Source organism: Blastomyces dermatitidis (assembly GCF_000003525.1).
Source record: "Blastomyces dermatitidis ER-3 genomic scaffold supercont1.4, whole genome shotgun sequence".
Taxonomy (NCBI): domain Eukaryota; kingdom Fungi; phylum Ascomycota; class Eurotiomycetes; order Onygenales; family Ajellomycetaceae; genus Blastomyces; species Blastomyces dermatitidis.
In genome coordinates, this window is record NW_025544777.1 from 3,657,028 (window position 1) to 3,719,941 (window position 62,914).

A 62,914-nucleotide genomic window follows, 5' to 3' on the forward strand; every position below is an offset into this window, starting at 1 on the left:
CAGGTAGAAAGATAAAATGTAGAAGTCAAATGTATAATAGCATTCAAGCTGAGTTGTGAATAGTATTTGTGAACTCCAGTCTATATAGTTGTGTGTAGCCAAGGGCCGCTAGCTCTATTGGTTATGTGAGAGATAGGAATAGAGGTAAAGAATCCGCGAGGAGCGGGATTTCTTACATATATATCAATACTGCAGTCACTCTGATAAGTGTATAATAGTTTATTTACTTATCTTAAGAAGCAGTTGAATCACTTAAAAAGAAATTCAGTCTGAAATAATATTATAGCACAGACTATTATTACTGTAAGAAATAAACTGATATATTACTATAGTAAAACTGAACACTCTTTTATAGAGTACTATACTATAGCAGCTCTACTAGATCTCTTCTATTAAATTAATATCTACACTTCTCAAGATTAAATAGAGAAGAAATGAGACTTATATATTAAATTAATCTGAGACTATTATAATATTAACTATCAGAGATTTGAATAAGTAGATATTTAAGATATGAAAATAGTGAAATATAATTCTCTAGTAAGTAATAATCTTTAATAATACTAACTTTGAAACAGAACTTATATATATTAATTATAACTGAAAATCAGATAAAACTATATACTTATAAAACTGAATTTAACTACTATCTTTAAGATAATCTGATGAATTTATACATTAAATTAATTCTAAAGTTATGAAAAATTATTAAGAGTATATATTCAACTATTATACTGATAATATATAATATTCTAATAATTTCATTGACAGAGATGAAAATGAAGTGAAAGTTTAACTTAAGTTAAGATATTTATTACTATCACTAGAGATAATTATAAGAAGAAATAATTAAGAAACTTATAATTATAAAATATGAAATTATCAGATAGTTTAATATCTCTGATCACAGTATATCAGAGAAGTGTAGTTTTCATAAAAAAGTGAAGAATAAACTTATACAAGAATGTATTTAGTTGTTTCATAAGTATTATTAATAATTATTATCAAATTCTGATTATATAAGTAATCACTGTATAAACTGAATAAAACTGATTTTAATCTTCAGTCTCAGTCTTATTCTGATTTTAAAAGAATAATTATCTTTCATAGTTTATTCTGAGAAATTACTCTTATTTCACTGTTCTTGAATTAAATCTGGTTATTTTTCACATCATTTCTCTCAGAAATGGTCTATTTTCAGATTTTTTTAAGGCTTGATCCTGGTGAGACTCACGCCAAGAAATGTATGAGATCAGATCAAATGAGATCAAATGTGAAATTCATGATCCTGCCGGTCAGTCTATCTGTATGAGAAGTCTGTTTCTACTGATTCTTTCATTCTTTCTGATTTCTTTGATGATTTCTATCTATTCTTTGACTACTCAGATTCTGATTGAGCCGGCCTCTTAAATGATGATAGAAAATTAACATCTGGCTATGTTTTTAAGCTTGCAGATGGGCCCCGGTGGCCGAATGATTAATGCAGCCACCTGGTAGCACCTTGGCGTGAGAAACCAAGGCGCGTGAGTTTGAGACCCGCAGGGGATACATTAAATCCAGAACTCAAGCACTTCAGGTTTCTAATAAATACAGAGATGTACAAATCACTTTAATGAATCACTCTATATTTCTGAGCTGAGAAGTTATTATTGCATGTATCTAATTATCACTTCTTTGTATTTTCCTATGTTCTTGTTATCTTGGTGTGGTCTCAACATCTGTATTTCCTTCTGTATAATCAATACTTAATCTGTATTTAACATCATACAAGGACTCATCATAAGCTTCACTTGCATATAAGTATAATGAAAGAATAATAATAATAATAATAATAATACTAAAGCTTGTAGATAGTCTAATTTCATGATATTTAGTAAAGTAATCTTATGTATCTCTAAGTTTTAATAAGACTAAATATATAACTCTTAGTGAGATGATCTGTGAAGTAACATGAATTCAGAATCTTATAATTAAGCTTAACTTTATTACTACATCTCTGATATAGATTCTCACTGATAATAAGAGTATTATAAATCTTATAAAGATAACAGTTATTACAGTCTGAAGTAAGTATATTGATATATATTTTCATTTTTTATATTGACAGTTGAATCAGATAGTCATTAATTTAGAATACATTTTCACTACTTAGATAATAACAGATAAACTCACTAAATCTCTAGATATTATAATATTTATATAATTTATGATTTTGCTAGATCTTATAGATATAAAAGTTAAAAATGTTTAATTTTACATTTGTATTTGATTTTGACAGACTATCTTGATGATTTGAGTGTTTTTGTATGTGATTCTTGTTATCTTAAGAAGGGGCGTTGGCTGTTACAGTCATTGCAGTTAGTGATCCCACTAGATCATGTGACCCACCACTATATTATGTTCTTGTAGATAGATCTATCAATACAACCTTCAACTATTCTATAAAAATGAGTTTTTCAAATAAATCTTGCATAACTTCGAGAAAGTGAAAGATAGAATTCAAAAGCCCCCAAAATAGTTTAATGCTAAGCCGACGAAATCCTGAAAACTAAAACTGATGACATTTTCTATCTAAGAAACATTCGCTTTATTGATAGCTAACCATGCTTCATGTGCCTTTTTCTGTCTTTCCCAATCCTTCCTCAATTTTTTGCTTCTGCTCTTTGTGATTTCTTCCCCAGCTGCGTCTCTAGTGGGCAACCCGTCCTCGTCCCAAGCACTAAACTCACTGGTCCGGAATAACTCGAGGTGACTGGTTTTACCCTTCTCAGCTCTCTTTAGTGTCTCCTTTTCTTTATTTTCTTTCTCTATCTGCTTTTGGTGTGCCCGAGCAGCTTTCTCTTCACGCGCTTGGATCAATTCCCTGGTGAGAGGGCGAACTAGGGCGGGCTGGTTATCGCGGTCTTCGAGGTAGACTCCGAGATCAAATAGGTCTATGTCACGGACGCGGTCGCAAAGGGTAAGGATTTCCTTCGAAATGGAGCTCGTCTGCTCGAGGGAGGAGACTTTTGCGCAGAAATCCGAGAGGAGATTTTTGTATACCCCCGCTTCTACCTCAGGCACCTCAGATGGTTGTTGGATTGCTGCAGTTCCTTTCTCAACAATACCCTTTATGGTCTCCTCTGATATTCCGTCTTTGGCTCTGGCAACTTCTCGAAGAGAATCCCGCATTGTAGACAGAGGGTAGAGATATGGTTTTGCAGCATCTGGAATATCAATGCCCGACCAGCCAATTTCACTTGTGGTCGGTGATGCGCTACCGTTGAGACCGAAAATGTTGACCATTGATGTTACCCAGGTTGCAGCTTCCTGTACATCCTTGATTGCTAACGTGGATTTATCAGCGATGTTGTATTTGGATATAAGTTCCGATATCGCATACATCGCACCGGCAGTATTAAACGAATCACACAAGCTCTGATGAACAGCATCCTGTGCGGACTTAAGCGCGACGGCGAAAGTGTTTTCTTTTGAGCCTGGCGTAACGTCTTGTTGTGCCACTGCATCTTTAGCTTTGATGAAAAAGTTGTTGGTTTTCTCTTCCCAGGCATTTCCAGCCTTCACGAGATCCTCTGTGATTTCGATTCCATCCTTCCATCCACCTAATAGGAAAACAATGCGAAGGCTTCTAGGGGTCCAGTCACCTTTATCAAGAGCCTCCCGGATAGTAGTGAAGTTCTTGAGTGATTTCGACATCTTCGACCCCTGAATAGAAAGGTGTCCCATGTGCAGGAAGTAGTTCACCCAGTGGTGGTCAGCGCATGTTTCATGCCAGTAAGCTTCACTTTGAGCCAGCTCATTGTCGTGATGTGGAAATGCCAGATCAATTCCACCGGAATGGATATCCATCTGCTTCCCAAGCTTGGCCGATGCCATGGCTGAGCATTCAATATGCCAGCCAGGGCGGCCATCACCCCAGGGGCTCGGCCAGCTAGGTTCACCCGCTTTAGAGGCCTTCCAAAGAGCGAAATCTGCAGCAGAACGTTTTTCTGTTGTCTTTTTTGTTAAGGCGCCTTCTCCCTCCGCCTGAAGTTTCGTATCATTCCGATTCCAGGGCTCCAATCTAGCATAACTATTCCCTGAAGCCTCAAAAGCCGTAATGTCAAAATAAACAGACCCATCAGAAGTGACATAGCCGAATTTATGATCGATAATCCTCTCGACAAAGCTCACGATCTCCGGCATATACTCCGTCACTCGGGTAATGGCGTCAGGGTCTAGGACATTTAAATCCCGGACATCCTGCATGAAACGCGTCTCATACTTCTTCGCTAATTTTGTGAAGATCAAACGGTCCTCCCCGCGTATCGAAGATCCATGAACTGAATCAAGATATTCTAGTAGCACATCCTTGACATCGTTGTAGAATGATTCACTCAAGATACTCTCCTCCGCGGATGATACTTTTGCGAGCGCATTCGCGGCAGAAGACGCGGTTTTTATGTGCATTTTCAATTTTGCTTCGTCGTCTCCAGGCTTTCCATTGCCATCAAGAGCTCCACCATTCAAGATGGTAGCGTATACCTTCTCCACCTCGTCCTGATAGCGCTCCGGAGCTAGTCCAGCCTCGAGCAGTGGAAGCTTCTTCTCCAGATAAGCGGAATACGCCGAGAGAGCTATCTCAATAACTTTATCATCAACCGTAGGGTGGGAATATACGAATTCGGTAAAGAAATGCTGTTGTCGGCCTCTTGAAATAATCTGGCACTTGTATCAGCCCTGCGCTTGATCAGTAAAGTCTCTTTCCAGACACACACCTTATCATCCACATCCGTGATATTCATAATAAACTTGACATCGAACTTGAAATAATCGCGCATTATTCGCCGTAGAATATCATTGCTGACATAGTTTCTGGCATGGCCTAGATGCGCATCGTCGTAGACGGTCGGACCGCATGCATACCAAGTAACCGTTCGGCCACTGGGGTCAAGAGGAACGAATGGGACTTTCGATCTGGTAAGAGAATTGTAAATCTTCAAGGGAGGCAGACGTGAAGCGGATTCAGGATGCGGCTTAGGCTGGTTCCACGGCGGTTGCTGGCGAGCTGTCGACATGGTTGTGACTGGGATGGAGCTGCTGCAGGGGCGGAAAAGGGCAGGGCGCGTTTTGTCTAAGTCAAAGTGGCTGGATAAGCAACCGGCGCGGAAGAAGGGCCTCATAAATGAGAGACAGACATGGGAGAACAAGAGGAAGAGAAGAGGATGTAAAAAGAGAAGGGAGACGAGGGGTGGACGAGGGGTGGACGAGGGGGGGCAGAGGCGTCAGGCTGCGGATGTTTCCTGCATGGTTCTTCTGCGATGCGGGGAGTTGGAAGGAGAAGTTCTTGCCCTAAACCCTATTTGGCCAAATCCAGCCAGCATAATGCGATACGAAGATAACTACTAGCTTGAACTGGGTCTTCCTTTTTCCTATAGGTACATATATTTTTGGAAATCGTTTAGGATATTGTCTTCTCTACTTCACAGGTGTTCACCTCGCCATGCCGTCGCCATTCCTTACTCCAGGCTCCACGGCCAGGGCAGATTCTTTGGCCATGCTCCATTTGCGGCGAAATCTGCTGATGCCCACGGTGCTCAAGACTCACGATGACGAAAACCTTGGTTATGACGAAGGGAAAGTGACCAATACGCGCTTTGGCTCGTTTCCACACAGCACATTGATCGGACAGCCTTGGGGCTCGCAGATTGTTGCATCCAAGGTCGACACAGGCTCGCGGGGACGTAAATTACCCAAGAGGCAGCCTCCCACCTTAAAGCGGAAAGCAGATGAAATGGATATTTCTGAGGCCAATGTTGATGATGATGATGCGAAACTAACGGTACCCAAAGCTGCTGTCGCTGCATCTAGCGGTTTTATTCACCTTCTCCCTCCCACACCCGAAGCTTGGACTGCCTCCCTCCCCCACCGAACGCAAGTAGTATATACCCCCGATTACAGCTACATATTACACCGAATACGCGCTAGACCTGGAAGCACCCTGATTGAAGCAGGTGCAGGAAGTGGATCATTCACCCATGCGGCTGCGCGGGCGGTGTTTAACGGATATCTTTCAGAAACAAAACCCGCGAGCAACAAACATCTCGGAAAAGTGTGTAGCTTTGAGTTCCATGTGCAACGGGCGGTGAAAATTCGTGAAGAGATTCGTGATCATGGACTGGAAGGTATTGTCCACGTGAACCACAGGGACGTCTACAATGAGGGGTTTTTGTTAGGGGAGCCGTTCAAAGGCGAATCACCCAAAGCCAACGCGGTCTTCCTGGACCTCCCGGCTCCATGGCTTGCGCTGAAACACCTTGTTCGAGAACCAGCTGATGGATCTCCATCCCCCCTTGACCCATCGTCACCTGTATATATTTGCACATTCTCACCATGTCTGGAACAAGTCCAGCGGACCATTAGCGTGCTGCGGCAACTTGACTGGATATCGATATCGATGGTTGAAATATCCCATCGGAACATTGAGGTGCGGAGAGAGCGACACGGGGTTGAAGGTGAAGGGGGTCGAGGTACCATTCCCGGTCCTCGAAACGTAGAAGAATCGGTAATCAAACTTCGAGCCATTAAGGAACGTGGGACAGCTTTCCATGCCAGCCAGGCACAGAGCGAGGCCGAAAGCGGACCTGCATCCACTTCCAAAAACGAAACAAAAAACAAGAACTACAGTGGTGACGATGGCTATGGCCAGAGTGTCAAGGAGGATACCAAAATTGCCGACCCGGATGGTACCGGCAAGCCTGACGTATCATCAATATCATTAACGTCGACGCAAACAACCTCGTCTGAACAACCTCCGTTGCCAACCTACAAACAAGGGAATATCATACATCGCAGCGAGCCCGATCTCAAGACTCACACTTCGTATCTTGTCTTTGCCATTTTACCCGTCGCATGGTCGGAAGAAGAAGAGAATCGATGCCGGGAGAAGTGGCCGAGTGTTGCGAAGTCCCGCGCTGCTGATGGGGCGCTAGGGGCACCGAAGCGCAAGAAGTAGGTGAAACGGGAAGCTAGGGCTGAGAAAAAGATGGCAAAGAAAGCGGAGGAGGAATGATTTAATGTCCTCGGTGAAATATATGTACTAGTGATTACCAGGGCTCCATAACATACGTCAGATTAACTGGTAACCATATCTGAGAATTTTCACTCGCCGCACAATTATTTGCATAAGTAGGCATTTAATATTACGAGACGGCGAATACCCACAATATGTATGAACATCTATCCTGCTACCGAAAAAGAAATATTGGTGTCTTTTTTCATAAAACATCATCCAGAAATCATAACCCAAAATTTAGAAATCCCTAATTTGTTCTCGTTATTCTCGTGGCAAAAAAAATGCAAAGCGCTCGAGGCTCTATTTACAAGCAAGCTGGCTTGAAATAAAAAGGTATTAAGTTATGGTATAATATGGTGAAATAGTGGCCGGGCCCCCCCGCGGGGGGGGCGGGGGGGGGGGGAAGAATGTATAAGGGCAAGGAGGCACCGAAAAGTATGTTGGTGCACGCGCATACAAAAAGTAATGTAGGAGCCACGTCGTAAAGTGTAGAGAGCATGTCCATGGCAAGGGATCAAGATGCCCATCAGTGTGAAACAGAACAAGATTCTAGTATCAGCTTTTATAGCCCATTTTCGTTCTTGAATTTATCCCACGCTTCATTTAATGTACTGAAAACAGCACCAGCAATCATTTTCTGCTCGGTGGTTGCGTTAACAGGGATCTACCGAGCGCAAAAGTAAAAACACAGAGTCAGTAATGGCCAAATCCGAAATATCTATGACCTTCCAAGTAGAAAATAAAAAATGAGGGAACTGGGGGTAGTGGAGTTTAGCATGCACTGACGTACCTTATCCGGATGCACCTTGGCAATCCCTTTCATATACTGGATTTTAACCTTGTTGGGTAGAATCAACTCAGCCATGCTAATCTTCTTCCACGCAGCTTCCGGCCACAAAACGGTATCCAAGCTTGCCAAAAGAGCGCGGAGATTGTCTTGCTTCCCTCCCTTCCATGCGTTTATGCGAGCCTCTACAGAATCAGAGAGGGCAAATTTCTCGTTATCAGCTCTGTCTGCCGCCTCATTTGCAGCACGGAGGCGGGAGACCGCCTCGGCTGGCTTGGCATGCTGTCCTGTGGACCTAGCTGCAGGAGTAGCCGGTTTTTTGAGCTGTGCCGGACGGCTAGTAGTCACCGTCGTTGAGGTACGGGGTGTTGGCTGGCTGATACCCGCCGCCTTCTCACACCTATTTCGTCCTTGGATGCTAATGCTACCTCCGTGGCCTGCTTCAACTGCGTCTCGCCAGATCTTGGCAGCTTCAGGCCATCGTTCAAGTTGCTCTAGCGCTTCGGCTTTCCCCATCAACGCCTTACCAAAAAATTCTTTCATGTCTTTGCTTGGCTCCCCGTTCCCTAAGTCGATCTTTTCTGACTCGCCTCTTGAAGGACCAATGATTGCGATGGCTGCATCTGCGTCGCTGATTGCTGATTTTGATTCGCCAATTTTAAGCCCGGTGACCGCACGATTACATAGGAGGATTATGGTGATGGGGTGCTTCTCCGGAAGCTGTGAAAGCGCATTCGAATATGCCGTATGGGCAGATACATAATCACCACGCTTAAAGGCTTCTGAACCTCTCTGGAGATGAATATGTGAGGACGCAAGAGCTGAAGATGAAACCTGAGGAATTTCGCGTGGAGGTCCTTTTGGACGGACCGGCAGCGGGTTGGGCGTCTGAGATTGACGTGCTTGGGGATGGGGTGATGTTGTTGCGGGACGTGGAGGTTGGCGCACCGTGCAATGTGCTTCAAGCAAGTCAGGCTGAGATTCCGAAGCGGGCGGTATTGCAACTCCTCTCCGTCTCCTTGCCGGGCTAATGTATGCTTGAGCGGCTTGCTCCTCAGCGTTCAGACGAGTGAGACGAGTTCGAGGGTCTTCTGTTATACGCGGTCGCATATCCCTCTGCACAGCAGCATGTGGTGAATGGCTTCGGAGGATATCTGATTTGGACATGGGCAAGGGCTCCTCCCTTCGCCTGGAAGGTTTGCTAGGCCTTGCACCTGATTCCAGCAGAATCACTTCATCTGTGAAATTACCTTGTTTTGGAGGTTTACTGCCTCGCACTCCAGAATGTGTTGTTTCCGAGGTAGTTGGGGACTCCCGCATCCAGCGCGGTTGATTTACGTCAGATGGGCCATTAAACTCCTGAACAGCTTGCTGCACTTTCTTCGTGCCGCTTTTCCAAAGGGAATTGGCCGATTTGAAAAGGTTATTGCCGAATTCAGCTGCCAACGCTGCCGCATCCTTTTCTACCGTGGTAGGGCTTCGGCTATCTGCACGATTGCTTGAGGAGCGAGACCGCTCTGTCTGCATCCAAGCCGGGACACCGTTGTCTCGGCGTTGGGCGGGTCTGCGACGAGAACTGCGGGCGAGGCTCTCATATTCGTATTGATCTTTCCTCAATTCTCTGATTTTCCCGTTCGCCTTTTGTTTCGCCTCCTCCTGAGCCTGGTTCAGCAGCCAGCCAACGGCAGCCTGAACATCTGTTCCAGACTCCGTGGTAGCAAGAGCCTTTTGAGCCTTGTCCGCGGGAAATCCCATGTCGACCAATTCAGCAATATATTTGTTTGCCGCGGAAACCGCTAGTGAAGGACCCGTGCTTGGCGCTTTCGCTAGCATAATTTCGTCTTCTGGTTTCCGTATAAATTCAGACACCGGTTTTCCAAGGGAGCCTAGAATGTCATCATTATCGGCTGGAGACGGGGGGCTTTGCAGTGTAGCCTTAGGCTTGAGGTCATGCAAACCGAATGGATCATCACCATCGTCGGTACTCCCTAAACCCTGATCCTCAGCTTGCCCATAATTCGAGGGGAGCTGCGAACTTGCCGCATTGTTATTAGTCGATCTGTTGCTATCAGGTATAGGGAAGTTCGTCGATGCATCAACTGGTACCGATGCATCGAAGGCTGCCAACAGGTCATCTTCGTCGGTTGAAGGGTGCTGTGGCTCAGATGATGTTTGTCCTGCGGGGGATGTTGAAGCGTGTGGCTTTTCGAAATTGTCCCAGAATTGTGCATTGCTCCCTCCATATTGGGCCTCGATATTGGCCCTTCTCTGCGCTTCCTGCCTTGCTCTCTGTTCTGCCAATTGCTTCTGTTGTTCGAGCAGAGAAAGCGATTTGCCGGAGTTGGAAGAACTAAATGTAACTAGGTTCGCAAAGCTATCGTTGACCGGGGTGGCTGTTTTTGAGGGTGGTTTCGAGCGCACCGAAGGTCCAACAGTTACGGGAGTCGATCGTCCAGACGTAGGAGGCGTCGGCCTTAAATCAGAGAATGCAGCTGCCGACGTAGACCCAACCGGGGCTGGTCTCCTCGCTTCGGACCCCGCGGAGAGATTCCAGCTGAGCCCCGACAAGTCATCCATGGGATTTCAGTTGGCGACTATTGTAGTTCTAGAGGTTGTTCGCCGTCAGATGGCGCGACAAGAAGCTTGATGAGGAGCAGAGGTCACTTCATTGACCTATTTGGAGGGATCGGTTAGGTTCCACAACTAACCCCACTTATTCATTATTACGGCAGCCTATAGTGACATAATCAACCACCTAACGCTCGTTTCCACCTAACACTCGCCTTTGTAAATCAATTACAATCAACTTCAAATATTCATATCTCACTGAATATTTATTTAAAACTACTCTAAAAAACAAAACAATAATTCATAGATATATATTATATTATATTAAATTTCAATGAGAAAATAACATATAATTATTAATTTATTAAGCTTTTTAAAATACTATTTTAAAATAAAATACACAGGCTATATTTGTAAATATATTTATAAATATAAATTATTTTCATATAAAAATTAAATATCTTATAGATTATGTATATTTTTAATAAAATATAAAATTTTATCTTGAAATTCTTATTTATTATTGATTTAGTTAAATTTTTATATAAAATCTTATATTTTAAAATACTATTTTTGTAATAACTGTATATTATTTATACTTTAAAATTGTAATTTCAATAAATTATTATATTAAATTATTTAAATATATTTATATTTAATAAATTATTTTTCAAAATTTAAAATTTCAAGAGTTTTCAATATTTTACTTGTAATTTATAAAAAAAAATTATAATACAAAAATAAAAAAATTCTTAAAAATTAAAATATAGAATTCTTATATAAAATAATTTAATATTTATTAAATTATAATATATTTATATAAGAATTATAATTTTTAATAATATATAATATATATTTTATTATACTGTATTGTATTTTCTAATTAAATATATATTATAATTAATTTTAACTATATTATAATAATTTTAAATTATATTATACTATAAGTCTTGATATTTATAAATTCCAAATTATACAATTAAAATAATGAATATTTATTGAGATATTAACATTTAAAGTTGATTGTAATTGATTTACAAAGACAAGTGTTAAGTGAAAATAAGTGTTAGATGATTGATTATATTATCATATACATACATCAATTATATTTATTCAATTTGCAATTAAACAGAGCTTACTTATTCAAAATCTACAGAGTACTTTAAAAGCTTAGAATTAGTAATTATAGTATCTGTAAGAGGTCTACACTAAATAGATCAGTATAATATTTATAGATCTTATATAATAAAGTGAAAAACATTAGAAAAGAAGAAAAAAGAGAAAGTATTATAATTTAAAAGAATATATAACTACTGAATAATAACACAGCTGCTTCTGAACTTACTTACAATTGTAAAGAGATTATAGCAGCCATCAATTAATTTAATATACTGTATATAAGAAGTCAGTGTACATCTGTAATTATACACTGACTTAAGTAATCTTTGAATCACATCTAATAGCATGTTTAAAAACCAGTAAGAAGTACAGACTCTTCAGAGTGTGATAATTCTATCTACAAAACAATTCATAGTTATTATCTCAGTGTGATTCTAAGACATCTTAAAAGATAATATATAAAAAAGCAGTGAGTAGAAGAGCATCTGATTAATACTACTCTGCTTATTAAAGAAAAACTTCACACTCAGATAAATACTATATATACAAATAGATAGACTGACTGTGTGACTGTGTCTGAGACTAGAATCAGATTTTTTAATAGTTCTATTATCAATTCAACCAATCTCATTACATGATTTTAACATTTAATAGTAGTCTTATACTGTCTCAGTGAGACTTACTGTCTACTCTTATCACATTTTTCAAATAAGATCATGATTTTCACTTCTCAATTTAAATTATTTTTAATACTTTTAAATGACTTTAAATCTCATTTAAGTATTATCAAAAAGCATTACTTTTTTAAAAATTAAAAATAGTCTAAAAAAAACCTTAAAATGTCTAAAAATAGTAACTTTATACTAAAAATGAGACTAAATGAGATCAAATGAAACCACTTTCTCATTTTTTTCAAGTCATGATTTCATTTTAAGATCTTATATATGATTACTTTGCATGTTTTTTTAATGACTAGTCTTAGTGAGATTCACATCAAGAAATGTATGAGACCAGATTAAATGTGATTAAATGTGAAATTCATGATCTCAGCGGTCAGTCTACAAATAGATGAGATGTGAGAAAGAGAATGTAAGCAGTGAATCAGATTCAAAGAAGATCACTCTCTACTCAGAAGAATAAAAGAGAGATAATTATCACTGAAGTTGCATAATGATAATAGAAAACAGAAATCAGAAATTATATAATAATATAATCATATAATAATATAATAATATAATGATATAACAATAGATATTATACAATTAATGAGAAATCACTGAAATAAATATATTCTCTAGTTAATATAAATAACACTTCTCTCTGCTACCTGAACTGAAAGATATGTAGAATCTCTCAGAGAGTTTACTTAAAGTAGTAAGAAAAATAACTGAGACTACTGAACTGAAATTGAAGCACTGTACATATACAAGAATTCTAAATAAGATTGAGATCTTGTATACACAGTAACAGACTGAGGCAGAAGTTAAACAACAATTAGCATTCACTGTAAATTAAGTATTCACTATGAAGAGCTTCACTGATGCAATTACTACTATTAATAAGAATAGAGAAAATCAGGTCTTAGACCTGTAGTGAGAGATCAAATGTTTACACAGATAGATAATTATACTGAATCTGAAGATTTTATCATAATCATTTACAATCTCTTCAGAAGTATACACATCATCAGAGATCACTACATAGAATGAGAATCTGAATATAAAATTCATTAAGTCAGAAGATCTGCTGAAGTCATTAAGCTTTAATAACAATTGAAAAAATAATGCTGTAATCAGCTAGCTAAGTCAGATATAGACTGACCGTGTGATTATGTCTGAGATCAGAACCAGATTTTTTGAGAGTCTTATTATTAATTCAACTGATATCATTACACAGTTTTAACATGAGATAGTAGTCTTATACAGTCTCAGTGAAACTTACTGTCTACTCTTATCACATTTTCTAAATAAGATTATAATTTCCACTTCTCAATATAAATTATTTTTATTGCTTTAAATGACTTTAAATCTCATTTGAGTGTTATCAAAAAGCATTACTTTTTAAAAAATTAAAAATAGTCTAAAAAAAACCTTAAAATGTCTAAAAATAGTAACTTTATGCTAAGAATGAGACTAAATGAAACCAAATGAGATCACTTTCTCATTTTTTTCAAGTCATGATCTCATTTTAAAATCTGATATATAGTCACTTTGCATGTTTTTTTAATAACTAGTCTCAGCGGAATTCATGCTAAGAAATGTATGGAATCAGATCAAATGAAATCAAACATGAAATTCATGATCCCGGCGGTCAGTCTAGTCAGATACAATTATATTATTAAATTGAATATGAACTCACAGACAGACAGTTAATGAAATTTCAACAAGTCTTAAGATCTGCTATATTTCTATGTGAAAAAGTGAAGTTATTATAAATAACTGATGCAAAGATAAATCTCACAGACTCAGAATAATATTCATTTTTATAAATATGAAATGAGTTTTTCAAATGAATCTTGCACAACTTTGATAAAGTGAATATATAAGATAAGTATTATAAACACTTTATAAAATGTAAATAAGTGAGTAATCTTATATTATACTTCACACACTTCAACTTACACTATCTCATATTAAATGAAGAGCTTTTAACATATTTCTGTTTACAGATCTTCATTCATGATTTTACACCTGAGTTGAGAGTGAAATGAAAATACTTAATCTCATAATCAGACACAGTGAAAGAAGTATATAATATTCTCATTATACAGAAACAAGTAAGTCAATTACAACAGAAAATACTGTAATTAAGAATATCTCAGTAAAGAACAGATAATCACACTTCTATAATACAAGTCATACATCTGAATGTGATGAATCTAGATTTGAATGCTATTACTAAAGCACTGAATTCTCTGAAAAAGAGATTCTCTAAGTGAAAATCTTGATATTATGAGTATCAAGCTTGCTTCAACTGTGAATATCAAAATCATGATACAAAGAATTGTATATAACATACACAGTTAAGAGAAGCAAGAGAGTCAAAAAACTAGCAGAATCAGTGAGCTTAGAGACACTTACTGATATTCTATGAAAAGTCTTCAAAGTGAAAGAGATATCTGTGTTAGATGATTCTCTGAATTCTACAAATATCAAGAGAAAGCAGACTTCTAAATGAGATGTAGATGAGAATGAAGTAAATACTCATCTGAATATCTTAAGATCTGAAATGTTAATGTATAGAGAGCACTTGAATAAGAATTGAGAGATGACTGTAAAAGTGTTAGCTGATATAGAAGCTTCTATATAATATATTAGTAATTATGTAATCTGAAGACTGAAAGAAATCTGCTGAGTGAAGAATCTCTGATACATAAGATTATCTGATAACTGATATTTAATATTATCTGTAAGAGTAAGAGTTTTCTTACACTTCAGAGAATAATCTTGCTGTAACGTGGCGGAACTGAAGCGGTGACTAGTCAGCGGCGTCATGTAGAGGTAGTTGTTTTGAGAAGCTGTATAAGTGAGCTTGACTATCTTGCTTGAATAGTGAGCTCATAGGCTACAGGGTTATTGCAAGAATATCACAGATATGATACTTAGTATACTAAGAAGATTATATGAGGCACGCAGTAACTCTCATATATATTTCAGTAGAAGTAAAAGATGAATTGCTGACTTCTTTGATGAGAAGTCAGTATCTAGCTATTCTATATAGATAATAAGTGAATACTCTTCTCTTATTTCATGAGTGAGAATAGCTGAAGTGATATCTCAGCAGCATCTTATTATCAAGAAAGAGTAATCTGCTGACCTTGTATAAAAGTGAGGTTCTCATATTCATTAATTAGATCTTTCTATGATACATCTGAATAATATCATAGAGTGATTGAAAATCAGTTTGAATGAGATGAAATCATCTGCATGAAAGTGATAAGTTGTGTGAAATCATAATAAGGTCTTAGTGCAGTCAGAAGTGTGACAATACTCTCTTCTTTAAGAGTATAGTTTCTATACTCTCAAGATTACTGAATTAGGAATTATCTTTATTGTATAGCAACAGTTGTTAATCAATTGACAGCATATGTGCTGTGTGTGATATAAAGAAATAGATGAGTTCTTCTGCTAACTGTGTAGATCTTTCTTTTCTCATCTTTATTTAAATTAAACATGTGATAAGTGAGTTTCTTATATATCAATTTAAAATATGAAAAATATAGTTAATAAGTGACTTGCAGATCTTTCAATATATTCTGTTCTATATATGAAATTCCCTGCAAAAGTAGTGTATTTTAGAGATAAAGCTAATAGTAGTGATAGAATTTTTTTCAAAAAGATTCTCTCTCTCTGTGATACATTTTTCTTTCCTCTCTCTCATCTGCAATAGTGAGTGTATAAGAGTATTATTCTTGAAGAACAGTAGAGGGCTTATTCTGACATTTTCTAGTGAGTAAACATCTTTGTGGTGCAGCGGCAGCCTCTGTGACTGTTAAGAAAGCCAGATTGAAGGCAGTGATGTCAATGAGCTGTGAGAGCACTGCTCTCATTGTCACATCTTCTTCTGCTTCTCTTGCAGTCACAGTGGAAGTTGCTGTGCCCTGCAGTGAGGTGTTATCCCTTCTGCCGGCTGATGTGTCTGCATTCAGTTTGTCCTCTGCCCCCCCTGCTGCTGTTGCGATGCCGCCCTCCTCAATCAACATGATGATGTATGACCCCATGTGGTCATTCAGAGAGGACTCCGGGGAGAGCTTGGTTCTGAGAATAGTGACTTTGAGAAGCTCAATTCATAGTTCCTCTTCTGTGGCATGTCTGAGCTCTGCTCAGAATACTGCTGAGTTGAGTCTGCAGAGTTCTGCAGTTTCTTCATCTTCTCTCTGTGAGAAGGCTCTGATACAGTCTCTGACTGACACTGTCACCTGTCTGCACTGCACTAAGCAGCTGAAGAAGAGGGGGATTTTATACATCTGCTTCTTCTATCACTTCTGTTATTTCTGTTGTATCTGTAACAATAACTTCTGTCTCTCTGTAAGTATTATCTCACAGAAAGATGTTGTGTCAGCTCTGATAAGAAGCCTAGATACTTAAGCAGTATAGAGTGAGAATCTCAGAGCTTCAAGTATTGATAGATTCTGTCAAGACTGAGGAGATTTCTCTTACTCATCTGTAAAAGAAGATGAAAGTGTGAGTCTCTGAGATGAAAAAACATCTCAGAATGACTGATCTTAAGAAGAGATCAGCTGATACTGCTGTTGAAAGCACTGTAGAGATTAATCACTGATTGAAGAGAATCTCACTTCAGTTGAAATAGATGACTGAGATACTTTATAAGTTGATAAGTTAATACTTTCAGTATCTCTTATACTCTTCTGTAGCATGCTTCTCTGCAGTGCTGCAGTGCTAACTTCTCAGCAGATAAAGATATCAGTGTCAGAGACTTCAACAGTGAAGAATGAGTTTGATAAGAATGTGATTATTGATAAGTAGACTCTGATCTCTCTTTTTACTTTTTCAGTGAGCTGTAGCCTCATTAGAATAGCAGCAGTTCACAGATTAATAATATTAATCTTTTTATTAGTTTCAAATATCTCTTTTCTTTTAACTGCTTCAGAAATGTTATACTTGTATAGTCTCATTAAACTTCTAAAAACTCTTTAAGAGAAAATAGAAGAAGAGTGCTATAGAGTCTACAAGATACTGGCTCACTACTGTGAGATTATCTCTAAAAAACTCTTTGAGAAAAATGAGAAGTCTTAAGCAGTATTTCTTGTTTAACATCTCTGATGTGTAATGAGATGATCTCTACTAGCTGTCTTATAGATTGCAATCTCTTCCTCAGTATTTTTCAAATGCTTAAGTAATTCTCATAAATTCTCTGATAATGAATAATCTTCTCATTTAATAAGATATTAAAGCTTGCTGTAATGTGTTTACTTATTCAATATTTTCTTTATAAGATATTTAGTATCACTCTCAATCTTGATATTATTCAGCTGAGACAGCTCTGTCTTAAGACATTGCTTATAGAGCTTTAAATAGAAAATGTGAAAAACAGAATGAATTGATTTCAATTCTGTGAGTAATTTCAACTTATATATCTGCTTACTCATCACTCTTGTTACTGGGAAAGATTCTAGTCATCACTCATTGAGCTTCTTATATAATCTCATTATCTTGATATTCTTTACTGAAAGTAGCACTTAATTCTCTATTAAGAACTTCATCAGAAGATGTTTTCAATTATAGTATTTTATCTATCACTTCTAAGTGTGATGAATGCTTTTCATCATCTTCTCATGAATTTTGTTCAAAAGTTTCAATCTCACTTTTACTTCTAGTACTGAGAGATACTTCATTCTCTGTATCTGTCTGACATTCTGACTGTCTATTTCTCTCTTTGAAATGTTGTTCATGACATCACTGAATAATAAAGAATTATATTCATAACAAGTATAGAAAGAAGATATCTTTAAGATTGTATTCTTTGCATTATTATATGTGAATTTAATGATCAGAAGATGTTTAAGTCAATCATTCTGATAATATGAATAGAATGCTTAAAGATGCTGTTCTAGTGTCTGATTCTAGCATTCAGTCTGATTATTGATCTGCAGATGAAATGCAGTACTAAGAAGATATCTTATCATAAGATGATAGCAAAAAGCTGATCAGTATTTACTGATGAACAGAGATTCTCAATCTGTTATCAATGATTTTGAAGCACTGTGATTATAAATGATGATATCTAAAAACAGGTCAGTCAATTCAGAGGCTTTAATCTTTTTATGAATAGAAATATATCTGATTATCTTCATGAAGCAGTTAATAATAATCAAAATTGAGTCATATTCTTTGACTCTTGTTAACTTCAGCAGGTCAACTATGAAATTCATTAATAGATTCTGTCATGAGTTCTTTGAAACAGACAGTGACATCAACTCACTGTATTGCTTATATTATGAAATCTTTATTCTTTGACAGATATTGTAAGTTTCAATATACTCTTTGACATCTGTCTGAAGCTTGTCTTAAATATATTTATATTTTAGAAGCTTCTCAGTCTTCTCTAACCTGAAGTGTTCTGTATAAGAATCATTATAATGAATTCTCAATAACTTCTGATGCACCGCCCTGCTATAAGAAATAAAGACTGAATCATTCAGCAGTAGAAGTTCACATTCTTCTAGTTATCAGTGACTTAATTTCTTAGTGACACTGTCCTGCTCAGAGTCTGTCTCTTTCAAGTTCAAACTGAATTCTTTCTTCTTCAACTTTTGAATTTGAGCTGCAGTAGAGACATTTCTCTTCTGTAACTTATCAATGAATTTTAAAAGTAGTCAGATTGAAAGATTGTAGACTGTTTTATTCTTTGCTAATTCAATAATTATAAGATGTGACATGAGAAGCTCATGATCTTCAGTATCAGTTCTTCACAGAGACCTGAATTCTCTTTCATCTTCTATACTGAGTCATGCAGCTGCCTCTTCAGCACTGTTTCTGAGCTTTAGAGAATCTCAACTCTCTGTAGCCAGCTTCTTCTGCAGTGATGACAGAGGTTCTTTTATAGAATTCTTCTTCATATTAACAATATTATAATCAGACTGTCTAGACAGTGTGTTGACAGGATTAAGCTGATCTGAATAATATCAGATATAGAAATCATACTCTGAAAGCAGCTTCATTCATCTGGCTTGATATTCTGTCAAGCTCTTTGTTATCAAGAAGTAATGCAGATTTGTATAATCAGTGAGAACTTGCACTGAGTACTTACTACTCTGAAGATAATGTTACTAGATCTTAAAGAATTTGACAATTACTAACATCTTCTAATCATAAGTATCATACCTTCTCTGCATGAGTGATAACTTCTTGAAGAAGAAGATCACTGATCTTTATTCACAGTGTCTTATAGACTCTGTAAAAAAGTCTTCTCTCACAGACAATTCATTATCTGTTTCTTCAGAAGTGATTATTCTCTGATTCTTTCAATGTTGAAAGATCTTCAGTATCAACTGTGAAAAGATTTCACAGATTTCATTTCTGAATACATCAGTCTCACACTGACTGAGTAAGTTGAGATTAAAATGATTCAGCATCATGACATCTGTGAAAGCTTGTTTCAATTCTGCAAACACCTATGCAGCATCTTGAGTGAGGATAAATAATTCTGTTTTTCTGTCTTTCACACTTCTCTTCAACAGATCTGTAAGAGAGACAGTAATCTGTGAATATGCATAGATAAATTATCTGTAGAAATTTGCAAATTCTAGAAATACCTGCATCTTGTGATACATTCACAGCACTGGCCAGTTCTCAATGACAGAGATCTGACTCCTGTTCATTGAAATGTCATTCATCTCAATAATATAATCTAAGAAATCAATCTTCTGCATGTAGAATGAGCATTTTTCAGTGTTTATATAGAGTTGATACTGTCTCAAGTGACTCAGCACTTCTTGAACATGAGTATCATGTTCTTTCTCTGATTTTGAGAAGATTAAAATGTCATTCAGGTATACTATGCAGGAGATGTTAACAAGGCCCTGCAGTGCCTCATTTATATAGGCCTGAAAGATGACTGAAGTGTTACAAAGATCAAAAGACAAAACAAGATATTCAAAATTATCATACTTAGTATGAAAAGCTGTTTTCCAAACATTATCTTCATTAACTCTGATTCTATGATAGACATTCTATATATCAATCTTTGAGAACATCTTTGCTTCAGATAATCAATCAATCATCTTATCAATTAATGATAATAAATAGTGATTCTTAACTATCATCTTATTAAGGCCTCTGTAGTCTATGCATAGATGTAGTCTATTATTCTTCTTAAGTATAAAGAGTATAGATGTTCCTGCTGAACTCTTTGATAAATGTATTCAGTTCTTTAATTGTGCTTCTTCAAGATATTTATGCAGAACATTCAACTTCTTTACAGATAAGTTGTAAAGAGGCCTGTACAGCACTGTTGCACTGTCTTCAAGACAAATCTTATATCACATCTTGATATCAGGAAACTTCACTGCTTCTCTTTTCAAAAAGATATTCTTAAAATCTGTAAAGAGACATTGTATACATTCATCTTCAATGATGAATACTACTGCTAATCTTGTAGTAAGAGTGATAACTTCTCTATCTGTTTTCAAGTTCTAATCACCTGCTATGCAGTATATTAACTCAATCTTTTTCTCAAGATTCTTTCAATGAAACTCTTCAGATTTCTCTATCACTGTCTCTTTATTAGTGAGATGATACTGTCATGTCTGAGTGACTCAGTCAATGAGAGAATTGTTTTCTCTTAATTACAGAAGATCTAGAATGACATTCTCATCTATGATGTTAACTGTGTGAAGGAGCAGACTGCTCTTCTTGAAGATTTCTTCTAAGTCTGTGATCACACACTTTGCTTGAATTATGTCAAAATAGTGATATTTCATTTCATCTGTAAATTTCACATGATCTGACAGATCTATCTTCTTTCAATTCTTTATTAAAGAAAAGGAATAGAATATGAAGTTGATATTCACTCTGAAGTTAAGTAGGCATCTCACTGATATCTTCTCATTCAAGGTATGCATTGTGATTGTAACATGAACTTGAAGATGTGAGAATTATCAATTCTTTTCTTTCTCTTCTTTATCTTCTACAGATACATTTGTCAGAAGAGGAGTTAACTTTGAGAAGATATCTTCTCAGTTCCTTCTCTTCTTCAGCTTCTTATAATCACTGATATAGTGATTATCAGCTCTGCAGTTGAAACAGAGATCTTTGTCAAATCTTTTTTAACATTTCTTTACAGTGAGTGAAGAATCAGAATACTTAGAATTCTTCTTTACTTTCTCTACACTGAAGCTGTTATGACACTGTTTAGATTCTGTTATTAATTACTTAGAAGAGGTCTTGTTGACCTTTTTCTCAGAGAATTAATTATTCAAATAGATTCAGAAAGTCAGGTTGACAAGCTTGATATAATTGATTAATAAACTCTGATATTATAATATTATTATCTGCATCTTATAAGTCAGCTTCATAAGATAAAGCTATGTTTTTAATTGATTCAAATCATCAGTCAATTTCTTTCAATATTCTTCAAATCTTGTATTGAAATTGAAAGAATTCTCATCATCTCATTAATATAATAAGTTGAACTGCTGTATCACTGTGAAGCTGTGATTGCAGTGATCTTTAATTTGATTCAGTAGAAAGTTCTTGAATTCTTCTCAAATCATGACAGCATTGATATGCTTAAGCTCTCTCTTCTTGATGACTCAAGTAGTTGCAGAGATGCCTTCAAGAAGATTGACAGTGTATATTACTCATATCTTGTGAGTATTATACTGGCTTAGATTAAGACAGAATTTCTGTTCAAGAATACAGATAAAGCTGTGAAATTCAGACAAGATGTTTCTCTTATATCTTGATAAATCTTCAATCTTAATCTCTCTATCTTCATGATAGATGTAGGTGTGTAGAGGCTGTGACAGTGGCAGAGCAGTTGAAGAGCTCATATCAAAATATGCAGCAGGTTCAGAAATCTCGGATTTCTGCTGAAGTAGAGATGTATGCACTCTAGAGAATGATATAGTGTTTCTCTCAGAGAGTGAGATTAGATCAGTCTCAGTACAGATATATGAGGTCATATCAGTCTGTTAGAGCTTAACTGATTCAAACATGTAATCAGGTCAAGTGATTTAAATTGTAATATGACAGAACTGAAGTGATGACTAGTTAGCAGTATTATATAGAAATAGTTGTTTTAAGAAGCTGTATGAGTGAGCTTGACTATCTTACTTGAATAGTGAGCTTGTAGACTACAGGGTTATTGTGAGAATATCACAGATATAATACTTAGTATACTAAGAAGATTGTAAGAGGCATACAGTAACTCTTATATATATTTCAGTAGAAGCAAAAGATGAATCACTGACTTCTTTGATAAGAAGCCAGCATCTAGCTATTCTATATAGACAATGGGTGGATACCCCTCTCTCATTTCATGAGTGAGAATAGCCGGAGTGATACCTCAGCAGCACCTCATTGCCAAGAAAGAGTAATTTGCTGACCTCGTATAAAAGCGGGGTTCTCATATCCATCAATCGGATCTTCCTATGATACATCCGAATGATGTCATAGAGTGGTTGGAAACCGGTTCAGACAGGATGGAATCATCCGCATGGAAGCGATGGGCCGTGTGGAACCGCAACGGGGCCTTGGCGCGGCCGGGAGCGTGACACTTGCTATATTTGAGTGTGAGAGTGACAGAACATGAAATACAATCTTATTCTCAGACTCAATTGATTTCAAAGGTTCAATTTACAGATTCAGTGATGTACATGTCATATACAGTTGACTGATAGAAAGAAAACAGTTTATACAATTCTATCAACTGATATGAGAAGAACCTTCCATGTCTCTGATATAGAACAGTTAAATCTGCTTACACATTAACAAGTAAAGAGAATGATTTATAAGATCTTATCTGAAAGCATTCTGTATGTTATACAGAATCCGAAAGCAGAGAAAATCAAGATAAAGAATATGTGAAAGAACAGAAGTATGAAGAAACTTCTGAAAAAGTATAAGAAGATCTTTTAAACAGATCTTTCAACAGAATTGCCGCTGGAACAAGGATTTGTATATGAGATTGACATGAGAGATGTGAAACCAGTCAATCAGAATGTATATTTTCTGTCACAAACACATCTTGAAGAACAGAAGCATCAGATTACAGACCTTCTAGAATGTAATCTCATATAACTCTCATCAAGTGTGTGAGGCTTTTCAGTTCTATTCATGAAAAAGGCAGATGAGAAGTGATAAATATATATCAGTTATGAAGCACTTAATAAGTTTATAATCAAGAATGAATACTTATTACTGTGAATTCAATAACAGTTGAATACAGTTAAAAACACCTGATATCTATTGAAGATTAATCTTCTCTCAGAATATTGACAGATCTGTGTAGACAAACTGTCAGTACTGTGAACAGTATTTAATATGTAATAAATGAAGTTTGAATTTCTGATAATATTATTCAGTCTGACAAATGTACTCATTATCTTTCAAATAATGATGAATATGATTCTTCATAAACAGAATGAAACCTCATGTCTCATATATCTTAATGATATTCTAGTCTTCTCAAACTTATATGATAAATATCTGAAGCATCTTAATAAAGTGCTTATAACTCTGACAGAGCATAAGCTCTATACTAAATCAATTAAGTATGTATTTGAAATAGAAGAGTTGAAGTTCATGAGACATGTGATAAGTAATGACTGTATACACCTCATTCTGAAGAAATTGAATGTCATAGCAAATTAACCATGGCTGAGAAACATACATTATGTATGACAATGCCTTGAATTGATCTCATACTATCACAGATTTATCAAAGATTTTGTATCAATAGCTGCATCACTCTCAGATCTCTTAAGAGAGATAGATATAAATCTGTAAAAGAAGAAGTTTTATTCAATTATCTGAAATACTGCATATGAAGAGGTCTTTCTCATACTGAAAGAATGTGTGATAACATTCTCAGTGCTTATTCAATAAGATCATGATAAATCTTTCTATATCAAGACAGATGCATCTGAATGAGGTATCAGAGATGTCTTTCTACAGATGAGTAAGAATGACAAGCTGCACTCAGTGATGTATAATAATAGAAAACTATCAGACACTGAGCTTAACTACTTAGTGTATGAAAAGAAATTGCTAGTAATCAAGCATACACTGACACTGTGAGATAGATATATCAACAACAGATATATAATAATAGTAATCACAGATTATAAAAGCCTTGTCAATCTATAATTAACAATGAAATCTTTCAAATACTTAGCATATTAAATCTCAGAGTTTCAAGTATACAATCTTAATATTAAATACTAAAAGAAATTAAATACTGTAATATCTGATGTAATCAGTTATAGATCTGATTTCATAAGTGAGAGTTCTGTGAATCAGATATAAGAAAAATTTGTGTTAAATGAACTGAGAGAAAGCAAGGAATCAGAATGAGTGAAAGCAATGATCTCTCACTTGAAGAATGATAAGATATCAGATAATAAGCATTTTATAAAAGTAGTAAAAGAGATGCTTTTAAACTTCAAGCTGAGAAAATTGAAAAGTGATATTATACTTTATTATAATCTAGAATATGCAGAAGCTCTCTATCTAGAATATTCATTTAGATGTGACTTAGTAACTCACATACACAAGGAATTCAGTCACTTAGAAAGCTCTGAACTCATGAGTGTACTCAAATCAAAAGTGTACTGATTAAGCATGACTGAGAATATTCAGATATACACTCATGAGTGCCGGAATTACTAAGTTATGAATGAATCTAAGAAAGAATTAGAACATAAGAAAGTACAATATCAGATGAAATGTAAGATACAATTATTCAAATAATGAGAGATAAATCTTATAGATATATTACTATGAATATCAAATGAAAACCATTGAATAGTCACTACTATTGACTATATCACTGACTGATCAGTTGTAAAAGCAGTTTCAGAGACAATAGAGAAGATGATGATAAAGTTTCTACATAATGAGATCTATATCAACTATGAATTACTGTGCAAGATTCTAACTGATAATAATGCAAATCTTATAGAAGAAGCAGTGAGGCATTTTATAAGCCAGTTACTGATAAGACATTGTAGAACAATGTCATATCACCTGTGAATAAATAGAAAGATGAAATACTTGAATGAAATCTTGAGTAACATGCTAATGAAATATCTAGTGAGTAAGTCTACAAGACTATGAGATGAATATCTTGAACAGATGCTATTAGCCACGCGGATTCAATAGTATGCAGTCTTCAAGTATTTATCATTCTATCTGTTGTATGAATTGCATTCACGCATTTCAGAGAATGTTTTGAAAAAGATAAGAGAGAGAACAGTGATTGCAGATACAGCAGTTGTAGACATAATAGAAACAATAGTTACAGATACAACAGTCACAGATACAGCAGTTATAGACATAGAATCAAGATTAAAAGAGATCAGTTACACATATACAAAAGCTAATAAGTTACTTCTGAACTGAGCAATTCAATTGAAAAGAATACAAGACTCACTAGTTAAGAAATTGAGTCTCAAGATAAGAACATAAGTTCTTATATATAATGAGAATTCTGAGAAGTTCTAATCTAGATAATTTAAGTTATATAAAATACTTAAATTACATTCTCTGAGAACATATGCATTGAAAGAACCAGAGGGATGAATCTTATATAACTTAATAAATAATTCACATCTTGTGAAGATAAAGATGTAAGATCTGAGTGAATTATAATTATTCACAGCACTATTACCAGTGTTGAACAAGAAGAGACTTATAATTGAAAAGTCTTGTGAAGTAAGAGAAATTATAGACACTTATGAATCAGATAATCTCATCTATTCTGATCTTTTCACAATTATAAGAAAAGAATGAGAAGTAATGAAGAAATCAGATGAACATCATACTTTAATAAGTGATGAGACTGTAGCTGATCATATGATAACACAATATAAATAGCAGATATAACACAGTAAAGAGTGATCTCAGAGCAGCAGACTTACACATGAGTCAGATCATAGAAGAAAAAGAAATTCAGAGTTGAATTCAACTGTTTATCGCAGTCTACTTCTTCACAAAGTTAATATCATAGATGAGAATGTCATTCTAGATCTTCTGTAATTGAGAGAAAACAATTCTCTCATTCACTGAGTTACTCAGATATGATGATATCATCTCACTGATAAAGAGACAGTGATAGAGAAATCTGAAGAGTTTCATCAGAAGAATGTTAAGAAAAAGATAGAGTCAATATACTACATAGCAGATGACTGAGACTTGAGAACAGATGAAGAAGCTATAACTTTTACTGTAAGATTAGTAGCAGTATCTGTCATTGAAGACAGACATACATAATATCTCTTTATAGATTATAAGAATGTCTTTTCAGAAAGAGAAGCAGCAAAGTTTTCTGATATCAAGATATAATATAAGATTTATCTTAAAGATAATGTAATAGTGCTGTACAGACCTCTTTACAACTTATCTGTAAAGAAATTGAATGTTCTATACAAATATCTTGAGAAAGCACAATCAAAGAACTGAATACACTTATCAAAGAGTCTGACAGAGATATCTATACTCTTTATATCTAAGAAGAATGATAGGCTACACCTATGCATAGACTACAGAGACCTCAATAAGATGATAGTTAAGAATTACTATTCATTATTATTAATTGATAAGATAATTAATCAATTATCTGAAGTAAAGATATTCTCAAAGATTGATATACAGAATGTCTATTATAGAATCAGAGTTGATGAAGACAATGTTTGAAAAACAGCTTTTTATACTAAGTATAGTAATTTTGAATATCTTATTTTATCTTTTAATCTTTGTAACACTTCAGCCATCTTTCAGATCTATATAAATGAGACACTGCAGGGCCTTGTCAATGTCTTCTGTATAATATACTTAGACAATATTCTAATCTTCTCAAAAACAGAGAAAGAACATGATACTCATGTTCAAGAAGTGTTAAGTTACTTAAGATAGTATTAACTCTATACAAACACTGAAAAATGCTCATTCTATATATAGAAGATTGATTTCTTAGATTATATTGTTAAGATTAACAGTATTTCAATGAACAGAAACTGAGTCTTCATTATCAAGAACTGATCAGCATCATGAACATATTACAAGATGCAGATATTTCTAGAATTTATAAATTTCTACAGATAATTCATCTATACATATTCATAGATTACTGCCTCTCTTACAGATATATTAAAGAAAAGTGTGAAAGATAGAAAGACAGAACTATTTATTCTCACTGAAGATACTGTGCAGACATTTACAGAATTAAAACAAGCTTTTACAGATATCACAATACTGAATCACTTTAATCTCAACTTACTCAGTCAGTATGAGACTGATACATCTGAGAATGAAGTCTGTGAAATCTTTTCACAGTTAATACTAAAGATCTTTTAATGTTGAAAGAATCAGAGAATAATTATCTCTGAGAATACAGATAATAATATATCTGTAAGAGAAGACTTTGTCACAGAGTCTATAAGACACTGTAAATGAAGATCAGTGATCTTCTTCTTTAAGAAGTTATCACTTATACAGAGAAGATATAATATTTATAATTAAGAGATATTAGTAATTATTAAATTCTTTAAGATCTGGTAATATTATCTTCAGAGTAGTAAGTACTCAGTGCAAGTTCTCACTGATTATACAAATCTATGTTACTTCTTGACAATAAAGAGCTTGATAGAATGTTAAGTCAGATAAGCAGAGCTGCTTTTAAAGTATGATTTCTATATCTGATATCATTCAGATTAACTTAATCTCACTGATACACTGTTTAGATGATCTGATTATAATATTATTAATACAGAGAAGAATTCTATAAAAGAATCTCTATTATCACTGCAGAAGAAGCTGACTGTAGAGAGTTAAAGTTCTCTGAAGCTCAGAAATGACACTGATAAGACAACTATATAACTCAGTATAGAAGATGAAAGAAAACCCGAGTCTCTGCAGAGAACTGGCACTGAAGATCATGAGCTTCATATATTATATCTTACTATTATTGAATTAATAAAGAATGAAACAGTCTACAATCTTTCAACTTAACTACTTTTAAAATTTATTAATAAGATATAGAAGAGAGATATCTCTACTACAGCTTAAATTCAGAAGTTAAAGAAGAAAGAATTTAGTTTGAACTTGAAAGAGACAGATTCTGAGCAGAGTAGTACTGCAAAGAAATCAAGTCACTGATAACTAGAAGAATGTGAACTTCTACTACTGAATGATTCAGTCTTCATTTCTTATAGCAGAACAGTGTGTCAGAAGTTATTAAGAATTCATTATAATAATTCTTATATGAAGCACTTCAGATTAGAGAAGACTGAGAAGTTTTTAAAATATAAATATATTTAAAACAAGCTTCAAACAGATGTCAAAGAGTGTATTAAGACTTATAATATCTATCAAAGAATAAAGATTCTGCAGTATAGGTAATATAGCAAGTTAATATCACTGTCTATTTCAAAGAACTCATGACAGAATCTATCAATAAATTTCATAGTTGATCTGTCAAAGTTGATAAGAGTTAAAGATTATAACTTAATTTTGATTATTATTGATTACTTTATGAAGATAATCAAATATATCTCTACTTATAAAAAGATTAAAGCCTCTGAATTGACTGATCTATTTTTAGATATCATTATTCATAATCACAGTGCTCTGAGATTGTTAATAACAGATCAAGAATCTCTCTTCATCAGAAAATACTGATCAGCTTTTTACTATTATCTTCTAATAAGATGTCTTCTCAGCACTGCATTTTATTCACAGATAGATAGTCAGACTGAATATCAGAATCAGATATTAGAATAGCATCTTTAAGCATTCTATTTATATTATTAGAATGATTGACTTAAACATCTTCTGATCACTGAATTTGTATATAACAATGTAAAAAATATAATCTTAAAAGTATCTTCTTTCTATACTTATTATGAATATAATTCTTCATTATTCAGTGATGTCACAGATGATATTTCAAAGAGAGAAATAAATAGTCAGAATATTAAACAGATACAGAGAATAGAGTATTTCTCAGTATCAGAAGTAAAAGCAAGATTGACACTTTTAAATAAAATTTATAAGAAGATAATGAAAAGTATTCACTGTACTTAGAAGTAGCAGACAGAATACTATAATTAAAAATATCTTTCAATGAAGTTTTTAATAGAGAATCAAGTACTACTTTCAGCAAAGAATATCAAGATAATAAGATTATATAAGAAGCTCAGTAAGTAGTGACTAGAATCTTTCCTGATAATAAGAGTGATGAGTAAGTAGATATATAAGTTAAAATTATTCTCAGAATTGAAATCAATTCATTCTGTTTTTCACATTTTCTATTTGAAGCTCTATAAGCAATACACTGAGATGAAGCTATCTCAGTCAGATGACATTAAGATCAAGAGTGATACTGAATATCTTATGAAGAAAATATTGAATAAGTAAATATATTACAGTAAGCTTCAATATCTCATTAAATAAGAAGATTATTTATTATCAGAGAATTCATGAGAATCACTTGAGTATTTGAAAAATGCTGAGAAAGAGATTGTAAGCTATAAGACAGCTAGTAGAGACTGCTCTATTATATATCAGAGATATTGAATAAGAAATGCTACTTAAGACTTCTCATTTTTTCTTAAAGAGTTTTTTTAGAGATAATCTTACAGTGATAAGTCAGTGTCTTATAAACTCTGTAACACTCTTCTTCTATTTTCTCTTAAAGAGTTTTTTAGAAGTTTAATAAGACTACACAAGTGTAAAATTCCTGAAGTGATTAGAGAAAAGAAATATTTGAAATTAATAACATAATTAATATTATTGACTTATGAACTACTGCTATTCTAATGAGACTGCAGTCTGTTAAAAAAGTAAAAAAAGAAACTAGATTCTACTTATCAACAATCACATTCTTATTAAACTCATTCTTCATCATTGAAGTCTCTGATATCAGTATCTTTGTCTGCTGATAAGTTAGTACTGCAGCACTGTAGAAGAGCATGAGAAATACATGAAATATTAACTTATTAATTTATAAAGCATCTCAGTTATCTACTTTAATTAAAGTAAGATTCTCTTCAATCAGTAATTGATTTTCATGACACTTTTAATAACAGTACTGACTGATCTCTTCTTCTTAAGATCAGTCATTCTGAGGTGTTTTTTTATCTCAGAGATTCATACTTTCATCTTCTTTTACAGATAAGCAAGAGAGACTTTCTCAGTCTTGACAGAATTTATCAATACTTAAAGCTCTGAAATTCTTACTCTGTACTTCTTAAGCATCTGAGCTTCTTATCAGAGCTGATATGACATCTTCTTATAGAGTAGATAATACTTACAGAGAGACAGAAGTCATTGTTGCAGATACAACAGAAATAATGAAAATAAGAGAAGAAGTGAGTATATAAGATTCTCTCTTTCTTCAGCTGCTTAGCACAGTACAGATATGTAATAATATTAGTCAGAGACTGTATCAGAGCCTTCTCACAGAGAGAAGATAAAGAAACTGCAGAACTCTATAAACTTAACTCAGCAGTATTCTGAGCAGAGCTCAGATGTGTTATAGAGAAGAAACTACAGATTGAGCTTCTTAAAGCTGTTATTTCTGAAATCAAGCTCTCTCTGAGATTCTCTCTAAACAGTCACACAGAGTCATATATTATCATATTGACTAAAGAGAAGAACAGTATCATGACAGTAGTAGAGAGAGCAGAGAAAGAACTGAATACAGATGAACTGATAAGCAGAAGAGATGACATCTCACTACAAGATACTATAAGAATAAGTGCTCGCAGGCGATTATTCGGGTGTTTACAGCTTGGCATGATATGTACTGTTAACTACTAGAACTATTCACAGTAGAAAGATAAAATGTAGAAGTCAAATGTATAATAGCATTCAAGCTGAGTTATAAATAGTATTCATGAACTTCAGTCTATATAGTTATATATAGTCAAGAGCCACTAATTCTATTAATTACATAAGAGATAGAAATAGAGATAAAGAATCTATAAGAAGTGAGATTTCTTACATACTTCTCTCTCTCTAAGACTTTGTCTATGAAGTCTTTCACTGAGTGACTTCATAGAATCAGCTCAGCACTGCAGTGATACTCACTAAAAACTCTTTATATTTATAAAAAAAACCTTAGTAAGAAAAAATCCCTTGTTACTATAAAGAGAAAAGAGTCTATTACTCAGTTTCTTATTCTATAAGATTCTTTATAATCTACAGATTCTTCTCTAACTATTACACAGATTCATCTCATATCTTTTATATAGAAGAGTTTCAGTTAACTCTTAATTATTTTTATAAGATTCTTATGTAATTATTACATAGATTCATCTCACAGATAAATCACTCTCTATGAGATTATTCTTATTAAAGAGAAGTATTTATAAGTTAATCTTTTACTTATTCTTATGAATCATTATTCTTTAACACTGTAGAATTGTGAGGAATTTTTCATTGTTTTATCAACTCTGTAGAATTATAGAATCAAGATGTTCACAGTCTGTAATTACTCTTTATAGTTATATAGAAAGATTCAGATCTGTAATTTATAATCATTCTTTATTTACTAAAGTAATCTGACTGTTTCATAGAATTACTCACAGTATAAACAAATCTCTCTAGAGTAGTATAAATATGTCAGATCTATTCACAGAATCTCATCTTCTTTTCTCTTTTTCTATAACAGCTCTCATTCTTATAAACTATGAGTATTCTCATTTATTTATAAAGTGTTTTCACTCAGATGACAGAGAGAGAGTGTTTCTAACAATATTTATATATTAATTCAAGAATTTCTTAAGAATAAAAATTTTTCTAATTTCAATATCTTTATAAATAATATATGACTACTGCTAAGCTTCATAAGCATCTCTGTAACTTCTCTAATTACTTTTTACTAGCTGATAAAGCAGAGACATTATTACTTATAACAGTGTCTTCACTCTCTTCAGTCTTATTATCATATCTGATCTTCAGATTAGTAGTTAATCTCATATCTTTTTCAGATCAGTCTCTGACTCTAAGTAGTGCAGTCTCACTTCTTGCTGTAAGTCTTTTTATAAGTAATTTCTTACAGACTCAAGCTGACAGTTCTTATAAAGCTCTCATTATTGTCAGTGTCTTCTATAGCTCTGCAGATCTATAATCATCTCTTCTCTATTCATACAATCTTCAATCAGATATATGCAAATATGTCTAGATTCTCTATCAATAGTTCTCACATCACAGCACATTTCTGCAATCTTATAGTGAATGAGAGATGAATTTTCAGATATCTGCAAAATTTAGATAATTCAGATAATGCAAATGTCATGAATTTATAATAAGAGTTAATCTGAGTAGATGATCTCTCTCTTCATATCTCAATTATTTCTAAGCTGAATACTTTAGTATAACTGAGAGAGTGAACACAGCTTCATAAGAGATATCTAATTATATATATAGATAATCAGTTTTCAAAGTTCTGCTGCAACTGTGTATATTCTAATATTCAGCTTCTCTGAAGTCTGTGTATTTCTGACAGTCTTCAGATTAAATATAATAATTATCTATACTGTAAATATAATACTCTCTACTTCTTTAAAGAGAGAAATTAATAGTTGTGAGAAGATTAAGTATTATAGATGTTGAGAATATAAGTATGAATTTTCTTTGTTTTTTCTTTATTAATCTTTTAGTTATATTTACAGATCTGTTTCTGTTTTCTTATTTTTTAACTCTAATCAGAATATGATTTCTTCTTTCTTTTATATACACTGTGAACTGTTCATCTTAGTAGAAACTCATAATGTTATAGACTAGAATTTATAAATAACAGTATTAATATCTTTATTATAATCAGATTCTTAGCAAAGACTGCATTATTCTGACTTATTAGAATTTATAGTATGAACATTATATCTCATCTTTCACAGATATCTTATCTACTCAGATAATTTTCAAGTGAACTCATTCATCTCATTAAAATACTCTTATCACTAAACCTTGAATCAGAGCTTATAATCTCATTTCTCTGAGTTAATAATTTCTTTAATCTGATATTCTCTTTTACTCTCTAGTACTTTATAAACAGAGTAATAAGTCATAGAGTTCTCTTCTAAGAATTTCTTATATTCACAGAGTAAAGAGATATGAAAAATATTATATATCTATAACTTAAATAATAGTTTTAATCTATAGAACTGTAAACTAACTTTCTTTATAATCTTATAAGACTCTATCTATAAGAGATTCAGCTTCTTACTAGATCTCTGTATAATAATATTTTCTAGACTTAGTCAGACTCTATCATCTTTCTTGAAACTCTTTATAATATACTTGAAGTCATAGTATCTCTTCTAATACTCTTAAGTCTTTCTCAAGAATTTGCAGGCTTTCTTCTGAATATTCTGAATTCTCTCAGTCTGTTCACAGATATTATTACACTCTATAGTATACTCTTATAAGTTTATCAAGATTAACTGTAGATGAGTCTCAGTAAGTATCTTAAAGAAGATTTTATCTATACTGACATACTTTATATTATTGTATATAAACTCTGTAAGTGATAATTAATATACTCAGTTATTCTGATTATAATTGATAAAACACTGCAGATACTATTTTAATATACTTATTAAATATTGTATCTGATTATCTATCTGTTGATGAAAAGCTGTGCTTAGATCTTATAAGATCTTCAGTATAGTTATCAGATTAGATCAGAATTTCTCTATAAAGATTAATTCTCTATCTGAGATAATATTTACAGATAATTCATACAATCAGATTACATTATAGATAAAGATATAAACTAAATTCTTTAACTTTAATTTCTTACAGATGAGTATAAAGTATACTATCTTAATAAAGTAATTCACTATCATCAGTATACTGTTAAAGCAGGTATTATATATATTCTTACTTTCAGAGAGACTTATACGAGTATTCATTTCTAGCTGTTTTCAAGATTTATATGAGATAAGTAGAGAAGTAAGTTCTTTATATAATCTGAACTATACTATCAGTGAATTCTAATAAATAGTATAAGAATTCACTATCTCTCTGATAAGTTTTTACATTTTCAGTCAGAAGTATTTTTTTATAAGTAACTTATAAGTTCTAGTATCTGTCAAATAATCTGCTAGAGAAGAGTTATAATATCTTTTGATAAGTTCTATATATGAAAACTTATTCATAAGTATATAAATCTGACTCTCTCTTTATAAGAGATTATTTAAGTCTCTTTAATTCTTTATTTCTGTAGAGATAATCTCTGCTGTGAGTAGTTTCTGAATATACTGAGTATATTTATTCTTCAGTTACAGTTCAGACAATCTGAATAGAAGATCTTATAAAGACTTATACTCTGTATTCTCTTATATCAGATCTTCTATAGTACTTCTCAAAGCTTATAAACTCTTCAGAGTATAGATACTCTCTTCAAGAATTCTCACAGAGATCTTCAGAGTGTTAACTCTCAGTATTATAGAGAGTAGTTATACAGACTTCTTTTCTCTCTTTTCTCTCTTCTCTTATAAGAGATTAAGAGAATCTTCAGTCAATCTCTTTATAATACTCAGTTTAAGTATTTTATAAAGCTTTTCTGTCTTCTCTAGTCTCACTATATCTGTTATTCTAGTCTTTTTAATATAGTCTGATCTGTGAGAGAGTCTGTCTGCTAAGTTCTTAATTTTCTTCATATACTCTATCTTAAATCAGAACTCACTCAGTCTCTGAGCTCAGTGAATCTGTCACTATAAGAGTTTCTTAATTAAAGTAAACTATTATAAGCTTTCATAATTAGTTCTAACAGTAATCACTATCACAAGATTCTCAAAGTAGTGATATAAGTGACACAAGAATTTCACTATTATAAAAAGCTCTTAATTATGAATATTATAGTTAATCTCTGCAGATTACATCTTCTGTGAGAAAAAAGTCACTAAAACTTAGTTCTCATTTAACTGTAGTTATAAGACTATTTCTGAAATTGCAAAGAAGAAGACATCTGTCTTCAATCTAATTAAGAGCAAGAGATCAAAGTGAAACAGTTATTATTATTATTATTCTTTCATTATACTCATATGCAAGCGGAGCTTATGATGAGTCCTTGCATGATGTTAAATACAGGTTAAGTGTTGATTATACAGAAGGAAATACAGGTGTTGACACCATGTCAAGATAACATAAACATAGGAAAATACAAAGAAGTGATAATTAAATACACGCGATAATAACTTCCCAGCCCAGGAATATAGAGTGATTTGTTGAAGTGATTTGTACACCTCTGTATTTATTAGAAACCTGAGGTGCTTGAGTTGTGAATTTAATGTATCCCCTGCGGGTTTCAAACCCACATGCCTTGATTTCCCATATCAAGGCGCTACCGGGTGGCCGCATTAACCATTCGGCCACGGGGCAAAGTGAAACAGTATTACTATATTCATAACTATCTGTTTTAATCTTATAAAGATCTTATAAGCTTCTAAGATAAGAAAGTTCTTACAGCTCTTTCTTCTTAATAATCTTTTCATTCTTTATTCACAAAATGACTTTTTCGTATTTTCATTCTTCAGTATGTCTGTAGAAATTAAGAAGATTCATATAAATATAAAAATAAACTATCTATAGAAATTCACAAAGCTCAGAAAGATCTGAATCTTATAAATACTAGTTAACTTCAGTTATAATAGAATAGTCTGAACTTATGCAGATTTCATCTGAATATCATTTACAGTGATTATATATTCTAGAAAATTAATCTGATAAGCACTGAAGTTGTACTTTGTAAGCTTAATATACAGTTCTGTCTTATCTAAGACCTTTAATATACTTCATACATGCTTAGTGTGTTCTTTCTTCTTCATGAAGTACATTATCACATCATTCAGATATATTACTATGAAGACATTCAGATATACATGAAGTGTTTTATTAATTAAAGACTGAAATACTGTGAAGATATTAGTTAAATCAAAAGACATTACTTGATATTTAAATAATCTCAGTGCAGTTCTATAGACAGTCTTCTATTCATTCTCAGACTGTATTCACAGTCATATATATATATTAATCACATTCAGTTATATAAATATAACAGCTTCTATAAGAGAGTTGATTACATTCTCAATCAGAGATAGAGAGTAGTAACTCTTTATTATCTTGAAGTTCAGATTACAGTAGTCTATATATAATCTGAGATCTTTATTCTTCTTCTTTATAAATATTACAGAGACTTCTGCAGAGATCTGTGAAGATTAGATAAAGTCATTCTTTAGATTCTTCTTCACATAGATTTATAAGATCTCTATCTTGTAATAAGAGAGTTTATAGATTGATTCTCAGAAGAGTGTCTACTCTTCTATTAAATCTATTATCAGATTCTTCTCACAGTGAGAAGAAAGCTTAGCTGTCTTTACTAAGCTGAATATCTCTGTAAGATCTCAGTATTTCTCTAATATCTGCAGCTCAGTTTTCATAACTGCAAAGTTCTCAGATATTTATAAAGTTATTATATAGATAAACTTATCTTCTCTAATTAACTGTACAGTATCAACTGATTCTATCTTTATAAGTAAGTCTGTCAACACTGATCAGAAGTATAAAGCTGACTTATAGACAGCTATATATAAATTATATCTTTGAAGTTATACAAGTCTTAAGTACATATTATCTGTGATATCTGTAATAATCACAGTTTCTACAAATCTTCTTCAGATTTCAGAGAGATCTTGTAATTCAAAGATAACTCTTATAAGTCTCTCAGTTCTCAGATCTGAGTTCTCACATTCTGCTTATTATAAGAGCAGATTCTCAGTTGTTATTATTCAGCTTATTTACTCTGTGAGCTTTAGAAACACTACAGTGATCTGAGATTCTGACTTCATTAATACTTTTCATACTTACAGAGTAGTAGTATTACAGTACAGTCTCTCTCTACAGATAAGTATTTTCATCAGAGAAGTAACAGATTCAGATATCAGCTTCAAGACTTTTAAAAAGACTGTTACTGACTCTGTTTATAACTTCTCAAATTTCTATTTTAATTTATTCAGACAGTTGATGTGAAGATATTCTGATTTAGAATAGATAAAGTAAAGACTCTTTTTCTTAATCTTTCTATTATATACTCTGTTTATAAGAGCTTGTTAAACTCTCTCTTTCTACTCAGCATTAAGATATAAATCTCTTAATATTTTATTATCTTTCTCTGATAAATCTGTTCTCTGTTATTCTGACTCTCACAGAGTTAGTTGATAATCTACTCTCTATAAGTCTGTAACTCTCACAGTGATCTGTAAGTAATGAATGAGAGTTATCAGTTTCTTCAGAATCAAGAGCTTAGAGTCTTGCTTAATAAGCTTATTCTACATATCTTTATTCAGTTTCTTTGTAAATATTATTATTCAGATCTTATTTCAGAGCTCTGTTTTCACAGATCTTAATTTATATTATAATTTTATAAAGTACTGTAAGTGGTCTTTATCAGATTTCTTATCTCTTTTTCTAATATTAATAATCACAGTTTAGATGTTCTCTGTTCAGCTCACATAGTCTCTTAACTTATTCTCTAGATAGATCTTGAGAACAGATTAGTAAGATCTCTTATAATCATTCTCTAAATAATTCAGCTAGTTCTTGACTTCAGTGTAGTAGAGATCTGTTATTATATAGATAATAGCTTCTTCATCTTTCATATTATATAGTCAGACTTATAAGTCAATTTTAAATACAAACTTATAAAAGCTTTTATAGATTGTAATTCAGTAAGTAATCTTAAATAGTTATAACTTAAGAAAGTTTCTTTTCAGTTTATAAGTATCTCTGAAGATTATATCTAGAGACTCAGTTTAAGAGTGTTTACAGATAGTAAGTATTTCTTATAGAAAAATAGCTTGATTCTATGAGAGATACTCAAGAATATTCTTTACTGAGATTAATTCATTTATAAGTTCAGAGAGTTTCTCTGTCACAGATGTAGAGAATAATATTTTATAAGAGATTGATAAGTTCTCTAAGACTTCTTTTATAGAGATTTTTCATGATTCAGATGACTGCTTCTAAGTATCTGCAGTAGAGTTTACAGAAATTGAAGTATACAAGTTTCTAGTTCTTTCAGTTATAATAAGTAGTTACTGACTGACTGGGCTTGAAATATAAGAATAATTACTCACAGACAATTATTCAGATGTTTACAGCTTGATATGATATACACTGTTAACTACTAGAAGTATTTATAATAGAAAGATAAAATGTAGAGATTAAATATATAATAGTATTCAAGCTGAGTTATGAATAATATTCATAAACTTCAGTCTATCTAGTTGTGTGTAGCCAAGGGCCGCTAACCCTATTGATTACATGAGAGATAGAAATAGAGGTAAAGAATCCGCGAGGAGCGGGATTTCTTACAGATGTAGCTGTTATCACTGCAGTCACAAGATGTAGACTATTATAATCTGTAATCTGTAGAATAGTTAAAGGTTGTATTGATAGATCTATCTACAAGAACATAATATAGTAGTGAATCATATAATCTAGTGAGATCACTAATTACAACAGCTGTAATAATCAACATTGTCTCTTGAGATAATAAGAATCACATGTAAAAACACTCAAATTATAAAGATAGTCTGTCAAAATCAAATACAAATGTAAAATTAAACATTCTCAACTTTTACATCTATAAGACCTAGTAAAATCCAAAGTTAATTTAGACTTTGAAGATCTTAAAACTGCCACTTTCTCTAATAAAATGAGTTAACTGTTTTATGTCTAAAAGAATCATACAACTTTTCTTTGATGAAATGAAACAAGACAAGACTGAGATAAAAATAGAAGTGCTGCAAGGAGTCTCAATCTCAATCATTTTATTTGCAATATACACTGCATATCTATTCAAAGATAGAAATATGAAATTAGTGTAATCTCTGAGTTATGTAGATGATATTGGTCTAGTCTACAGCTCAAAAACTATCAAAGACAATTTGAAAGTGATTGAAAAAGCTGCAAAGGAAATCTTTGTCAGAGCAGATATCAATCAAATTCAATTTGATATGAATAAAACTGAGTTAATTCATTTCTTTCCTAGATTCAATGAGAAAGAACTATCTCTAACTCTTTTAAATAGAGAGATTAAACCCAGTTTAAATGTCAAATGATTAGAAGTATGGTTAAACTCCAAGTTGAATTTTAAATGACATATTCAACAAAGAACTGTCTATAATCAGAGAAAGAGTCTCTTCTTCATTTCTATCAATTAACTCTGGAAATGAACTGGATTGGAATAGATTTCTTGATTGAAATGAAAATAATTCTTCAAAGAAAATGCCTTCTCAACTCTACAGACTATGCTCTCTGATTAAAAATCAATTTTCTTCTTTAAATGTTGAAAAAGTGAATCATGAGAAGTTATCTCCCTGGAGAGAAAAGCTTGAATCTCTTATAGACTTATAAATAAGTGAACTATCAAAAGAGAAAGAATATGAACAGCATTTGAAGAGAATTTCTTCAAATAATATAAAAGACTCTATTCTGATTTATTCAGATGACTCAAAAAATGAGAACCTGAATAGATTAGGCGCAGGCATTGCTTATACTGAAGATAATATCAATTTTATCTCAGATCTCTGAAATCTAGGCTGTGAATTCAAAGTCTTTGATGCTGAACTATTTGCAATAGTGAAAGCTTTCAAACTCATAGAAATAAAATCTCATAAAAGAGGAAATAGTTTGAAAGAGATATGAATATTCTCTGATAGTCAAGCTGCTTTAAAAAGACTTAGAAATAGTCAGATTCATAATGATCAAATGAATCTTGAACTGATCTTAAACTCAGTTTTGAAAATTCAAAAGAGAAGAATATCAAAGCTAATAATTCATCTGCACTGAGTTCCTGCTCATATGAATATTCATGGCAATGAATTGACTGATTCAGCTGTAAAAAAGAGTGCAGAATTAAGCAGATCTATTCAAAAAATTATGTCCTGGTCTTTTATAAAGAGAAAAATAAAAGAATGTTGTTTAGACAAGTGAAATGAAATCTGACAGAAATAAAAGAAGAGTATACATTATTCAAGATTTGAAATAAAACCCAAGTGAAAATCTTGTTTAATTAAATGTAAAAAGAAAATATTCTTATCTATAATACAGCTGAACCTAGGACATGGCTATTTCAAATCTTATATATAAAGATTTGATGATAGATTTGACTCAATAGAATGCTCATTCTGCAATGTAAATGAGAATTCTGAGTATATTGTAATACACTGTGCCTTATACAATAGTCTCAGAGTCAGATTGAAAGAGAAGTATAATCTAAATCAATTAAATATGAGATTCTTATTCTCAACTGAGACAGGAATTAAATACTTAATAGACTTTCTATCAGAAACTCAAGCAGCTATAAGAAAATAGCTAAATTCAGAATTATCTGAATATGAAGAGAAGAAAATCAATCAGATATAGTCTATTAAAACAGCTATATACTATCTTTTAATAATTTGTTTTGTTATAGTCTCTCTTGTGGCGGGCTGCGCCCGATCAATCATATAGACTATTCCATTACACTCCATAGATTCTTCCATTCCCGATCGCCGATCCGCGGCCGCTACGAACGCGCGTAGCGTACACTCTGATTCTCAGCCACTTCTGATCACTGATCCGCGGCCGCTACGAACGCGCGTAGCATACACTCTGATTCTCAGCCATTTCTGATCACCAATCCTCAGCCGCTACGAACACGTGTATATTCTTCCACCCCAAAGCTCCACCATGTACACCATCACATACATGTATAAATATCCATCTCAATCACTGATTCTCACACTTTCTCTTTCTTTTCTTCTCTAATGTTTTTATCTTTGTTATATAAGACCTATAATATTATACTGATCTATTCGGTGCAGGCCTCTTACACTATAAAAACATTCATTGTCTTCTTATTAGAAATGATTATTCATTGAGAGATATCTGAATGTGTAACAATGTGTAAGAAATAGAGAAACAGTTGAACAGTTAAGCAGATATCAAGTCCCCAGATAGTCCTCAGATAGAAGCTTGCTCACCAGTCACTCTGGCCCTGTAACAAGATCTTATGAAGAGAATAAGATCTTACAAGAGAATGTCAGTGAAAGACCTGAGAGTTCTGACACTCAGATATATAAAAATACAATTACACTTCTTCAGATCCCACAGATATCATACATTTGACAATCAATATAATCATGTCTAACAATAATATGGAATTCTCAAACATGAACATAGACACAGTATCACAGTGGCTCTGAGCAATGTTGAAACTATAATAACAATAAATAGCTGATATGCATGCAACTCAACAATGCTAATATGAAGAGATTCAACAATTATCACAACAAGGAACCCATGTGATTTCAACATCTACAGAATTGAATACAAAAGTGCTGAAAGAATGCTTAGATGCCTCTGTATATTTCAATGCTTTCAATCTCACTCTCTACTCATCATGGAGGATAGAAATGCTCGCGAAACTGAGTGTAGATGGAGATTCCATCAATTCATTAACCAATCAAGGTTGATATATCAATGAATGATTGAAGGATCGCATGAAACAGAAGTTTCATCCATGAATGAAAGCATGTGAACCAGTGTTGTAAATACCTGACAACATCATGAAACATCTTGATGTTCTGTTCTGAGACACTGTCATGCAACAGAAAGCATTAGATTGATTACAGAGTATCTGACAGAGAAACACTTCTCTTACAACATTCATTCCTGACTTCAACATCAAGATTCTAGAAGCAGGTGATCAGTCTTGAGAGAATTGAATGAAGATTAGCATGCTCAAGAAAACATTGACTTTCAAACTCTTACAGACTCTTGTAAGTGCAGATGAAGACTCAACTTATGAAGACTTCTGCACACAGCTTCAGATAATGAATGACTGTCTTATCAAGCTCAAGAATATACAGAACAGTGACAGAAGACATTACATCTCAGCAACTCATACACTTATGCTGAGGAATAACAATGATGCAGATGCCATGAATTGAGTAGACTCAAATGTCTATATATAAGTAAGAGTCTCTGCTGTCTGAACAGGCTTCTGAGTCCCTGAGATCACTTCTGAAGAAGTCACTGATCAACATCAATGTAGAGTGTGCATCAACTGTAACTGACCAGGACACATTGCTTTCAACTGCTGATCAACCTTTGTACCTTCTCATTTGAAGAATGGATCAGTGCCTGTCTGTGCTAACCACATTGCATTAGAGAAAGATTCAGAGAATAACTATGAGAATGTCTCAGTGAAACAGGGAAAAGATTAGCTTCTGTTCAAATTCACAAACAGAAGCTTGAAGAGATTGAATAATAATAATTTGAAGAGAAGATGACAATGAATGCAATTCTTATATTCACTGTGATTAATAACATATATAATATGAAGGCCATGATAGATAGTAGTCTATGTCACTATGCAATGATAAAATCTTCAGTTGTAAGACATCATAACCTTCAGCATATCTCTCTATCAAAACCTCAACTTCTCACAGGATTTGATGATTCAAAAGACATTTGTATCTGTTACATGATGAAGCTGACTATAGATGTAGAAGAACATCAATGTGAAGATGCCTACATGTATGAAGTTGATAATCTTGATTATGATCTTATGTTAGGACTTGCCTGGCTATCTGAACAAGGCATCTTGTTAAATGCTTGAAACAGAAGCTTGATATTCTCTAACAATGATAGAGTTCACAAAAATGACATTCACAAGATCATGGACCTGACACAGATCTCTGCCAATGTGTATGAAATACTCTGAAAAAGAAGTTATCATCAAAACCACTGACAGAGTTACTGACAGCAAGATCATGTGTCAATCTATTCTGCCAGTCTGGCTGATATCAAGAAGGCCCTAGAAAAGTTATTCTGTGTTATAATAACAGATTCTTGTATGAAACTCTCTCAATAATATCACAAATATCTAGATGTCTTCTGACAAGATAATATTACAAATATACCTCTCTTACAAGGTTCTGAAGTGAATCACAGTATCAAGTTAGAGAAAAAGAATGATAAGAACTCTGAACTGCTATGAGGCCCTCTTTATAGCATATTCTGAGATGAACTTCTTCTTCTTCAAAAGACACTCAATGATCTGTTGAATAAAGAATTCATACACATTAGCAACTCTTTCACTGCAGCCTCTATTCTCTTTGCAAAGAAACCAGATAAAGGACTCTGATTCTGTGTGGACTACTGAGGTCTGAACAGATTGACAAAGAAAGATTGATATTCTTTATCTCTCATCAATGAAACCCTAGCATGAATCAGGCAAGCTCAATGATTTATAAAACTAGATGTTGTTGCTGTGTTTCATAAGATTCATATCACTGAAGAAGATGAATGGCTTACAGCATTCTGAACATGTTATGACCTCTTTGAATGAATAGTCACATTCTTTGAACTGACTAATGTCCTCAGTACATTTCAGAAGTATATCAACTGAGTGCTCTGAGATTTTCTTGATGAGTTTGCATCTGCTTATCTAGATGACATTCTCATCTTCACTGATGAATTCAGAAAACAATATCAAGAACATGTGTAAAAGGTATTACAATGACTATGAGAAGCAGGACTACTGATAGATATTGACAAGTGTGATTTTGAAGTCAAGAGTATCAAGTATCTGGGTTTTATTATAGAAGCTGGCAAGGGGATTCAAATGAATTCTGAGAAAGTCTCTGCCATTCTTGAATGAGAAGCTCTGTGTACTGTGAAAGATGTACAAAGCTTCATCAGATTTGCTAACTTCTATCAGCAATTTATATGAAACTTCTCAGATATCATGAGACCACTTACAGATCTCACTAAGAAAGACTCAGTATTTCAATGATCAGTGAACACTGAAGCTGCATTTACACAGATGAAGAAGATGTTCATTAATACCTCTCTGCTGATAATATTTAATCCTGATTACAAGACAGTTGTTGAAGCTGATTTCTCTGGCTACATGACAGGAGAAGTGATATTATAATATAATGATGAAGATGTTCTATGATTATATGTCTTCATGTCTAAGAAACTGAGTCTCACTGAATGCAATTATGAGATCTATGATAAGAAACTCCTCGCGATTGTATGCTGTTTAGAAGAATGAGACTCTGAACTCTGAAGTGTCTTCAAATTTGAGATAGTCACAGATCATAAGAATCTCAAATACTTCACAATTACTTATAAACTTACTGAATGACAGATGCAATGATCTGAGTTTCTAAGCTGCTTTCATTTTACAATACACTACTGTTCTAGCAGTCAGAACTCAATAGCAGATGCCCTCTCACAATGAGAGCAAGATATGCTATCTGATGTAACAGATACTCACTGAATGAACTGAGAGCACTGGCTCTTAAATCTGAAGATATTAATTGATCAAGATAGAACAGCTTACAGCATCATACATGCTTCTCTGATTAGAACTGACATTGATATCTTCACTTTCTCTACACTGAATGAACTATGGTATACAGCAGCTCAGACTGATGAACTTCTTCAGACTCTCACTGAAGCAGTATATCAAGAAGCACCCTGATTTCCCCTAGAACTATATATCAGAACTGATATCTCAGAATGCTCAATTGATGACAATAATGTTCTATGATTCCATGAATAACACTGAGTCTCTCACTCCGAACCCTTACACACTTGAATAATGCAAGAGATACATGATTCATGTATGATCAGTCATTCAGGCTGTGAATAACTGTATAGAATAATCTCTCAAGAATTCTACTGATCTGAGATATCAAACAGCATCAGACACTTTATCTGAAACTGTAATTACTGTTCTTCTATTATCTCATGAAAGAACTGTAGAAAAGGTCTACTGAAATCACTCAATATCTCTGATAGAATCTGATGAAATGTAGTGATTGACTTCACTGTTGACCTACCTGAGAGCAAGAGCTGCAGGAACATCCTGGTCATCATTGACTGACTAAGTAAGAATGTAATATTGAAACCTTGTAATAAGATGAACACTGAACAAGTTGCTGAAGCCTTCTTACAGAGTTCATTCTATTAAATGCATGAATTGCTGAGATTGATAGTATTGAATTAAGACTGCTAATTCATGAGTGCTCTCTGAACAAGAATCTGTCAAGTTCTCAAGATTATACACTGTCTATTAACTGTCTATCACTCTGAGACTGATGATGCATTGAAATGAACAATTCAGACTGTAAAGAATTATCTTTGTAAGTTCTGCAATCACTTATAAGATGATTGACATGACCTTCTTCTACATGCAGAGATCACTATCAACAGTTGAGATGCTGTTTCAACAGATGTAAGCCTGTTCTTCCTTACACATGAGTATCACATGGAAGTGTTGAACCTTCTAGAGATCACACAGTGCACACTGAACCCCCGCAGTCTGATCCAGATCACTGATAATATAGTAACAAAGCTCTGAGACATCTGTGACTGAGCAGAGGCCTTCATGACAATCATGAAACAAGACCAAGAAGATCAAACCAACATCTGATGAGATTCTGCAGAGCAGTATAAGATAGAAGACCTTGTGTGATTGAATCTTAAGAACATATGAATCACACATTCATCTTGTATGCTAGACTACTGCCACACCAGATATAAAGTGATAGAAGTTCTAGATAGCCACAACTACTGCCTTGACACATCATCAGAGATTCATAATGTATTTCACATGAGCTTGCTCTGCTGTGCTGCTATCAATTCATTTCCTTCTCAGCTGACTTCTGACTGACAGCTGCCAGGCATCATAGAAGAAGATAATGAGCTTGAGTGAGAGATTGAAGATATTCTTGATAAGAGATTCTGCAGCTGCAGCTGACAATATCTGATGAAATGAGTCAGCTATGATCAACTGACCTGGACTCTGAGTTCTGTGTTATCTGAAACAGTGGCCCTTGACTGATGGGAACTGCTTCTGAAAAGGAGGGACTAATGTGGCAGGCTGCGCCTGATCAATCATATAGACTATTCCATTACACTTCATAGATTCTTCCATTCCTGATCACTGATCCGCGGCTGCTACAAACGCGTGTAGTGTATGCTCTGATTCTCAGCCACTTCTGATCACTGATCTGCGGCTGCTATGAACGCGCATAGCATACACTCCAATTCTCAGCCATTTCTGATCACTGATCCTCAGCCACTATGAACACGTGTATATTCTTCCACCCTGAAGCTCCACCACATACACCACCACATACGCGTATAAATATCCATCTCAATCACTGATTCTCGCACTTTCTCTTTCTTTCCTTCTCTAATGTTTTTATCTTTGTTATATAAGACCTATAATATTATACCGATCTATTCGGTACAGGCCTCTTACATCTCTTTACTTTATCTTTTTCTTTATCTTTTTCTTTCAATTTCTTTCTATCTATCTATTTAATGTGTCTATCTTTGAGACTGTGTTCTTTTTTTCTTTTTCCTTTATCATGATATTGTCAAATGATTTCAAAGTATCAGAAGATGTTAAAACACTGTAATTTGTAAACAGTTTTTGTATTCTGAGCTGAAATTTTCTGATTTTTCATATCTGAAATTGATGAATGTATAATAGTTAACTTTACAGACATAGGAAAAACCCTGAGAATTAAAAGTTCTCAGGTAGATATCATAGTCTCTGACTGCATACATCTATAATTGAAGAATAATAATAATAATAATAATAAGAAAGAACTGTCAAGGTAGAAAGACTATTGAATAACATTATCAGACTATCAAATACAGAGAGAGGTCTATTCTTCCAGACTATGAGACAGTTATATATAGACTGTATTATCTCAGTAGCTGATTATGAAGTTCAAGTTTGATGGAATAATCAAGGCAATTTCACTGCCCCGGTGGCCGAATGGTTAATGCGGCCACCTGGTAGCGCCTTGGCGTGGGAAACCAAGGCGCGTGGGTTCGAAACCCGCAGGGAATACATTAAATCCGGAACTCAAGCACCTCAGGTTCCTAATAAATACAGAGGTGTACAAATCGCTCCAATGAATCACTCTATGTTCCTGGGCTGGGAAGTTATTATCGCATGTATCTAATTGTCACTCCTTTGTATTTTCCTATGTTCTTGTTATCTTGGCGTGGTCTCAACACCTGTATTTTCTTCTGTATAACAAACACTTGATCTGTATTTAACATCACGCAAGGACTCATCATAAGCTCCGCTTGCATATGAGTATAATGAAAGAATAATAATAATAATAATAATAATAATAAAGGCAATTTCACTGAACTCTTTCAAAGTCTGTAAAACAGAGATTTGAGAAGAATTCTGAGAGTATTCAAATCATCTTCTATTAAAGTAATAATAATTGAAGCTTCAATTCCTCCTTCTGCTATTAGATTTGAAAAGGCCTGTATGAACTATGCTCTGAGAGTTATAAAGATGAGCTCAAATCATATAATTAGAGAAAGAGTCTCTTCTTCATTTTCATCAATTAACTCTGAAAATGAACTGAATTGAAATAGATTTCTTGATTAGAATAAAAATAATTCTTCAAAGAAAATGTCTTCTTAACTGTACAGACTATGCTCATTGCTCACTGATTAAAAATTAATTTTCTTCTTTAAATATTGAAAAAGTTGATCATGAGAAGTTATCTCTCTGAAGAGAAAAGCTTGAATCTCTTATAGACTTGCAAATAAGTGAACTATCTAAAGAGAAAGAATATGAACAGCATTTGAAGAGAATTTCTGCCCCGGTGACCGAATGATTAATACAGCCACCCGGTAGCGCCTTGGCGTGGGAAACCAAGGCGTGTGGGTTTGAAACCCGCAGGGGATATATTAAATCCAGAACTCAAGCACCTCAGGTTTCTAATAAATACAGAGGTGTACAAATCACTTCAATAAAATCACTCTATGTTCCTGGGCTGAGAAGTTATTATTGCATGTATCTAATTGTCTCTCCTTTGTATTTCCTATGTTCTTGTTATCTTGGCATGGTCTCAACACCTGTATTTCCTCCTGTATAACCAACACTTGACCTGTATTTAACATCACGCAAGGACTCATCGTAAGCTTCGCTTGCATATGAGTATAATGAAAGAATAATAATAATAATAATAATAGAAGTATAATCTAAATCAATTAAATATGAGATTTCTATTCTCAACTGAGACAGAAATTAAATACTTAATAGACTTTCTATCAGAAACTGAAGCAGCTATAAGAAAATGACTGAATTCAGAAATATCTGAATACGAAGAGAAGGAAATTGATTAGATATAGTCTGTTAAAACAGCTATATACTATCTTTTGATAATTTGTTTCATTACAGTCTCTCTTTATTTTACTTTGCTTTTTTCTTTCTATTCTTTTCTATCTATCTATTTAATGTGTCTATCTTTAAGACTGTGTTCTCTTTTCTTTTGTCATGATATTGTCAAATGATTTCAAAGTATCAGAAGATGTTAAAATACTGCAACTTGTAAACAGTTTTTGTATTCTAAGCTGAAATTTTCTGATTTTGCATATCTAAAATTGATAAATGTATAATAGTTAACTTTATAGATATAGGAAAAACCCTGAGAACTAAAAGTTCTCAGATAGATGTCATAGTCTCTGACTGCATACATCTATAATTGAAGAATAATAATAATAATAATAATAATGTATGCAAGTTCTGTTTCAAAGTTAGTATTATAGTTCTATGTCATATAAAGTATTATTCAAGATTGTTACTTACTAGAGAATTGTATTTCACTGTCTTTCTTCACATCTCTAATATCTGCTTGTTCAAATCTCTGATAGTTAGCATTGTAGTAGTCTTGAGCTAATTTGATATATGAGGCTCATTCCTTCTCTGTTCAATCTTGAGAAGTGTAGATATTAACTTAATAAGAGAGATCTAGTAGAGCTGCTATAGTATAGTAATCTGCAAAAGATTGTTCAGTTTTGCTGTAATAATATGTCAGTTTATTTCTTAAAGTAATAATAGTCTGTGCTATAGTATCATCTCAGACTGAATTTCTTTTTAAGTGATTTAACTGCTTCTCAAGATAAGTAAATAAACTGTTATACACTTATCAGACTGACTACAGCATTGATGTATAAGTGATTGAGACTGTCTTTATTATCTTATAAAACTGAAACAGTAAATCAGTCATATATTTCAACTAAGTTCACTTCATATCAGAAAGTTTCAATGTCTGAATCTTTTTCTAATAAGAGTATTACACTCAATGATCAATTATCTGATGTAATTAAAGAGTTTAAACAGTCATCTTATATATTGAACTCTATCATATTCTACTATTGTGTATCATATTCAGTGATGTGACTGATTTGTTTATTTATTGAATATTATAAAATTGTTATTATTATTTAGAGAAGATATAACTTATATTAACAATGTTTTGAATCTGTGATATTTAAATTATTAGTCAATCTATTCAAAATTAACAGTAGTGTTATTAAAAAGCATTATTAAAAAGTAATATTAAAAAGTGTTATCAAAAAATATTATCTTTTCAACAGCTGTCTCAATATCTTCAGATTCTGTGTTATACAGTTCATAGTATGACTCTTGAAAGATAAAATTGATAATCACTGTTTACTTCTTATCTTAATATTATCAATTACTCTGATAGAAGTTGAACTATTACTCTTCTCACTAATTCAGACACACTTGACAGGTTTCAGCGTAATCAGATTCAAGATCTTTCATTTAAAGAGAGTGAGTATCTTCTTAGCAGAGATAAAGATCAAATCATTCTCATTCACATCACTATCTTTAATAGTGTTATTCTCATTCACACTCACAGTCTTCTCAAATCTCAGTACACTTTTCTCAAATAGCAGATTATCAGTGTTTTTTTTAAAACTTTTACTAGCTATGATAATTTAAACAACAGCAGAAACTCTTGTTATCTCACTGATAGTTAATATAAGTATCATGTCTCTGCTGAGTTCACTCATCATTTAGAGAAGTAATTATATACTCTTCAAATCACTTATGATCAGCTGTACAAGACTGACAAGACATGAGAACTACTTTCTCATGAGTTTGAAGAATGATAACATTCTGATTGACTGAATCTTTGAGATTAACTGTTCTTAAAGTAATTAAGTCATCATATATTATATATCACTGCAGCTTTCATTGCATAAGTATTCATCTCAGCTACTTAATTAACTGCTGACTGAGTAGGATAAAAAATTCACAGTTTATGATTGATATTGTCTCACTGTATCTCATAAGTCTTTTAATAATTGAGATAGTGTATATGAGTCATATCTCACAGTTAAGTCATCTGATTATCTTTAATAACTCTTTTTTATCTTATTCTTTCTAATATATTATTCTTTAACATGTTATATTGCTTCTGACTATCTCTGCAGTATTTTTTATTTACTTCAGTCAGCTCTAGTTTCTCTATATCTTTCTTCTTATAAATGTCTTTCACTACTAACTTCACTTTCACTTCTATCTAAGTTAATAATTTCATCTCATCTTCAGTTACTGTCTCATTCTCTGCAAACTCTGTGTTCATCTTTACATCTGTATCTTCATCAGAGAATTCATACATATTTAAAGATTAGAATCTCTTCAGCTTAGTAAATAATGTAATAAACTTTCATTTAATTCTCTCTACAGTCATATCTGAATCTTTTAAGCTTTAATTCTCAGATATCTTCACTAAATCATTCACAGCTTTCTGATTATATAATCTAACTGACTGATGATAAGACACAGCTGTGTTTCTCTTATAACTTCTTGAAACTATGTTAGATATTAAAAGATAAGGTCTCAGCTCTTCAATTTTATTTATCTTCTCTACAGTTTCGAGAAGAATATTACACTCTTTCTGACTCAATGACTGAAATAATCTTTTTAACACCTTTCTTATATTATCTCTGTTAAGATGATTAATTTGATTAATTACTTCTATAACATGACGGAACCGAAGTGATGACTAGTTAGCAGTGTCATGTAAAGATAGTTGTTTAAGAAGCTGTATAAGTGAGCTTAACTATCTTGCTTGAATAGTGAGCTCATAGGCTACAGAGTTATTGCAAGAATATCACAGATATGATACTTAATATACTAAGAAGATTGTATGAGAAATGCAGTAACTCTTGTATATAATTCAGTAGAAGAAAAAGAAATCACTAGACTGGCCGCTGAGATTATGAATTTCACGTTTGATCTCATTTGATCTGATCTCATACATTTCTTAGCATGAATCCCGCTGGGACTAATCATTAAAAAAACATGTAAAGTGACTATATATCAGATCTCAAAATGAGATCATGACTTAGAAAAAATATGAAAGTGATCTCATTTGATTTCATTTAGTCTCATTCTTGGCATAAAGTTATTTTTAGACATTTTAAGGTTTTCTTTAGACTATTTTTAATTTTTTAAAAAGTAACACTTTTTGATAACACTTAAATAAGATTTAAAGTCATTTAAAGCAATAAAAATAATTTAAATTGAGAAGTGAAAATCATAGTCTCATTTGAAAAATGTGATAAGAGTAGACAGTAAGTCTCACTGAGACAGTATAAAACTACTATATAATGTTAAAACAGTGTAATAAGATCAGTTGAATTAATAATGAAACTATTAAAAAATCTGATTCTGATCTTAGACACGGTCACACAGTCAGTCTATAAATCACTAACTTCTTTAATAAGAAGTCAGTATTTAACTATTCTATATAGATAATAAGTGAACTCTCTTCTCTCATTTCATGAGTGAGAATAGCTGAAGTGAGACCTCAGTAGCATCTTACTATTAAGAAAGAGTAATCTGCTAACCTTGTATAGAAGTAAGATTCTTATATTCATCAATCAGATCTTTCTATAATATATCTGAATAATATTATAGAGTGATTGAAAACTGGTTTAAACAGTCTGTAAGATAAATGAAATTATCTGCAGAGAAGTAATGAGCTGTGTGAAACTTTAGCAGAGTCTTGATATAATCAGAGATATGATAATACTCTTCTTTTTAAGAATATAGTTTTGATACTCTTAAGATTATCAGATTAGAAATTATCTTTATTATATAGTAACAGTTATCGACTGATTTGATAGTACATATACTGTTTGTAATATAAAGAAATAGATGAGTTTAGACTGGCCGCCGGGATTATAAATTTCACATTTGATCTCATTTAATCTGGTCTCATACATTTCTTCGCGTGAATCCCACTGGGACTAGTCATTAAAAAAACATGCAAAGTGACTATATATCAGATCTTAAAATGAAATCATGACTTGAAAAAAATGAGAAAGTGGTTTCATTTAATCTCATTTAGTCTCATTCTTGTCATAAAGTTACTATTTTTAGACATTTTAAGGGTTTTTTTTAGACTATTTTTAATTTTTTTAAAAGTAACACTTTTTGATAACACTCAAATGAGATTTAAAATCATTTAAAGCAACAAAAATAATTTAAATTGAGAAGTGGAAATCATGGTCTCATTTGAAAAATGTGATAAAAGTAGACAGTAAGTCTCACTGAGACAGTATGAAACTACTATCTAATGTTAAAACAATGTAATGAGATCAGTTGAATTGATAATAAGACTATCAAAAAATCTGATTCTGATCTCAGATAGACTGGCCGCTGAGATCATGAATTTCATGTTTGATTTCATTTGATCTGATCTCATACATTACTTGGTGTGAATCCCGCTGGGACTAGTCATTAAAAAAACATGCAAAGTGACTATATATCAGATCTTAAAATGAAATCATGACTTGAAAAAAATGAGAAAGTGATCTCATTTGATCTCATTTAGTTTCATTCTTGGCATAAAGTTACTATTTTTAGACATTTTAAGATTTCTTTTAGACTATTTTTAATTTTTTAAAAGGTAATACTTTTTGATAACACTCAAATGAGATTTAAAGTCATTTAAAGCAATAAAAATAATTTAAATTGAGAAGTGGAAATCATGATCTCATTTGAAAAATGTGATAAGAGTAGACAGTAAGTCTCACTAAAACAGTATAAGACTACTATCTAATATTAAAACCATGTAATGAGATCAGTCAAATTGATAATGAAACTATCAAAAAATCTGGTCCTGGTCCCAGACACGGTCACACGGTCAGTCTAGTCTCAGACACGGTCACACAGTCAGTCTAAATATGTTTCTCTACTAACTGTGTAAATCTTCTTTTTCTCATCTCTGTTTAAATTAATCATGTGATAAATGAATTTCTTATATATTAATTGAAATGTGAAAAATGTAGTTAATAAGTAACTTACAGATCTCTTAATATATTCTATTCTGTATATAAAACTCTCTGCAAAAGTAATGTATTTTAGAGACAAAGTTAACAGTATTAACAGAATTTTTTAAAAAGATTTCTTTCTCTCTATAACACATTTTTCTCAATCTCTCTCATCTATAATAGTAAGTGCATGAGAGCATCATTCTTGAAAGATAATAAGAGACTTATTCTGATGTTTTTTAGTGAGTAATAAACATCTTCATGATGCAGCTGCAGTCTCTGTGACTGTTAAGAAAGCCAGGTTAAAGGCAGAGACAGTGATGTCAATAAGCTGTGAGAGTATCACTCTTATTATCACATCTTCTCCTTCTCCTGTATCTCTTGCAGCTGTGGTAATAGTAGCTGCATCTTGCAGTGAGGTGTCATTTCTTCTGCTGATCAGTTTATCTATATTCAGTTTATTCTCTGTCTCTTTCACTGCTGTTGTGACACTGCTCTCTCTCTCAGTCAACACAGTGATGTATGACCCTCTGTGATTATTTAAAGAGAATCTCAGAAAGAGCTTGATTCTGAGAATAATAGCTCTGAGAAGCTCAATCAGTAGTTTCTCTTCTGTGATATATCTGAGTGCTACTCAGAATGCTGCTGAGTTGAGTCTGCAGAATTCTGTAATTTCTTTATTTTCTCTCTGTGAGAAGACTCTGATATAATCTCTGATCAGTACTGTCACTTATCTGCACTGTTCTAAGCAGCTGAAGAAAGAGAGAATCTTATATATCTATCTCTTCTCTTACTTATGTTATATTCATTATATCTGTAACAATCACTTCTATCTCTTTGTAAGTATTATCTACTTTACAAGAAGATATCATGTCAATGCTGATAAGAAGCTCAGATGCTCAAGCAGTACAGAGTGAGAATCTCAGAGCTTTAAGTGTTAATAGATTCTGTTAAGACTGAGAAGATCTCTCTTACTTATCTGTAAAAGAAGGTGAAAGCATGAGTCTCTGAGATAATAAAACACCTCAGAATGACTGATTTTAAGACAAAGAAATTGATTAGTACTACTGTTAAAAGTATCACAGAGATCAATCACTGATTAAAGAGAATCTCACTTCAATTAAAGCAGATAACTGAAATGTTTTGTAAATTGATAAGTTGATACTTTAAGTATCTCTTATACTCTTCTATAGCATGCTTCTCTGCAGTACTGCAGCACTGACTTCTCAATAGACAAAGATACTGATATCAGAGACTTCAACAGTGAAGAATAAGTTTAATGAGAGTGTAATTATTAATGAGTAGGCTCTGATTCTTCTTTTACTTTTTCTGCAGACTGCAGCTTCATTAGAATAGCAACAGCCTGCAGATTGATAATATTAATCTTGTTAATTTTAAATATTTCTTTCTCTTAATCACTTCAGAAATTTTACACTTGTGTAGTCTTATTAGACTTCTAAAAACTCTTTGAGAGAAAATAGAAGAAGAGTGCTACAGAGTTTATAAGACACTAGACTGACTATCAGAATTATGAATTTCACATTTGATTTCATTTAATCTGATCTTATACATTTCTTGGCGTGAACGTCACTGAGACTAATCATTAAAAAAACATGTAAAGTAACTATATATCAGATCTCAAAATGAAATCATGACTTAGAAAAAATAAGAAAGTGATCTTATATTATTATTATTCTTCAATTATAGATGTATGCAGTCAGAGACTATGATATCTACCTGAGAACCTTTAGTTCTCAGGGTTTTTCCTATATCTATAGAGTCAACTATTATACACTTATTAATTTCAGATATGCAAAATCAGAAAATTCCAGCTCAGAATACAAAAACTGTTCACAAATTACTGTATTTCAACACCTATTAATTCTTTGAAATCATTTGAAAATATCATGACAAAGGAAAAGAGAACATAGTCTTAAAGATAAACACATTAAATAGATAGATAGAAAAGAACAGAAAGAAACAAGTACAGTAAAGAGAGACTATAACAAAATAAAATTATTAAAAGATAGTGTATAGCTGTTTTAACAGACTATATCTAATCAATTTCCACCTCTTCATATTCAGATACTTTTGAGTTGATTCATTTTCTTATAGCTGCTTGAGTTTCTGATAGAAAGTCTATTAAGTATTTAAGTCCTGTCTCAGTTGAGAATAAGAACCTCATATTTAATTGATTTAAATCATACTTCTTCTTTAATCTGACTCTGAGACTATTGTATAATGCATAATGCATTACAATATGCTCAGGATTCTCATTTGTATTGCAGAATGAGCATTCTGTTGAATCAAATCTATCATCAAATCTTTGTATATAGAATTTGAAATAACCATGTTCTAGTTTTAGCTGAATTATGAATGGGAATATTTTCTTTTTGCATTTAATTGAACAAGATTTCCACTTTGATTTTATCTCAAATCTTGAATAATGTATGCTGTTCTTTTGTTTCTGCCAGCTTTCATTCCACTTATTTAAACAAGATTCTTTTATCTTTCTCTTTATGAAAGATCAGAACACTGTTTTTTGAATATATCTGCTTAATTCTGAACCCTTTTTTACAGCTGAATCAGCCAATTCATTGCCATGAATATTCATATGAGCAGGAACTCAATGCAGATGAATTATCAGTTTAGATGTTCTTCTCTTTTGAATTTTCAAAACAGAGTTTAAAATCAGATCAAGATTTATTTAATTATTATAAATCTGACTATTTCTAAGTCTTTTTAAAGCAGCTTAACTATCAGAGAATATTCATGTCTCTTTCAAACAATTTCCTCTTTTATAAGATTTTATTTCCATGAGTTTGAAAGCTTTCACTATTGCAAATAGTTCAGCATCAAAGACTTCAGATTCACAGCCTAAATTTCATAAATCTGAGATAAAATTGATATTATCTTTAGTATAAGCAATGTCTGCATCTAATCTATTCAAATTCTCATTTTTTAAGTCATCTGAGTAAATCAGAATAGAGTCTTTTATATTAATTGTAGAGATCTTCTTCAAATGCTGTTCATATTCTCTCTCTTTAGAGAGTTCACTTATTTGTAAGTCTATGAGAGATTTCAGCTTTTCTCTTCAGAGAGATATCTTCTCATGATCAATTTTCTCAACATTTAATGAAGAAAATTGATTCTTAATAAGTGAACATAGTCTATACAGTTGAGAGAGCATTTTCTTTAAAGCATTATTCTCATTTCAATTAAGAAATCTATCTCAATTCAGTTCATTTCCTGAGTTGACTGATGAAAATGAAGAGACTTTTTCTCTGATTATATGATTTGAGCTCATCTTTATGACTCTCAGAGCATAGTTTATACTGGCCTTGTCAAATTGAATAGCAGAAGATGGAATTGAGGCTTCAATTTTCATTGCTTTAATAGAAGATGATTTGAATGCTCTCAGAATTCTTCTCAAAGCTCTGTTTTATAGACTTTGAAACAGTTCAGTGAAGTTATCTTAATTGTTTCATCAAACTTGAACTTCATAATCAGCTACTGAGATAATACAGGCTATGTATAACTGTCTCATAGCCTGAAAAGATAGATCTCTCTCAGTATTTGATAGTCTGATTATACTATTCAGTAGTCTCTCTGTCTTGATGATTCTTTATTGAATATGATATTTAAAATTCAACTTAGAGTTTAATCATACTCCTAGTCATTTGACATTCAAACTGGGTTTAATCTCTTTATTTCAAAGAGTTAGACTTAGTTCTTTCTCATTAAATCTGGAAAAAAAGTAAATTAACTCAGTTTTATTCATATCAAATTGAATTAGATTGATATCTGCTCTAACAAAGATTTTCTTTACTGCATTCTCAATCACTTCTAAATTCTCTTTAATTATCTTTGAACTGTAGAGTAGATCAATATCATCTACATAACTTGAAGATCTCACTATTTTCATCTCTCTATTCTTGAATAAATATGCAGTGTATATTGTAAATAAAACAGATGAGATTAGAGATTCTTATAATACTTCTATTTTTATCTCAGTTTTATCTTGTTTTCTTTCATCAAAGAATAGTTGTATAATTCTTTTAGACATGAAACAATCAACTCATTTTATTAGAGAAAGTGACAGTTTTAACATCTTCAAAGTTTGAATCATCTTAGACTTTGAAACATGATCAAATACATCTTTTATGTCAATAAAAACTGCAGTTGAGACCAGGTCTTCATGCTTTGCTACTTAAATATTATGAATAACTGAGAGAACAGTGTCAATTGCAGAACATTGTTTTCTATCTCTCATGTATTCATTAAATAGAAGAGAATCACTAATAGAGCTTATAAAAGATAATCTAGTAGCTATTATCTTTTCTAAAACTTTTCTCAAACAGTTCAACAGAGATATTACTCTATATGACTTAGAAACTGAAGCTTTTCTATTAGGTTTTGTAAGAATTACTTCAGTAGCTTCTCTTCAGCATCCAGAATGATAATCATTTCTTAAGAGATTGAAAAAGAGCTTAAAATATTCATTCTTCAAGTAGAAATATGTGTTTTGAATAATTAAATGTTTAATTGAATCAGGCCCTGCAGCAGTTTTAATTGAATCTGAGAATATTACTGACTCTAGTTCATCACCTGTAAGCTCAGGCCATTCCTAGTTATTTTCATCAATATATTCATGAAATGACATATTCTTCTCTTCTAAATGTGATGAGTTTTGAAAGAGAATTCTCATAAAAGCTTGATGTTTTTTCTCAAAAGAGTTTGCTGTATACAATTCATTCTGAAATTTATATTCTAAGATTGAAAGCTTTGCTACACTTCTTGTTTTAGTATAGTTGAAGACTTTAAAAACTTCTTTTCCTTGTACTTCTTCAAGAAATTTGTTTCAGTAATCTGTTTTGACTTTTTTAATATCTGAAAAATATTTATTTCAAATAGCTTTGAACTGTTCATCAGATATTAAGTTATTCTTTCACTCTCTCTTAGCAGTGACTAATTGCTTTCTTTTAGAAGTGATATTCTCATTTCATCAAGATTTGAAATACTCAGAAGACTTTTTCTTTGAAATATTTTCTTCAATACTTGTTAGAAGAATAGATATAATCAGCTTTGCTCTATTCTTAAGTATTTTATTTGAGATATCTTGACTTTGATTTCAATAAAGCTCATTCTGTCTTTCAGATTTCAGCTGTTTTACTCTTTCTTTAACTGCTTTTTAATCAGCTTTTTCAAAGTTATACTGATTAGAGAGAAGAGGATTTTCACTTCTTTATTTTTCACTCAGTTCAATATCAAATTGAATGATCTCATGATCTGATTCTGAGGTTTCATTTGAATCAATAAACCAGTTTATAAGTCTTTTTTCAATTAGATTTTGTGACATGAAAGTTAGATCTATAATAGATTTCTGTTTCATGCCTTTTCTAAAGAATGTTTGTTGATCAGACTTGTTAACTAAATCTATTGAATGCTTAAAAGTTCATTCAATCAGTTTATCTGCTCTTACTACTCTTGTACACTCTGAGTTTCATCAGAGATGATGTGTATTGAAGTCTTCTACAATTATAGAGTTTTTTAAGAGAGTTATATTTAAAAATCCTCTATCAATTGTTCAAATATTGTTGTTTTCTTTCAATGACTTTTCATTATAGATATTTATAAGTTGAATAGTATCAAACTCATTCTCTTTATCTATAATATGACTCACTAGAATATCAGAGTCAGATATGATATCAAATCTTAAATTAAATTAATATCTTGATCTTTTTCTCCCATAGATCACTACTCTTGATTTTATCTCAGATTTTTCAGGAAGAAAGCAGTAATAGCTTGAATGAGAAATAATGTACTTTTGCTCAGTATCAAAGTTTGATTCTTGAAGAAGTACAAAGTCAACTTTTTATTCAAATATAATCTGAAGACAAGAATAAATGCAATTTGAGTTTCTATTTACATTATTTTAAATAAATGTGATTTTTGAAGAGTTTTTAAACTTTTTTTATTGTTTTTGTTGTATATTCATACTAAGAGAGAGTAGAGATAGAGTAGAATCTAATTTCTATCATCAGATAGTAGATTATAACTATTTTGAAAAGTAGGAATCTCAACTGCTTGCATTATATCTAGTTTATCATCAGAGTTATTTCTGAATTCTCTAATCTTAACAAAAGTTTGAGAACTCAAATTCTGTTTACACTTAGCTGAAGAGTTGAAGTTTGAAGATCTAGATAGTTGAGAATTTCTTCTTTTTAAGCTTGCAGTTGTAGATTTGCTAGCTTGACTTTTCTCTTCAGTTTTAGATTCACTTTGAACTTCATCTTTTCTTCAGTTCTTCTGAGTTCTTAAAGTAAATACATATTCTTTTGAGTTAGATGCATGTTTTTCTTTGCAATTGAAGCACTTAAGCAGAGTATGTTGACATATTTCATCTCTTTTTAAGCATGTTTCACATTTATACTCACTAGTTTTATGATCTCTAGCACAGAATGTACATTTTGAGTCTCTGAAATAAGAGATTATAAAGTGTTCATATCTTTGATAGTTTGAACACTGTGTTTGAGCTTTGAGATTCATTCTTGAGTCTTTGTATTCATGAACTCTCATTTTCAAACCTGCTACTCTTACTTCAGAGATTCTGAATTGTTCAAGTGTCTTTGTATACACTAGAACAGAGGCATTTCTTCTGCTCTGTCTGAACTTAATTAAATTAAGTCATACAGGCTCTTTTCTCAGTTGAATAGAATTGTATTCTTTCAATTCATTTTTAAGAAGAAGCATTTCTTTCTCACAGTCAAAGATTTCAACTGAAATATTATGAAGAATGAATTTATCTCACTTTTCATCTCTCTCAAATAGAATTATTGTGTTTAACAGAGATTCTACTGCTGACTTTCAGAGATTCTCATTCTGAATAAGAAATTCTGCACTGAATTCAGACATTGTGATCAGAATGATGAAGTTTTCAAAGAAGAATGACTTAATTAAAGCTATAACTGATTTTTGAACTTTAATATCAGTCATTAACTGAGAAAAGAACTGCTGATTGATTTCATTTCTAATTCTGAAAATAAGGTTTAAGTTTAGCTTATTTCTCTGTAATATATCCTGATTTCAGACTTTGAGAATAAGTCTTCTATTTCTGGAGATTTGAAGATTTTTCTCTCTTTACATTTTTTTCTTCACTCTTCTATCAATAGAAGTATGAGCAGTATTCTTCTCAGTTTTCTCAGAATTTTGAGCAGGTTTTGAGATAGCAGATTTAGAGATAGCAGGTTTAGAGACAGCAGATTCAGCTGCTTGAGCACATGTTTTCTTCTGATTTAAAGAAGAAGAAGAAGAAGAAGTAGAAAAGAAAGAAGAGCAAACTGAAGAGTCAGTGATTATATTAGAAATTTTCAAAGTTTTTTGAACTGTGTTTGAAATTCCAAGTTTGAACTTGATCACTTTCTATAGTTATCTAGCCTGAGTATGAAGAATTAACAGAACTTCTTCATTCATCTCACTCAGACACTGCTTTCTAAGAATTTTACTTGCTTTTTCAAGTTTCTGTATTTCAAGAACTTGTTATTTCTCTATTTCTTCTTTCTTTCTTCTCTTTAGAATTTCAATCTCAGGAATAGCATTTGAGAAGACATTCTTTTTCACATCAACTGAGTGTACTTTCAAACTTATTATTCTTACTTAATGAAAAGTTAATCAGACTAATTCAATTGAGATATTTATTACACTCTTTTGAATTGAAAAGTTGATCAGACTGTTTCAATTAAGAGGTTTCTAAGTCTGTTTTCAATTAAAAAGTTGATCAGACTATTTCAAAAGTAGAATAATAGACTTTTGTATATAAAACACCTGATTTTTTTCACACTAGTTCAGTAACTAGATTAGATTTTTGTAGAGAATCTAATAAATTAAAATTGATTTTTAAAATAAATCAATAAAATCTTTATAATCTCTTTCTTGAAATACAGTGAGGAAAAGTATGATATTAATTAATAATAAATCAGATGATATAACAGTTTTTGAGAGAAAAACTGATAAAAAATAAAGCAATTTTTTACAGAGAAATTGATTAAAACTATTCAATTTTATTCTAAATTATTCAATTCTTCTCACACAATAAGTGTGCAACTCAAATCAGTTAATAAAGAGTGTAAAAAAGAATTAAGTATTAATAAAAGCTCTTCAGTCACTGAAAAAGTAATTCTTATTTAAAAGAATATAAAATTATGACAGAAAATAACTCTGTTTTTAATTCTTTGTAAGAATATTGTATAAAACTCAGAGAAAAACATCTTACTTTTTCAAGAGAAGTAAAAAACTATTTCTAAGATCTTTTTTTTTTTTTGCATTAACTGCTACAGAAGAATGAGATAGAAACTACTAAGATATGTACTACTGTATATTCTCTATCAAGACTTTTTCTCTTCAGAGTCTTGATATTATAGAGAATATAAGTCTGTTTCTATATAATAATGTAAATATTGTCAGTGAAATGTAGAGAAACTGGTTATTTATATCTCAAAATAGAAGACTTTGTCAATGATTATATCAATATAGAGTTAATTCTCAAATTCAATAGAAATCTAGTATTACTGTTCTCAAATTCTTGCAGAATCTATTGAATATTGAGGTATTAAAACTAGATTTAATATATCTCACTGTGCAGGGATCAAAGGCTCAGTCAGATCTTGAGATATACTGATTTTATACTTGTTGTATCTGCTGATTATGTATCAAGTACAGTTGCTGAGGTATCTTTTTGTACTTTTCTGTCAGGGATGAGCCAGATTGAGAGAGGTGGTACAAGGGTGAGACTTGATGTTGATGTCTAGATACACTGAAGACAGATCATGGAGATTGCACTTCAGAAGTGACTGTTAATTATGTGCTTGATATTATCACTGAGGTATCTTTTTATAGTTTTCTGCTGAGGATGGGCCAGATTAGGAAGGGCGGTACGAGGGTGGGACTTGGTGTTGGTGTTTTGAAACATCAAAGATGGACAGGGTTTTCGCGGAGGTTGCTCCTCAGATATCTCCACAACTACAGATCAGGGATCTTCCAAAATCGAGAAGATTGGTGCATATGGCTAGGTCTCTTCACCTTACAATTTATATGGCAATTTGGCCCGGGGTTGTGGTGTGGTAGGGGAGAATGGGGGATAATCCCACACAGGAGTTTCGAACGACGTCTGGTTCACGTTTGGCTGGATAACTCCACCACCACACGGGGTATGCGGTCGGCGATGGGGTCAAAATGCTCGTATGATTGAGGGCTTTTCGATGGCTCTATCAGCGGGTTCTTATTCGAAAAATCGAGCGAGTTCGTGGTGAAGCGGTTTCGGAAGTATGAGTATTATTCTTCTCAGTTTTGAGAAAGTGATCTTATTCAATCTCATTTAGTTTCATTCTTTATATAAAGTTACTATTTTTAGACATTTTAAGGTTTTTTTTTAAACTATTTTTAATTTTTTAAAAAGTAACACCTTTTGATAACACTTAAACAAGGATTTAAAGTCATTTA

The 62,914-nt window shown here is 32.6% G+C and overlaps 6 protein-coding genes and 1 pseudogene across 7 annotated transcripts; 4 read left to right on the forward strand and 3 right to left on the reverse strand.

Annotated features, from left to right (window-relative positions):
• Window positions 1–2,272: 2,272 nt before the first annotated feature.
• Window positions 2,273–5,757, reverse strand: BDCG_04279 (cysteinyl-tRNA synthetase). Its single transcript, XM_045419937.1, has 2 exons — window positions 4,758–5,757; window positions 2,273–4,701 (listed from the first exon to the last, which is right to left on the reverse strand). Exons 1-2 carry the CDS (start codon window positions 5,160–5,162, stop codon window positions 2,572–2,574), a joined length of 2,535 nt encoding a protein of 844 aa, XP_045276136.1. The 5' UTR covers window positions 5,163–5,757; the 3' UTR covers window positions 2,273–2,571.
• On the forward strand, window positions 5,354–7,459 carry BDCG_04280 (tRNA (adenine-N(1)-)-methyltransferase catalytic subunit trm61). The gene has a single exon (XM_045419938.1). The coding sequence runs from the start codon at window positions 5,483–5,485 to the stop codon at window positions 6,992–6,994; it is 1,512 nt and encodes a 503-aa protein (XP_045276137.1). The 5' UTR covers window positions 5,354–5,482; the 3' UTR covers window positions 6,995–7,459.
• On the reverse strand, window positions 5,771–10,511 carry BDCG_04281 (UBA/TS-N domain-containing protein). The gene is made up of 2 exons (XM_045419939.1): window positions 7,845–10,511; window positions 5,771–7,718 (listed from the first exon to the last, which is right to left on the reverse strand). The coding sequence occupies exons 1-2, from the start codon at window positions 10,416–10,418 to the stop codon at window positions 7,617–7,619; spliced, it is 2,676 nt and encodes an 891-aa protein (XP_045276138.1). The 5' UTR covers window positions 10,419–10,511; the 3' UTR covers window positions 5,771–7,616.
• A 5,422-nt stretch (window positions 10,512–15,933) lies between these two features.
• On the reverse strand, window positions 15,934–16,248 carry BDCG_04282 (uncharacterized protein; the record flags this gene model as incomplete). Its single annotated transcript, XM_045419940.1, has 1 exon — window positions 15,934–16,248. The coding sequence occupies one exon, from the start codon at window positions 16,246–16,248 to the stop codon at window positions 15,934–15,936; it is 315 nt and encodes a 104-aa protein (XP_045276139.1).
• Window positions 16,249–42,000: 25,752 nt separating this feature from the next.
• Window positions 42,001–42,213, forward strand: BDCG_16908 (uncharacterized protein; the record flags this gene model as incomplete). The annotated part of the gene is made up of 1 exon (XM_045426088.1): window positions 42,001–42,213. One exon carries the CDS (start codon window positions 42,001–42,003, stop codon window positions 42,211–42,213), a length of 213 nt encoding a protein of 70 aa, XP_045280824.1.
• Window positions 42,214–47,058: 4,845 nt separating this feature from the next.
• BDCG_16909 lies at window positions 47,059–47,147 on the forward strand (annotated as a pseudogene). Its single transcript has one exon. The product of its transcript is annotated as a tRNA-OTHER (tRNA).
• Window positions 47,148–62,322: 15,175 nt separating this feature from the next.
• On the forward strand, window positions 62,323–62,720 carry BDCG_04283 (uncharacterized protein; the record flags this gene model as incomplete). Its single annotated transcript, XM_045419941.1, has 1 exon — window positions 62,323–62,720. A coding segment is annotated over one exon (341 nt), but the record flags the coding sequence as incomplete, so codon positions are not given.
• Between the last annotated feature and the right edge of the window lie 194 nt (window positions 62,721–62,914).

Bases quoted from the DNA above. Each gene is read 5' to 3' on its own strand.
- BDCG_04279 (XM_045419937.1), bottom strand. From the start codon at position 5,162: ATGAGGCCCTTCTTCCGCGCCGGTTGCTTATCCAGCCACTTTGACTTA. The intron at 4,702-4,757 runs GTGTGTGTCTGG...TACAAGTGCCAG, and splicing joins TCACGGATGTGGATGATAAG to ATTATTTCAAGAGGCCGACA.
- BDCG_04280 (XM_045419938.1), top strand. From the start codon at position 5,483: ATGCCGTCGCCATTCCTTACTCCAGGCTCCACGGCCAGGGCAGATTCT.
- BDCG_04281 (XM_045419939.1), bottom strand. From the start codon at position 10,418: ATGGATGACTTGTCGGGGCTCAGCTGGAATCTCTCCGCGGGGTCCGAA. The intron at 7,719-7,844 runs GTACGTCAGTGC...TGCGCTCGGTAG, and splicing joins CCAAGGTGCATCCGGATAAG to ATCCCTGTTAACGCAACCAC.